The sequence below is a fragment of the Sus scrofa genome, chromosome 12 (genome assembly GCF_000003025.6).
Source record: "Sus scrofa isolate TJ Tabasco breed Duroc chromosome 12, Sscrofa11.1, whole genome shotgun sequence".
Taxonomy (NCBI): Eukaryota; Metazoa; Chordata; class Mammalia; order Artiodactyla; family Suidae; genus Sus; species Sus scrofa.
The window spans coordinates 32,109,624-32,181,712 of NC_010454.4; the positions used below are offsets into that span (position 1 = coordinate 32,109,624).

Here is a 72,089-nt window from a genome sequence, read left to right on the forward strand (position 1 = left end):
GGGCATACATCTGGACAAAACTTTCCTTAAAAAAGACATATGCACCTGCATGTTCATTGCAGCTCTATTCACAATAGCCAAGACATGGAAACAACCCAAATGTCCATCAATAGACGATTGGATTAGGAAGATGTGGTATATATGCACAATGGAATACTACTCAGCCAGAAAAAAGAAGAAATATCCATTTGCAGCAACATGGATGGAACTAGAGACTCGCATCCTGAGTGAAGTAAGTCACAAAAAGAAAGAAAAATACCATATGACATCACTTATATCTGGTATCTAATATGTGACACAAATGAACCTTTGTTTCCTTCCACAGAAAAGGAAATCATGAACTTGGAGAAGAGACTTGTGGTTGCCTGGGGGGAGGGGGAGGAAGGGGAATGGATTGGGAGCTTGGGGTTAATAGATACAAACTATTGCTTTTAGAATGGCTTAGAGATGAGATCCTGCTGTGAAACTTTGGGATCTATGTCTAGTCATTTATAATGGAGCATGATAATGGAAGAAAAAAAAATGTGTACATGTATGTGTAACTCGGTCACCATGCTGTACAGTAGGAAAAAAATTGTGTTGAGGAAATAACTATAAAAAAAATTTCACAAAACACTTAAAAAAATACACTTTCCACCATACACAAAAATAAACTCAAAATGGCTTAAAGACTTAAATATAAGACCAGACACTATAAAATTTCTGGAAGAGAATGTAGGCAAAACATCCTCTGACATAAATTGTACAAATGTTAGGTCAATCTATCAAGGCAACAGAAACAAAAGAAAATATAAGCAAATGGGACCTAATTAAATTTATAAGCTTTTGCACAACAAAGGAAACCATAAATAAAACAAAAATACAACCTAGAGATTGCAAAAATATTTGTAAATGATGCCACCTACATGGGCTAATTTCCAAAATATACAAACAGCTCATACAACTCAAAAGCAAACAAACAAATAACCCCCAAACAACCCAATCAAAAAAGGGGGAGAAGACCTAAATAGACATTGTTCCAAAGGAGACATAGAGATGGCCAATATATACAGAAAAATATGCTTCTTATTGGTAATTATTAGAAAATGTAATTTAAAACTACACTGGAGTACTGCCTTGCACCAATCAGAATGACCATGGCTAAAAAGTGTAAAAATACAACACCCCAGATTGTATAAGCCATGAGTGTGGGCCAAAAAAATGTGTAGAGATAATAAACAATGTACTGGGTATGGAGCAAAGGGAACTTTCCTACACTGTTGGTGGGACTGTAAATTGGGCAGAACAGTATGAAGTTTCTAAAAAAACTAAATTCATACTCAGCCATAAAAAGAATAGAGTAATGCAATGTTAGCAACATGGATGGACTTTGAAATGATCATACTAAGTGAAGAAAATCAGAAAGAGAAAGGCAAATCCGTATGGTTCACTTATAAGTATAATCTAAAAAAAATGATACCAGAAATCTATCTAAAAAACAGAAATAAACTCACAGTCATTGAACACAAACTTATGGTTACCAAAGAGGAAAAGGGGGAGGGATAAATTAGGAGTCTGGAATTAACATTTACACACTGCTCTATATAAAATGCATAATCAATAAGGACCTCCTGTATAGCATAGGGAACCATACCCAACATCTTGTAATACTCTATAAGGGAAAAGAATCTGATAATAAACACAAAATATATTAATACATTTATATATACACATATATATGTATAACTAAATCACTTTGCCATATACCAGAAACTAACACAACACTAAATCAACTACTTCAATTGAGAAAAAAAGAATATAAGATTATTGGAGTAGAGGTGAGAACGTGATGCTTTCTGAATGTCCCAAATGCCTTAATCAATAATCATTACCTTTATAGCAAACACACATTTAGCTCTCACATGTGCCATGCTCTCCTCTGAGCACCTTTCACACAACTCGTTTGGTCTTGATAACAACAACCTATGCAGCATTTCCTATTACTTCCCTTTTTTACATATGAGGAACCAGAGTCCTAGAGAATTTGTGATATTCCCTAAAATGTCTTACTTAAACCACTGATACATTACTCTCTGAGATATCCCCAAGCCCAGAACCATTTCTCCTTGGCACTTTGCCTGGCTCAGCTGCCAAAGAAGTAAATGTTATATGTAATCTGAAAATGGCACCTGGATGGAGTAGGTTGCTTGTCTGATGACTCGCACTTTTAAACGAAAGAACTCTGCCTGGACTGTTTCACTGTCCCAGTCTAGCTGTGATGTGGTCGCTGTGGTTCCAAAACACACTTGGGTGACATTACAGCTTGAATAGCATTATTTGCACATTCAGATGTTAAAGTGCTGCACGGTGGTCTTATGATCACACTCCTTGTCCAGAACCTGCCAAAATCAGGCTCATGCTTTGGATCCCTGTCTTGCTGCTCTTTGCTGGAAGCAGCATAGGGGAGGGTGAGCTGCTTTCTCCTTTAGCTGCAAACCTAAGCCTAAAAGAGACAAGCTGGGTGAGGGACAAACCCATATCCTGACTCAGCCATGATTTACTGAACCCTGAGTGTTCATCAAACATTTCCCTGTATCTTATTACAGTGGACCATCCTGGGATCCTGTGGGTGAGTGTCACTATCCACGTTTTACAGATGTGGTCATAGATTCAGATGTGCTAAGTCCTTGTCAAAGTCATTCAGCTACTAGAATGGAAGGAATCTGATTCCAGGTTCCCTGCTCTTGCTGCTACATCAAGGTGCTCCGGGTACCACGGGAACACTTCACAAACATTTCATTTCATCTTCACAACAATCATGCTTTATGTGGTTAAAGTACTTACTTCATGGTACAAAGAAGGACAATGAAGCTCACAGATGGTAAGTCATTAGCCCAAGATAACAAATGGCAGAGCCAAGATTTGAGCCCAGGCATGTTGGAATGCTATGGCTTCTTGTAACAGCTACACATCAATATATATTGTGGGGGTTTGGGATTCAATTCTCCTGCCTTGGATCTTCAGAGTGAGCACCAATACTGAGGTGAGATAGGCACTTTGAAAAAAATAGGTCAAATGGCCAACATTGCCAGTGGAACTCATACAACCAAAGTCACGATTCTCAACTCTTACCTTCATGTGCTAAGGCTGACCTAGGAAAACTGCAGAGTCTGGGGAAGATGATGGAATTACTGCAATCAGCTTCTCCTGGCCTAGATGTCAACAAGCCCAGGCCAGTTACCTGTGTCAGTAAGACCTCACCTCATCTGATTGCATGTAAACTACAGAAAAAATGCTAGTGTCTTGTCAAGCCTTTGAGAATTCACAACCCTATCATTGAGGTGGGGGATGGCCCTTAGATTAGTAGCATTTTGGTTGGAAGAGACTCAGATACTTGTCTCTGCAACAATGGTGGTTGTCACTTCTCCCCATGAGGGCAGTAAAACTCCTGGTAGAGTGATTGAAAAAGAGTCATGCTTGGCAAGAGACAAAAGGGAAAAGAAAGGGAACGGCAGATTGAAGATTAGTTTTGTATCCACTTATTAACATACTAAACCTCAATGGAGCAGGGCTATTTTGTGTGAGCTCATTATTTGTTATGTTTTCCTTCCCTCCTTATTAAAGAAAGATATAATTTCAACAATATTATAGTAACATTAGAAGAAGTTTAACAACAAAATTACATTCTGCTTTGGGTCTTTATGATGCTTATTTAGTGCCCATTTTTATGTGACTGTGATCTTAGACTAGAGTGAGTGTTCTTCCCATATTGTTCTATATTCTTAAAATCTTGTCATATCAGAAGACTAAATATATGGACTAGCCAGAGCTATTACGTTTTCCTGTCTTCTCTTCATTGACATCTTTGATATCTGTATCTCCATTCTAGACTGTGAGCTTATTCACATCCATTCCACTGGGTCCAGAAGGAATGAAAATCTAGGTAAATGTAATGTGGTCTACTCTGTCATGTATTCATGACTCCTATTAAAAATAAGGCAGCTGTTAGAAAGAAGAAAGAAAAAAAAGGTCAAAACAGGTTATTAAAATGAGTTTTTATTCTTGGTATTTTCAAGTTAGGAAAGCCAAATGTGAAGAAATGCAAAAACAAGCTGACAAACAGCTCTGCGGTCTTGGCAGTGGTCCAGCAGCTGCTCCCAGGGGAGGGCACCTTAGGCTGTGCCAGCAGCCATGCCAAGCCAGGCGGGGTGAAGGGGTGGCATGTAGGGGAAGAAATGCCTTGCATACCTTTGGCCATGTTTAGTCACTGACTCAGGAAGTAGGTCTGTGTCATTCAGTTGGTAGCTTCACTACCTTTGCATGGGAGGCCAAGGGTTCAAGTCCCACACCAGAAATTTGGCAGCTTCCCAAAGCAATGCATCCATTGCCATGGAAGGTAGATGGAGGGACACAATGGAGAAGGGAGCTCTTTCTCCTTGGTTCTTCCAGGGAGATGGGGATCAGAGAAGCAGGAGTGACACCACATCATATTAATTGACTCATAGCTTGAACCTCCAGTATGAATCCCACACAGCTATCACCCAGCTGCGGGCATTTTTCACAAGGAGAGGCAAGACTGGGCTCCCTGCCCTATCTCCTTAATTCAACTTTCAGCTGAGACTTGGCTCCAACCACAAGAAAGTAGAGATGAGAACAGCACAAAATTGTGGTGTGTCCTCATTGCCACAGCAAGGAATAGAAGTCCCCAGGTGCAGAGGACACCAAACCTGGAACTGAGGTTCACATTCTTGCAAAATAGTCTCTTGAACAAATTTTTCTTTAAAATGCTTATCCATAGCACTGCTTGAAAGTTTAATATTTCCTATGAAATTGAAATATTTATAATATTTCAATCAGTTTTAAAAATTAGTGTTATCCCATTTGAAATTATTTGAAATCATTGGTATTAAATATACCTGATATTTTCCCTTCCTATTAAATTTTGGAAATTGGAGGAACAAACAAAAATTGGCTAAATTTCCTATTTTACAAAATGTGAAAAATGTAAGAAGGGTGGACTTTACAGATCACAGTATGCTCTGTTAGATAAATGACTAGGAGTAATACTATTCAAAACCACATTTTGTAGGCAACGTTATCAGAAAGCCCAGGGGAAAAAAATGCCCAGAAGTTCAGCTTAAATGAAAATAACATATGTGCCTTCAGCCCAAAATGTGCCAGAGCTTTACTTGGAGGGAAATTGGCAAGGGCCTTTTAGGGGCCATTAAGCTTTGTCATCCTGGGTCTGACCTCAGAGCCTTCTCTTTGAGAAGAAAGCAAACGGTGGCTACAGAAAAGTTTTGCTCTCAGCGTTGTGGCAAAGAGTCCAGAAAGCTTCTTTCTGGCAGCTGGCTTCTTTTCACTGAGTTGGCATTCAGTCAGACGTGAAAAGATCACTTAATTTAATAGCTGAAGACATGAATGGCTTGTACTTTTCAAACTAAATATGGTCTCTGGCACGGACTCTGAATCCATGGATGTTGAGGAGTGACCAAGAACACTAGGATGTTCTTGCCCTGGACTGAAATGAGGCCCTTGGTTTCTTCCCTTGGCTTACAGTATTTCATGAGATCTGCTTCATGCTGACCTGGTCACTGTGAATTGCTTGCTTTGCGGAGTAGAATGGAGGTTTTACTGTTTTAATTTCAAATTTCACAGCCTTCAGCCTGGGGTTTAGGATTCAGATTCTGCACACTGGAAGGATACAGGAAATTCACCCAGACCTTCATCTACTTTGGTAGAGAAATGGATTAAATCAAATCTCATAATAAGAGCACATTGGTCAGTGAAAGCTCATTCTGAAGATTAAATAAGTTATTCAAGAATATTGGGCTAGGAGTGATCCTGAGTCCTGGGTGATGGGGGAGGGGGGACTAACCATGGCCATTGCCTTCAAGGTGCTTATGATTTATGGGTGATTGGTTCTGGGGGAGGAAGGGAAGGACATAAAGGTGGGGAGTACGATGATATAGGTGGGTATGTAATGTGATGGAGCACCACCAGGGCTGGGTCCAAAAGATTTTCCAGGGGAAGTTATTCCTTTACTGGGTCTTGAAGTAGTAGTAGGAGTTTTTCAGGCATCTAGAAGTTGACAGTTGAGTAGAAGACAGGCGGAGAATGAAAAGGCACAATGATAGAAAGTCCCTGACATGTTCTGTGTGTCTTGGGTGGATGAGTTTCTGTTTTTTGAAAAATGTGGATGGACAAATTGGCAAAAGGCAGAAAAATAGAAGCCTTATATTTCAAATGAGATGTAGCATTTTCCTAGCTCTTCCTGGCTCTTCCAATATAGCAATTGGTGTCCTAAGTTCAGTCTTAACAATTTTGACTCTGTGAGTGTTCATCCACTTTCCCCTAAACAGGCAGATTTGTAATCAGACCTGGATCTGTCACTTACTATGTATGCAACCTCAGACAAATTAGGCACATGGAGCCTCTATTTTCTATTCTGAAAAATGGGACCAAACCACAATAGAACATCACAGAGTTATTATATTATCAGAATGAAACAAGCCTGACATTAAATAGTTCTCATAAAATATGTGTGGAATTGAACTGGGCATAGAAGTGAAAAGGAAACTCTACCATCTGGAAAATAGCCTTTTGCTTTCCAAACACCAGTAGCTGCCAAAGCAGTCTAGCACATCTGGAAGACAGAATGTGGATCTTAACCCTGAAGAAGAGTGACAGGAAGCCAGGGACCCAAAACAAGAAGACAGTAAGCCAGAAAAGCAAAGCGGGAGGGATGCAGCTTGTGCCAGAACAACAAGGACCCACTGGGTCAGGAGTGCAGACAGGAGAGAGGAGGTGGCTGATGCTACTCACAGGGTACTTCAGGGAATGGAGGCACAGCAGCCTGTGGCTTCCTCTTTCCTGATGTCATCCTGGTGTTGTAGCAGACTTTGGAAAGGAATCAAAAAAGGAAAAAAGGAAAAGAGAAAAAAATGAGGAAAACAGAACAGTTGCATTTTTTGTATAATAATGATAACATTCTTTCATGATACACTCAGTAAACAAGGAGTGGAAGGGAACTTCCTCAACCTGATAAAGACCATCCATGAACAGCTAGCCGCTAACATGATCCTTAATGATCAAAGCTGTTTTCCCCTTCAGCTCAGGAACCAGACAAGTTTGTCTCCTCTTGCCATTTCTATTAAAAAAATGCACTGGAGGTTCTGATCAGGTCAAGAAAAGAAATGAAAGGCGCACAGATTGGAAAGGAAGAATTTCAACTAACTCTGTTCACAGATGATGCGACTTTGAATAGAGAAAAATAATCTTGAAAAACAAGAAAAATTTGGATGATTCACAGATTCAGATTTCCACACTTATTACAAATGGGCATTAATCAGGACATTGTGGTATTGGCAAGAGGATAAACATGGATCAGAATTGAGAGTCATAAATGAACATTCTCATCTATGATCAATTGATTTTCCAAAGGACGTGCCAAAAAAATTCAGTGGGGAAAGTCTAATTTTTTCAACAAACAGTGCAGGGACAATTGGATATCCACATACAAAAGAATGAATTGATTCCTACCTCACACTTACACAAAAATTTTAAAAAATGGATCAAAAACTGTAAAATGCTTAGAAGAAAACATGGGGGGAAATCTTGATGACACTGGATTTCACAATGATTTCTTAAATATGACACAGCACAAGAAACAAAAGAAAAAAAGAGATAAATTAGACTTACTCAAAACTAATAATTTTATTCTTCAAAGAAATAAAAAAAAATAAATTGAAAAAGCCCACAGAATGGGAGAATATATTTCCAAAATATGTATATTCAGATGATACACTGATACATGCTGAGTCCTGAAGTAAACATGAAAATATTACATTAAATGATAGAAATCATTCGCCAAAGGCCATATATTGTATCATTCCTTTTAAATGAAATGTTCAGAATAGGCAAATCCATAGAGACAAAGAATAGATCATGGATTGCCTAGGATTAGGAGGTAAGAGGGAGTGACTGCTAATACATATGGCGTTTCTTTTTGTGGTTATAAAATATCCCAAAAATTATTGTAGTGGTGGTTGTGCAAATCTGTGAGTATACCAAAAGCCACAGAAGAATACATTTTAAATGCACAAATTGTAGGGTATGTGACTTATATTTCAAAGACACTGTTATCTATAAAGCCTTCAATAACAGAGTGCTTTCCAAATGTCAAGCCTTGTTTGAAATTCTATGATCTTCCCTAAGATACATCTAATAAATACACCAGGAAGTTTTTACTATCTTGATTTGATTTACAATGAAAAAAAAAACAAGTTTATACATGTTAAAGAAATTTATCATGGTCACAAAGCTAGTTAAGTATTGCCATTGTTGGATCATTTTTGTCTCACTTTGAGATTCAGAATCTTATTAAAAGGTCTTCAGTTGAAATTATGAGCCTTCCTGTGTTGAAAGTCTAGTGTTTACAATATAACCAACAATGAAACAGCAGGAATAAGTGAAATTTCCAATTCCAACTTTCTCACCCTAGAACTGTGAGAGGCATTGGCTTCCAGTTGCTGCTGGGTGTGGGGTGCAGAGGAAACTGTCCTCAGGTAGCTGTGTTCTCTGGCCTTGTAAAGATACATTTGTTCTAGAGGCTTTCTTAATTGTCCCCTCAGATGTGTCACAGCTATACTTCTGGAAGTGAGACTCTTGACCCCTGCCCTGCCAGCACCTGACTGTACAGATTATATCTTGTGCCGAAACTGAGTCCTGTTACTTTTGGCTCTGTCTGCTTCCTAGTTCCAAGAAATAAAACGTGAGAAGAAAGGTGTTGGGTCCACGAAGACAGAGACGTCAAATAGCTCTCACCAAGGAAAATTTGGATGCATGTTGGGAAAATGACCCTGAAGCAGATGGTTTACATTTTCTGTTTGGGCTCAGCAGTTAAGGGGGAAGGGGAACCTCAGCCAAGTGTGCTTGGGATCTTGTCAAATCCCCAATGTTGGAAAACACTTCAGGATGTGGGACTGCGCTTGACAGAATGAGTATCTTGACTGAGCCCCTCCCTTCTTCAACAAAGGTGACCAAAACTTTTAAATGATCCAAATCCAAAAGAAGCCACAGGCATGATTAGCCTTTTGTGAGAAGTGGCACAGTGGTACCCTCTGTCAGTGGAAGTTGCAGTGGGGGTGTCAGCTCTGAACATGGTTATGAGAACAGGGTTTTTGAGAAAGAAAGTGAAAATCAACTGAAGTAACAGAATTTAAGTTCTAAAGGGAAGCAATTATCTTTCCATTCTGCTCCTTGTGATTAACTGCAGAGGCTTTGATTGTGTCTTTCCATGACTGTCCCAGCCTTTTCTTCTGTGCATTCTGAAGTGTCCCCAGGAATGTCTGCGGCCTCATCTCATCCTTTGTTTTTTCCACTGGATTCTTTAGAGTCAGAGCATGACAAAATGGGATGTTCAGGATCAGAGAGTGGTCCTCTGGTTTTCCATAAACCCAAACCCTCCTTGTTAGATTGAGTGGAAGGAAGGAGAGAGCAAGAATGATGTCATGGGGGCAGCTGAGCCCTCATTCAACACTGAAATGTGCATGGGGCTGTGGATACATAGCTATAATGTTTTAAGATGGGTTTCTCTCATTTTTCTGAGTGTTCACTATGTTCTATGCATTAGAAAGATAGCAGTAATTTAAAGAGGCATAATTCCCTGCCCTCTTGGAGTTCACATTGCAATGGGCTAAAAAAAAATCAGTCATTCTGGAGCATATTAAATTACTGAAGTTTTTTTAAAAAGTCAATTGCTGTAGTTTCACTGATTTACATGCAGCTGCCCCGTTTCCCCAGTATCAATCCTGAAAAGACTTTTTTATCATTTTATATTCTTGCCTCCTTTATTGAAGATTAATTGACCATAGGTGTCTAGGTTTATTTCTGGGTTCTCTATTCTGTTCCTTGATCTGTTTTGGTGTCAGTACCACATTGTCTTGATTATTACAGCTTTGTAATATTGTCTGAATTCTGGGAAAGTTATGCCTCCTGCCTGGTTTTTGTTCCTCAGGATTACTTTGGCAATTCTGGGTCTTTTATAGTTCCACATAAATTTTTGCATTGTTCTAGTTCTGTGAAATATTTCATGGGTAATTTGACAGGAATTGCATTGAATCCGTAGGATACTTTGGGAAGTATGGTCATTTTAATGATGTTAATGTTCCCATCCAGGAGCATGGAATATCTTTCTGTTTCTTTGAATCCTTTTTAATTATCCTGATTAATGTTTTATAGTTCTCAGCATGTAAGTCTTCCACCTCCTTGGTCAGGTTCATTCCTAAGTATTTAATTTTGGGGGGTGTGATTTTAAAAGGTATTGTATTTTTATATTCATTTTCTAATATTTCATAGCATACAAAAATGCAACAAATTTCTGAATGTTAATCTTGAATCCTGCTACTTTGCTGAATTCATTGATCGGTTTTCAGTATTTTTTGTGTGGAGTCCTTAAAGTTTTCTATATAGAGTATAATGTCATTTGCATAGTGTGATAATTTTTACCTCTTCTCTTCCAATTAGGATATCTTTTTTCTTTTGTTTGTGTGATTGCTATGTCCAGGACTTCCAACACTATGTTGAATAAAAGTGGTGAGAGTGGGCATCCTTGTCTTATTCCAGATTTTAGCAGGAAGGCTTTCAGCTTTTCAATACATCCTCACACCATATGCAAAATAAATTCAAAATGGCCTAAAGACTTAAACATAAGACGAGACACCATAAAACTTCTCGAGGAGAACATAGGCAAAACATTCTTTGATATCAACCATACAAATGTTTTCCTAGGTCAGACTTCCAGGCAAAAGAAATAAAAAGAAAAATAAACCAATGGGACTTAATCAAACTTACAAACGTTTGCACTGCAAAGGAAACCATAAAGCAAAAACAAAAAATGAAAAGACAACATACGGAATGGGAAAAAATAGTTTGTAATGATGCAACAGACAAGGGCTCAATCTCCAAAATATACAAACAACTCAAACAACTCCACAGCAAAAAACAAACAACCTGATTGAAAAATTGGCAGAAGACCTGAGTAGACATCTCTCCAACGAAAACATATGGATGACCAACAGGCACATGAAAAAATGCTCAACTTCACTAATTATTATAGAAATTGAAATCAAAACTACAATGATGTACCACTTCACACCAGTAGGAATGGCCAATATTAGTAAGTCTACAAGTGACAAATGCTGGAGAGGTCATGGACGAAGGAGAACCCTCCTAAATTGTTGGTGGGAATGTAAATTGGTATAACCACTTTGGAAAACAGTATAGGGTCCTTCAGAAAACTAAATATAGAACTACCATATGATCCAGCAATCCCAGTCCTGGGCATATATCTGGACAAAACTTTCATTGAAAAAGATACATGCACCCCATGTTCATTGCAGCACTATTCCCAATAACTAAGACATGGAAGCAACCTAAATGTCCAAAGACAGATGAATGGAGTAAGATGTGGGGAGTTCCCATTGTGGCACAGTGAAAATGAATCTGACTAGTATCCATGAGGATGCATGTTCGATCCATGGCCTCCCTCAGTGCATTAAGTATCTGGAGTTGCTGTCAGCTGTGGTGTAGGTCACAGATGTAGCTCGGATCCTGGATGCTGTGGCTGTGGATTAGGCTGGCAGCTCTAGCTCCAATTAGACTCCTAATCTGGGAAATTCCATATGCCTTGGGTGCCTCCCTGAAAAACAAACAAACAAAAGATTTGGTACATATACACAACGGAATACTACTCAGACATAAAAAGAACAAAATAATGCCATTTGCAGCAGTATGGATGGAACTAGGACTCTCATATTAGTCTTAGTAGTTTCGATTTGCATTTCTCTAATAATTAGTGATGTTGAACATTTTTTCATGCGTTCTAGCTTCTTTCAACATGACTCCATGTTCTTTAACATGGCTCAGAGGCCAGTTCTAGAGCATCCCTCCATGTGTCTGTCCTTATCCTTAGCCTTGACTCTTCAAGAAGCATCATTAAACCTCTGTCTGATTCCAAGCACATTCCTTCTCTCCCATTTGCACTCACCTGGTATCTGGAGTGAGGGTGAGGGGGGAAGGAGGGAAATGCCATGATCACTTGTCTACCTTGCACTGGGTGCTTTACCTTCCTGGTGGCCCTCACTTAACCCTGTCAAGTGGGATCATCCCAGTGTGAAAGATGAGGAAATTGAGGTTTGGAAAAGTTAGGGAACTGGCCAGTGGTCCCACAGTTAACTGCAAGGGGGAGAGGTGAAGTCTGAACCCAGCATGTCTGGTCTCATAACCTGGGGAATTTTGTGTGGCTTGGTAAGAACAGCAATACAGTGTGGGTAAGGACCGCTGCTAATGCAGCTGCCACTCTGAGCATCAGTTTCCCTCCTCATCAATGAGAAGTGGGATCAGAATTTCCAAAACCATGTTCCCTGGAGCACTTTCTCTCAAGATATTTCTTAAGATAAATGGTTTAAGTCCTTAAATAACTTCAGGAAACAGACCTGTGTACTAGGCCTGACTGTGGTGCAGGGAGTTAATGGACTGTCTCACTCAATGTCTGCCCCAAGAGCTTTCTAGTTTACTGCTTGAACACTTACACTTTCCCAAACTATTTTGTACTAGAGTCACATATGATTTAGGCTCCTAGTAAGATGCATTTGTACATTGGGAACTGAGAAAAGTGCCTAGGGAGGCATCCATTTAACTGGCAGGATATATGGTCTGGTGGCCACTTCCTCAATGCCCAGCTTCCTGATTGTGGCTGAGTTCCCTTAGCAAGCCAGTTCTCTGCTATGGTTCTAAAAGTTGAAAGAAAAGGACAGAAAATATTGCTACCTGAACCTAAATCCATCAGTTGTTTATATTTTGTCACTTTCAATTGTCTATAATTTACAATTCTTTTACTGAATAACTTGAGTGTAAATTGCACATAGCATGCTACTTCACTCCTAAATTGAATGACTTATGCTTTATTGCATGCATCACTTTAATCCTTAGAAGTTTATTGTGGACTAGTAATTCATTGACGGATGTATCACAGTTTGTTTTATCTATTCACTTATTAAAGGGCATTAAGTTGCTTCCAGTTTTTGGCTATTACAAATTGTGATGTTATGAACATTTGTAAATATGAACAATGCTACATTTTTCCTCTTAGGTACTCAGGAATGGAATGGCTAGATTGTATGGTGGGTGTATGTTTAACTAGATAGGAAACTGTCAAACATTTTCCCAAAGTGTTTGTACACTTTCCACTCCCACAGCAGTGTCTGAGAGTTGTTTTTTGCTTTTACATCCTTTCAAACACTTGCTTTGGTCAAGAAATTTAATTTTTACCAATTTTAGTGCATATTTGTACCTCATTGTGATTGTAATTTATATTACCCCAAGGACTAAAGAGTTTCAGTATCTTTTCATGTTCTTATTTGCCATCCATGTATATTCTTTGAATAAATGTCTGTTTAAATCTTTTGCCCATTATTATTGGATTTTTTGTTTTCTTAGTATTGAGTTTTGCGATTTCATTCCACTAAATTTTTAACATGCACGAGAGACTAAATTAATCAACATTTCTTAATTATCTTCTACAAAACTCTGACCTTGGATGTCCCTGTTTTGTTCTTTGCTATTTAGAATTTTAGTTCCACTTTGTTTTCATATGTCCATTTATCTATTTCCTCCCCATCCATCCACCTCATCTCCTAACCTCTCTGTTCTGTTCTTGTGGAACTCCAGTCAGAAATGTTTTATCGCTTCAATGTATCCTTCATGTCTCAATTTATCTTTCATAGTTTTCATTTCTTTATATTTCTGCATTGCTTTCTGAGGACTTTCCTCAAAGCCACCTTCTTATTCCCTCCTGAACTGTGGCAGGACAGCCGTTTTACTCCTCTTTTGTGTGTCTAAGTGTACTGATTATTACAGTTTCCATTTGTAGAAGGTGGTTTGGTTATTTTCCAAATTTGTTTGTCTTTTGCTTAGTGTTCCATTTCTAGACTTTCTTTTACCTCTTAAATGGTCACAAACAGATGTTGAATATCTACTCTCATTTTGGTCTGTTATCATGTTCTTTGGTTTTGGTAATTCTGTTAGTACATCTACTAACTCTTTCAAGTGGTGAGTTGTCTTTTTTCAGGTCTTGGTAACTCCCTTTGTGTACATGCACATTCTGAGGGTATTGTTTTCTCTTGGATAATTCCAAGTGTCCTAGTTGTGAAAGCGTCCCTGGTTTCAAGTTTTAGCAGGTCCCAGATGTTTCAGTGGTTCTGCATCAGATTTTATGTTCATTTACCTCCTTGTGGGTTCCATATAGTGCAGGTATCAATTTAAATTCCATCTCTGGCACAGGCTCAGGATTGTTTTCTTCTGGTTGCCTTTTTTTCTTTTTTACCTAACTCTTTAGGAAAAACATGAATTTCCTTGAGGGCTCCATGGTCTCCAGGCTGGGGATATTTTGGCTTCCTTGGAATGGAAGGGGCAGCTCTTAGAGGATCCAGGAGAGAGTCCCTGGTCCAGCTTCCTACTAGCTACGGCCCAGCACCATGTCTTTAATCCATGAGAAATTATTAGAACCCCAGTTCCAGCCCTTAGAGCCTTTGCCTATTGGATTTTAGGAAACTTAAATAATATTATTCCTTTCTTCACCACCTGCCATGTTGCTAGAAGTTCCTCTAGAGCGTGTTTTTCACAAAACAGGCTGGCCTGTTAAAATAGACAAGTCCTGAAGGAGAACAGGTCTTTTTAGATGCCTTTCCAAACATTTTCCAGGCTTCTGCCACAAAATATGAAAATGATTTCATAATACGATTCTTTCCTTCACTAGCTTTAATAAGATAGACAAGGTTGTAAATCTCAATGTACCAAATACATACACATTTACCTTCCGAGTTCACTGCACTTTTAAATAATTGTTCTAGCATCTGATCCCTGAGATTTTCAAGCATTTCTGCTTTGCCCATTCCATATCCCACTTCTACCAAACCCCAAACTGCTCTGACAATCTGCATAGCCTTCTTCATAAAAAGTAAAGGAGAGACACCGAAGCAGTTTTGAGGGTATGAGGTTGGGGAGATGTTTCTGAGATGACATCACTGTCTTCCTTTTCCCTTCTGTCCAGGAGCCTCCCCATTTTCTAGCCCCTCCATTTTTGCCCAGATCAAGTCCAAATTTTCTACAGTTTTACTTCTTTTCCATCCTCCTCAGGTTTTGCTTAGCCCAGACAGCCCTCTAGTCCCACACCCTCGCACTGCCTCTGCCACCCTTTAGGCCCCTTCTCAGCATTGAGTCCCGCCTTCTATCCTATCTCTCTTTGGGCTTTTGCCAATCACGCTGGGCCACTCTCACACCCACACCCACCACACCTCAAGCCTGTCCCTGGCCTCCCCTGTAGGCGAAGAGCTGGGGCAAGGAAGGATGGCTTCTGCAGCGGGAGCTAGCCGCTTCTCCGAGAAGCAGTTCAGGAGTGTCTGCTCTGAGCTCCAGCAGCCCGCGGTAGGCGGGGCTGACTGGGAACTGCTGGTGGAGAGCATGGGAATCAGCATCTATCGGCACATACAGGTAGCTGTTGGCCTGGTGGAGGACTCTGGGGTGGCAGTGCCTGCGGCCCCTGCTGGGAGGGAGTGTGGGGCTGCAGCCAGATGTCCGACCTTGGGTTCTTCTGGAGCCTAAAGGAGGGAGCGTTGGGGGCCTTCAGCAAGTTTTGCCCCCACAGATCACCAGGAATGGGGAGGTCATCTGAATTTAGTCAGAAGTCTGAGCCCATAAGGAAGAGATTTTTTTAGGAGGTAGTGATAGAGTTAAAATTTAGACGGGCTAATCTTCAGCCATATCCTCTTGCCTGCAAGGGACATGAAGTCCCCATCTCTGGTGGATGCCAGTGGTTTGTGTGTGTGGTGGACAGTATCCTCATATTAAATACAGATAGAAGAGAGACTGGACTTTTCAGAAAGTGGGATGCAGGGTGATATGTGTGGAGGGAGGAGTGTTGCTGAGAAGGAACCTACTGTCTTCTCCAGTCACTTTAATAACTTGCTTCATTTGGCTGCTGCCTCTTCCCTTGTAAACTGCCCTTCCTAACTCTAGGCTGAAGTTTCTGGGAGAAAGATCAACTGAAAGAGTAGGAGGAATGACGCTGGGGGCCTGCTTGGAGGCCTTGGGAGCCAGGTAGCTAGCCAAGTGGAATGATGGCCAGTCATCAGATGCTCTGTGTGCTAGGAGCTGCTTGGAAAGTAGATTAAAAGTCACCTTTAGGCAGAGTGAGTGAAGTCAAGGTTTTCTGACAGAGTAGTGAGGTGCTGGAGAAAGGAGGAGCTCTGAATGTCTGTGAGTACCGGGGCCACTGGGGACAAAGGATGAGCAGGAAGTTCACAGTCTAAAGCAGGTAGAATTAATTTCCAAATGTCATTTCAACAGTTACCTTGATGCAAAAATGGACATGTTTTCAGACAATATCCCTGTGTCTTCTGACCATTTGTTTTCCCCACCAGCCACATCCAGGCATTGTTGTCAGTTCACTGATCAGATGGATCTGATGTCCTACCTATTTCTCTTCCCTTTCTTTCCTTTACCTTTGCTGCTTTAGGTGGTACTTCTCACCTGCAATTGCTGTGACCTCTTAACTAGCTTCTTGCCCTTCCACCTCTCTTATCCCTTCCATCTTATATGTTACAGCCCAGACAGCAGCAGGAAGAGAGGTTATGATCTTATTAGTCTCCTTCCAGTGGCCCTGTTGATTGCAGAATTATTTGTAATAATAACTGCTATAATAGCTAATGCATTGCATGCGCTCTTAGGCTCCAGACACTGTTTAAGTGTGTTGCAGGCCTTGACAGTGCTCACATCAACCGTGTGTTATAAGGTACCATGTACCATGTTGTAAGGTCCTGTGCATGTATATGTAAATACTATGTAAGGTGCTATGATTATCACCTTTTTATGATTTTGGAAATGGATATGCAGAAAGATAAAATTGATTGCTCAAGACTCAAACTGGACTGGAATTCAGCTGTCTAGCTCCAAACCTATGCCTTTAATATACTCCTGCATTGATTCTGGAATAAGGCAAGTGCTTCCAGGTAGGCTATGCATGCAGAACTAGGCTAGTTCTGCTTTACCTCCCACCCATGATTCAACCACATACCTCCTGTCCTCCAGTCACTCCTCCCCACCTCTCCCCATGGGCTTGTGCTCTTTTGCTTCTTTGTCTTTTATTTCACACCATCCAGTGCCTAAACTTAGACAGAGTGACTATCTTTGTTTTGTGTGTTATTTCAATTGTGTGTTGTCATGTAGCAGGGGTCAATTCCCTCTTGTGGGGATGATGGGAGTGATATTCAGAATAGTTTCCTTATTGTATGTCTTATTCCCACCTGTTCTGGGCATGAGGGCTACCCCGATTTAAGTTAAGAGTCCTCCCAGAAGACTTCTGCAAGTTTGGAGTCCATGCAGTTCCCATAGGTGTTGCCCTTGAGCCTTAGTATCTAGGATGAAGGTCCACTGACCCAAGGCCACCTGGATCTCAATCTGTATTAAGTGTCAAGAGGCCCTCTTGGATCATGGCACAACCCCTATCTTAGAAATCCTTAGAGCATATCCAGCCTTATTTACTGCCTAATCCATTTTGTTGGAGCCTCATTTACTTTACTTTCCAGGTTGACGCCCATGCTTGACTTTCCTCTTGGAAGAGAGTTCCCTCTAATCTCCAGTTAGTAAATCTTGTCTTCTGAATACCACTCCATATCAGAAGTGAATTAACCTTGTCCCACACTCTTCCTAGACCTGTACCTACCTCTCCTAAAGCCCTTTGCTCATTTCTGTCTTGTGGGCCAGTGTTGCTTCATCCACCATGCATGTTGCTACCATTATGTGCCTCCCCTTTCTCCTCCACCTACTTCCCTGCTCAGAACCATTTTCTCTACACATGCACATATGGCCTTGGGTCCTCAGGCCCCTGACTAGATGTTAGACCAGAAGAGCCTTGCCCCTCTGTCAGTCTTTACTTTGATTAATACACCTGACCATTGCCCAGGTGATTCCAGGCAAGGTTTTTCATTGCAGTCTTTACTTTCTGGATTTTTAAATTCCTTCAACTAGGGTACATAGAGTTGGCTTGGTTTGGGCTCTTTAATGTTGGGGAACCAGCACAGGGTCCTATTGAGCCACCCAACTGTTGATAATGCTGCATTAAGACCATTACTTCAACCCCATCAATAGCCATTGCATTTATCTTATTTCTTAATTACCACCTAAAGATTTCTGCTGGAATTAGTCCCTTGATTCTCACTGTCTCTCTCCATTTCTTGTTAATTACCCAGAGTTTCTTGGCATCTGTAAGACTCATAAAGGACATTTGAGACAAGTAATTGGATAAGGCTTCTTGGATTGCTCAATTTTGCATCAGTAAGACTACATGCGGTACCCATAAAACAGGAACCCTCTTCATCAAAGTTTTTTGCCAGAGTTTTGCTGGGTAAGGAGTGTATTCAGTGGATAAATATTCTTATCATGATAAGGACAGTCCATAATGGCTTTCATACAAGTCATATTACTGCTTCTTCAAGGATATACCATTTTGTACTTATAGGATAGGTAGAATCTGACAGTTCCAATTCTCAGGCATTACAGTGACTTTTATCCAGTTGAACCAGGCTGGATTTTCTCTAGGGAATAAACTGCTACCAATCTGGATCATGTACAGCTGCCCATGACTGGCCAAGAAGCCACAGTGAGCTGAAATCATGATCTCGATGCTGTAACAAAGTTGCTCTTAAAGGTTTTGAAAGGAATGAAATAAGTATAGAAACACTTGAAAGAATTTGTAATGTAACAAATAAATTATATAAAGGAGTTCTCTCATGGCACAGCAAGTTAAGGATCCAGCAGTGTCACTGCAGTGTCTTGGGTCCCTGTTGTGGTGTGGGCCCAATACCTGGACTAGGAGCTACATCCAGAAATAGAAATAAAAAATACAATAAAAATGATAAAGACAGTGGCTTCTTTTTAGTAGACGCAAGTAATTCTGGATATTGTTCTTGGACAAATGGCATCTTTTTTTTTAGAGTTTAAAATTAAACACGTATTCTATAAATAAAGCAAGTATAACAATATTATTATCTGACATATTAAATTAAGTTGACAAACATCAAACAGAAACAAATGACTTCTTATGATATATTACTGTGATACTTTTTCATTTTCTCTTTTTCTGTAAGTTACAGAATATTAGAAAGTCTTTTTGAAACTCTACTATCCAATTACCATCAACCTTTCTTCATCTTCTTCTTCTTCTTCTTTTTTTTTTTTTTTGTTGTTGTTGTTTTTTTTAGAGCCGCACCTGGGGCAAATGAAGTTCCCAGATTAGGGGTGAAATTGGAGCTACAGTTTCCAGCCTACCCCATAGCCACAGCTATAGCAGTGTGGGATCTGAGCCATGTCTGTGACCTACACCATTGCTTATGGCAACACCAGATCCTTAACCTACTGAGCAAGGGCAGGGATAGAACCTGCATCGTCATGGATGCTAGTCGGGTTCATAACCTGCTGAGCCACAATGGGAACTCCTCCATCACCCTTTCTTTCACTTTTTTTTTTCCAATTTTCTTTTCTTCTTTTTAAGTTTCCTTGTTTTCACCTTGCCTATTTTCTCCCCGTGTTATAATGGTGATGACTTATCTTTACATGATGCTTTAATACCAAACATACTGTTGTATCTAAGTTTCATTTATCTGTCTCAATAAATCTGAAAGATAAGCAGCAATGGGATTATTTTCCTATTTTATGGATAACAGTAAGACTCAGAGTTAAGTGAGCCACACGAGACCTCTTAACTAGTAACTAGACTTGAACCAGTCTACTTTAACAACTCATTACCAAATGTACAGCTTGCTTCAGTTCAGAACTACATCCTCATTCAGGAAGAAAGCAAAACTGGAGCAGAGCGGCCGTGAGCTATCCCACATGGTATCATGTGAGGAGCATGGGTTTGGAGGGAAGAGAGTCCTGGTTAAAATCTCTGCTCTGCCCCACTATCATTCATTTTTTCATTCAGGAGATAGTCATTAAATGCCTCCTATGTGGTATGGCCTTGGCAGGCATTGAACATAAGCAGACAATAGGAAGTTGGAGTTGCTGCTTCAATGAATGAGCTTCCTGAGCAACGAACATATTCACTGATGAAAATACACCCATGGTATATAATGAAATGGCAGCTGAAAATACTACAAAGAGAGTAAAGTGTTCTAGTTCTGTGAAAAATGTCCCTGGTAATTTGAAAGGGATTTCAATGAATCTGTAGATTGCCTTGGTTAGTATAGTCATTTTGACAATATTGATTCTTCCAATCCAAGAGCATGTTATATCTTCCTAACTGTTTGTGTCATCTTTGACTTTTTTTCATCAGCATCTTATAGTTTTCAGAGTATAGTCTTTTGTCTCTTGGGTAGGTTTATTCCTAGGTACTTTATTCTTTTTGATGGGATGATTTCTCTAATTTCTCTTCCTGATCTTTCATTGCTAGTATAGAAATGCAGTTGATTTCTGTGTATTAATTTTGTATCCTGCAACTTTACCAAATTCAAAACAAAGCCAGAGTAGAAATACTCACATCAGACAAAATAGACCTTAAAATAAAGAATATAATAAGAGACAAAGAAGGTTATCACATAATGATCAAAGGGTCAATCCAAAAAGAAGATCTAACAATTGTAAATATCTATGCATCCAGTATATAAGGCAACTGCTAACAACCCCACCAGGAGAAATTGACAATAACACGGTAATAGTGGGGGACTTTAATACCCCACTTACAACAATGGATATATCATCCAGAGAGAAAATCAGCAAGGAAACACAGGCCTTAAATGATGCATTAGACCAGATGGACTTTAAATAGATATTTGTAGAACATTCCATCCAAAAGCAGCAGAATACACATTCTTCTCAAGCGCACATGGAACATTCTCTAGGACAAATCACATTCTGGGATACAAATCAAGCTTCAATACATTTTAAAAAATTGAAATCATAACAAGCAAATTTTCTGACCAAAACGCTATAAATTAGAAATCAGCAACAAGAAAAAAACTGCAAAAATCACAAACACATGGAGACCAAACAACATGCTACAAGGCAAACAATGATCACTGAAGAAATCAAAGAGGAAATTAAAAAATACATAGAAGCAAATGACAACAAAGACATAACAACCCAAAACCTATGGGATGCAGCAAAAGCAGTTCTAAGAGGGAGGTTTATAGCAATATAGGCCCACCTCAGAAAACATAAAAACTTCAAATAAACAAACTAACTTTACACCTAAAGCAACTAGAGAAAGAAGAACAAGCAACACAAAGTTAGCAGAAGCAAAGATATAATAAAGATAAGAGCAGAAATAAATGAAATAGAAATGAAGAAAAGCATACAAAAGAAATGAAACTAAAAGCTGGTTCTTTGAAAAGATCAACATAATTGATAAACTCTTAGTCAAGGAAAAAGAGAGAGGATTCAAATCAATAAAATTAGAAATGAAAAAGGAAAAGTTACAGTGGACACCACAGAAAAACAAAGGATCACAAGCGAGTACTACTAGCAAATATATGCCAACAAAATGGACAACCTAGATGAAATGGATAAATTCTTAGAAAAGTACAATCTTCCACAACTAATCCAAGAAGAAATCGAAAAGATGAATGGACCAATCACAAATACTGAAATTGAAACTGTGAATAAAAACCTTCCAATAAACAAAAGTCCAGGACTGGATGGCTTTACAGGCAAATTCTAACAAAAATTAAGATAAGAGTTAACACCTATTCTTCTGAAACTATTTCAAAAAATTGCAGAGGAAGGAATACTCCCAACTCATTCTATGAGGCCAACATCACCCTGAGAAACATACCACAAAAAAAGAGAAAACTATAGACTGATATCACTGATGAACACGGATGCAAAAATTCTCAACAAGAAAATCAAGCAACCAGCAAAATCCAGCAAACCAAATCCACCAATTCATTAAAAGGATCATACACCATGATCAAGTGGGAAATATCCCAGGGATGAAAAGATTTTTCAGTATCCTCAAATCAATCAGTGTGATGTACCACATGAACAAACGGAAGAATAAAAACCATATGATCCTCTCAATAGATGCAGAAAAAGCCTTTGACAAAATCCAACACCCATTTCTTAAAAAATGTCCTCCAGGAAATGGGCATAGATGGAACCTACCTCAAGATAATGAAGGCCATATATGAAAAACCCACAGATAACGTCATTCTCAATGGTGAAAATATGAAAGAATTCCCATTAAGATCAGGAAAAGAAAGGATGTCCTTTCTTGCCACTTCTAGTCAACATGGTTTTGGAAGTCCTAGTCATGGCAATTAGAGGGAAAAAAAGAAAGAAAAGGAATAAAAATTGAAAAGGAGTAAGTAAAGCTAACACTTTGCAGATAACATGATACTATACTTTAGCAGCTGCTGAATCTGTCATGCTGGCTATTTTTACATAGTCTGCAAATTAAGAATGGTTGTTACATATTTTAGTGGTTATAAAAGTACCTACATAGTAGCTTCCATTTTGCATCTTAGTCCATAGAACCTAAAATATTTTCTATTTGGCTCCTTACAGAAAAATATTTGGGGAATCCTGCTTTATATCATTGTTACCACCACTTCCAAAACATGCAGCCCAGGTGACTCTGAATTACTATAGAGTCATATTGCAATTCCACATGTAAGAGGGGTGTCTTTGTGCCATAAGCCCCCAATATACTGTATTTTATTTTGAATCACATGAGGGTTTACTATTTAAGCTTATACCAACCTTTAAAGTAAATCTACCAAACTTGAATGCACCATACAGGATAAATACCAAAAAAATATATCTTAAATATATCATATTCAAACTCAGAAAACCAAAGAGAAAAAAAAAATCTTGAAAGAAGCTGGAGGTTGGGGAAGGGTAGGGATAGGGGAACACTTTACCTGCAGAGGAAGACAGATGAGAATCTCAGCAGACATCCTATCAGAAACCACCCTGCAAAAAGAGGGTGGATGGAAATACATAAGCTTTTGAAAGAAATAAGCCACTGACCTAGAATTCTATATCTAATGAAACCATCCTTCGAAAGTGAAGAAGAATAAAAACTTTTTCAGACTAATAAACGCTGAAGGAATTCTGCAGCAGCAGGCCTGCTCTGGAAGAAATGCTAAAAGAAGCTTTTCAGGGAAAAAAATGTTACAGGTCAGGAATTCAGATCTAGATAACATAAAAGGGCCTGTTTTATTCTTTTTTTTTTTTTTTTTTTTTTTTGTCTTTTGTGTTTTGTCTTTTTAGGGCCACATGTGTGACATATGGAGGTTCCCAGGCCAGGGGTCAAATCGGAGCTGTAGCTGCCAGCCTATGCCACAGCCACAGCAACATCAGATCCGAGCCGAGTCTGTGACCTACACAACAGCTCACAGCAACACCAGATCCCAGACCCAATGAGCGACGCCAGGGATTGAACCTGCAACCTCATGGTTTCTAGTCGGATTCGTTCCCACTGCCGCACGACAGGAACTCCTGTTTTATTCTCTTAAAGATTCTGGAAGGTGTGACCTTTGTCTTATTCATCAGCTGTCACCAGGGCTTAGAAAAATGCAGGCATACTAGAGGTCTTGAAAGACTGCTTGGATGGGTCCATGAACCAATATTCTCAGCAGGCAATATTCTCAACCCAAAAGCTACTATGGAAAGATGTTTTTCCAAAACTGAATGGCAAGGAGCGTAGCTATGTGTATCTCTAAGCTCTTTTGTGTCTTAACAACACGTTATAAGTCTCAGGCTAAAATTCTAAGATTCATGTTCATAGGATTCTCCCTTCGTCACCAAAATATATTCATTTGCATATTTTCCATGAAGGGTGAGATAGCCTCTCAAAATTATGCCATGAAGTGGTGAGCTTGTGAGTCTGCCCATAGGTGGTGATTTTGATATAAAACGCAGGTTGGAACCCCAAGCAAGAACCCTCCTCCACCTGGCGTTGCCCTAATTCAGGCCCTGGTTCACCCCAGTATTGCTATGGTGTTATGTCCAAAGATTCAGAAAGCCCACATCCTTCCTAAAAGTCATCTTTTTTCTTAAGACATCCCAAGACCCAGTGAAAATTAAAGCTTTGGTTTATTAATAGCCACCTCCTGAAATCCTTATGTAGGAGGCTGGTGAAAGATGGGGTTATGCTTGGAGAAAGAAATGGGGATCCTACTCACCTCTCACCCTTCACTCCCACCAAAGGATTTACCAGTGGTCTATATCTCATAATACCATTGACTAGATTAAGTGGGGTGGCCCCTCGAAGCACTCAGCCTTGGGCTCGGTAGTCAGTGAGCACTCAGTAAGTATTAGCTCTCAGTGCTATCTTACCCAGCTCTCTGCAGTCCTTCGGGATTGAATTTGCCTTGTGTTCTTAGAGAGGTCTCAAACATGAAATCAGATTTCATCAGTGGTCTTCCTGCAGACTTGGTATACACTCCCCATTCTGACATTTCTCATGTGTAAACACATTAGCTCTTACAGAATTTATTCTGCTTAGGAATAAATAAGTGTACTATTGACAGTGATGTTTCTCTAAATATTTTAATTCTATGAATGAAACAAAAAAATAAGGCAGTTTTTTAAAATGCACTTGATTCACCATTTCTAAGAAAGATAATAGCTTGATTTTTTAGACTAGTTAGCTAGACTAGCAGAACACATCAGAAGTTAGTGATGACAGTAGCAAATTGCTGAAGCTTGCCTTCACACACCCTCTAAGTCTTTACAGATAAAGTGGAATAATGAGATGCTTATTTCACAGGACTATTGGGAGTATTAATTGCCAAGTACAGTGGCCAGCTTAGAGCAGTGACCCCATAGATGCCAGTTTCCCCCTAAATTGTGCATTATGTTACAGTTCTGCATCCCTAGTTCTTCAATCTGGAAAAAGGAGGTCATATTATTATATCTACCTTATTTGTGAAAAGATATTTCATACTAAGTACTTAGATACCAGGCATCACAGTGGAAACTTTAGACGGATTATCTAATTTAATCCTCATAATCATTCCCTTAGGTAGAGACTCTCAATAGTCCCATTTTGCAGCTGAGGAAAGCAAGGCTAGTAGGTGGAAGAGCTTCGACCATAACTTGGGCTGTGACTTCAAGCCTGTGCTGTATTTTCAGGTGACAGAGATGAGTCTGGAAAAATATATGGAAAGACAGAACACCCCTAGTTCATTGAAAGTGATAATATTCACTACGCTGTATTTTTAGGTGACAGAGATGAGTCTGGAAAAATATATGGAAAGACAGAACAACCCTAGTTCATTGAAAGTGATAATATTCATCCTTTCTCCAATAGTGCCTTATCCTTGGTCCTTGTGTGAAGCCCCCAGAAGCAGCATCTAAAAAGTACCTCTTCTGGCCATTGGAGGCCTATTGGCCAAACACACCAGGCTCCAGGGCTCAGGGGGGCATCTCAGTGGGAGGTCCATCCTGGGTGGTCTGGGGTAGGGACTCTGGCTTGGGTCTGGAAGGAACAGGTTCCTATCCAGGCTTTGCCACCAACAGAACTGATTCTTGGTAAACTTAGCTGATTACGTAAGGGTGTAACACTCCAGTTCTAAGGATCCTCTGTCATCTTTACTGCAATCAATTGCTTGTGGTTTGGAATAATGGCGTGTAACAAATGTACCAAAAGAGTAGAGCTAAATTAGGAGACACTGTGGGAAGAAGGGGCCAGGGTCACCCTTTTTCTGGCTGTCTCTCATGCTAACTGTAGGAGCCAGGCAGGTAATGCAGCCTCTACATTAGCCTCTAGCTTAATTTCCTCATATAAAGTGGGGATCACTTCAGTGTTGCTATGGATATCACAGGACTATGTTGAGGTTACATGAGATACTGAATATAAAACTCGAACCTACACTGTGCTTAGAGAAATACTAGTGTTAATGAAAGAACTTAACAGCAGGTCAAAGTGATTGGAAGACTTCAAGTGCAGAATACATGGGGGTTGCCATGACTGCTGACAGGTCATCAGGGGAAGTACATTCCAAGCTGAAAAGCCAAGTATAAGCCTGATTGTTTCCTCAGGGCCAAGAACATAGAGGGTCCCAGCAAGTGCATACATTTTTTTCTGAGTTATATACTGGAAGGAGGTGGAACTGTCTATAACAGTGTGTGGAGTCTCATATATATCTGTGCATAATTAAATATACTTCCATTTAATGTCCATTATGCCCTACTTCTCTTCCTTGAAAATGCATTTTAGTAATGCTTACATATTTCTGTACTATTTTAATGAATTTACATATAATCCTATTTCCTTGTAAATGTTCATAAGTCTTATCAGCATTATTTTGTTAGTGTCCTTTTCTACTTTAGAGTAATGCCAAATAAAAGCCAGATCTGGACTTAGTAAGGAGAGACTTTGTTCCAAAGGATTATTGTCAGGGTTTGGGGGTTATTGTAATAGGGCGAATCCTTTGACTATAAGGTCCATGAGTGTCTCAGGAGTGAGGCAGGAAAGTCTTTGTTTTAGAGAGAGGAGTCAGCAAGGCCACAAGCCATGTGCAGGGAAGGAAGAGGAAATGCGCCCTGAGTGGAGAACAGAGCAGAGAATATTTTACCCCGAGACCAGGCTATCCTCAGGAGGGGCTGCATGCTGGCTCAGGCTGAGGCTGGGCCAAAGTTTCCAGACCTGGAGGAAGGAGAGACTTTTAACTAGTTTGGTTACCAAGTTATCTTGTTCCTACTGATCAATGGAATAAGCAGGATAGCTGATCATTTATGAGGCAATGAAAGGGAATTTAGAGGCACTATATCTGGCCTTGTGATAAACAAGGGTGTCTAAGTCATAGCAGGGAAGGTGGTTCTTTTGTGCTAAAGCTGCTTTCTGCGATACAAAGGGTGGGGGAATTTCTTAACCTCCACTGTTTTCCAGGATCACAGGACTCTAGAAAAATTAATTATCAGTAAGAACCACTTTTAGTAATTAAGGTTACTTTTAGCTGCAAGTAACAGAAAACTGGATTACTAATGACTTAACAAAGAGGGGTTTATTTTTCTCACATAAGGAATAGTTCAGATGCAGGCAGTGGCTGGCATGGTGTAGCTGATCAACCATTCCAGTAAAACTCTAAGTCTCTTCACTCTGCTTTCTCATCCTTGTTGTCTCTTAGTTACAAAATAACGCCGGCAGCTCCAAGTATCATGTCCATATTCAAAACAGGAAGGAGGTGGCATATAGGCACTTCTACATTCATAAGAGACCAGGAAAGAAATTAGCTGTGCTTATAGGGGTTCTCTTAGCAGGAAAGAAAAGGAGTATATGTTATAACAAATGTATGTCTTCTGGGAATTGCATTCTACACATAATAGTGATTGATGCTCCACCACTGAATAAAGCTTTTACTATCTGAAATGTAGAAAATTAACTATCCTAAAAATGAAGAATTAGAAAGCATGCAGTGTGTTTTAATTTATATGGAGAAATTGAATCATTCTTAGAAATGGTTTTCTGGAGGAGCTTCAGGAAAAAACAAGAACCTCTTGAGTCAAATTGTTTGGAGCTGTTTATTGAAATGTTAGTGAGCTTGGACACACATCTTCAACAAATGTTGCAAAGGGATTATAGCTCCAATTTCAAACAGACGTACACATCAATAATAAAAACATTGCCCCCAAAGACAAAGATTTATGTGTTTTCCTATTAAATTGTTTGTACAAACAATGGTGCCCAGTCTTAGTGAGATGGTCCTTTGCCACTAGTGGGAATATAAATTGGTAAAAACTTTCTTAAAGTTGTATAGAAAGTATAAAGGGCCTAAAATGTTAATGTCCTTTTCCCTAAAATATACCTCTAATATAGTTTTCTGCTGTCCTAATGAAAAAAATTATAATTATGGACCAAGTTGTCCATATGGAATAATTGTTCCAGCAATGCTTATAATTGTAAAAATATACAGAAACAGAAATAAATTATAAGAATAAATTACCTGGGTATGATCTCTCCATAGTTTCAAAATAATCTTTTTGGAAATAAGAACACAAGCTGTGTTTATACTAAATTACTTGCATTTTGTAACATGTAAAAATATTTACTTAAGAGAAATATATCAAATGTTACTAATATGTCAAATGTGGATTATGGGGTTACATGCAATTTTATGGAAGTTCCATAGTTTCTGTGGTGGCTCAGTGGGTTAAGAACCTGATATAGTGTCCCTGAAGATCCTGGTTTGATCCCTAGCCTCGCTCAGTGGGTTAAGGATATGGCATTGCCCCAAGCTACAGCATAGGTCACAGATGTGCTTGGATCCCATGTTGCCATGTAACTGTGATATAGGCCTTGGCTGTAGCTCGGATCCTGCGTTGCTGTGGCTCTAGTGTAAGCTGGCGGCTACATCTCTGACTGGACCACTAGCCTGGGAACCTCCACATGTTGCAGGTGCAGCCCTAAAAAAAAAAAAAATCTCCTCTATTTGAAGTCTTTTTTCTCTGAACTCTGGTTTACAAAGCTCCAGGGATCATTCTCCCCCATCATGGTTCTCTGGACCAGCCTATTCATCACCCAAAAGCCCTCTCCCCAGCAGGAATGACTTTCCTCATCTTCCCATGGAAAGGTCTTTCTAATATTTAGAACAAACTGTTCTGATAAATATTATCCTTCTTAGAGGCCTTTCCTGACCACTTGATAATATTGAATCCCTTGCCTTCCAAATCCAGGCATCATTTATCACATAGCCCCTCTTTTATCCTACATTAATTACCTGGATAGCACATAGTTCTCACCAGCATTGATGCCTCAGGTCATCTAAAACCCATGAGAGCAGGATCCTCATCTGCTTTTTCACCACTGCGTCACCAAGACCACAGAGGAGGTGCTCAACAGCAACAGTTGCATGAACCGCTGTTTTTCACATGCTGTGTGATCTCAACTTGGGAATCAACAGGTTGTTTCTGTCTCTTGTGTTTTTATAGTCAACTGGACATTATGAATATAAGGTCTTTGGCGTTCTGGAGACTTGCTCACCGGATATAGTTATAAATGTCTATTTGGACCTCAACTATAGAAAAAACTGGGATGAATTTGTTAAAGGTAAGTGAAATCTATAATTTAAAAAAATCAGTTAGAAGTGGCATCTATTATATATTCTAGCCATTAGAAAGCAAGAAGTGTAATATCTACTATTTTTCATTTTAAATTTTGGCATAAGCCTTTAAAGCACAAGGCTAAAATGTGACTTTGCTCTTCTTAGACCTGCTCCTTGCATCCTATTAGATTCACTCTCCAGTTTGCTCTGAGGGCTAACTTACTCCCTGCTATGAGTTCATTGTCATCCCGTGTACCTAGGTGGCCACGGAAGGCTTCTTGGAGGAGGTGGTACCTAAGCTTTGTTTTAGAAGTTGAATCGAGGCTTTAGAGACGGCAAGAACACACGTATGTGAGGACCTGAGAGGTGAGGGTGTGAGTGGTTTAAGTGCATTTGAAGCACAGGAAACAGCATGAGTAAAGTAAGGAAGGCATGAAACAACATGAAATGTTAAAAACACTGTGAGCAATTAGGTTCCTTTCAATTATTGGGGTGAGAGAATCTGGAACTAGAGTGGGAAGATGGTTCAGCTGTTTAAGCGCCTAGGCTGGCCACCAGGTACAGTTCTTAGATTTTCCCTCTAGGTGATGGGGAGTTGTAAGCAGCATTAGCTAGGGAATCCTCCTGCCACGTAGAGCCACAGAGAGCAGAAACTGGCCTCTTCCATGCCAGTCACAGTGGACTAGATCTGCAGCTAGCCCAGGGGCACAAAGACTCTGACAGACCCTCGCTGTGGTCAGGACACTTGGCTGCAAGTAACCAAAAGCTAACAACAAGAAAGAAACCAGCCTTTACTGGCATTGAAAAGGACATGAAGGTCTGGCTTCCAGGATGGTTGGATTCAATACTTCATTTCTCCATCTTGACTCTGATTTCTTCTGTGTTGACTTACTTCTCAGGCAGATTCTTGTGTCACAGCAGAGATGGCCACCAGAGATGCAGGCATACATTCTGACCATGTATGTAACCTAGAGGAATAAGAACTTTCCTACTGATGCCCCCAAGGTCCCAGGATTGACACTCATCACCTCACCTCAGCGTGGACCATGTGTTTACTTCCTGGGCACGTATGTCATAGTTTTGGGTCCCTTACTGTTGTCAAATACCCTTCCTATCTTGGGCGAGCTGTGATGCTACCTATTCAAGGGAGAAGGTAGATGTTCTCTGTCCACCTCCCAGGTAGCTGTGGTTCAGGCGAGTGCTATAGATATTGGCAGAACCTCTGATGTGTGGGACTTGGCATCAGTAGTTCATGCCATGGAGTAGAGTCCAGTGGCAGCAGCAGTTTGGCTTCTCTGGAACAATCTTGATGTTTTAAACTTAACTCTAATCCTCCTTGATCTCCTACGTGCTACTTGAGAGCCTTCACGAAACCACTTTTTGAGCTAAATTTGCTAGCATGGCAAGCCAAGAATCTGGCCAGATGTGCCAGCCCTGACCTAATCACCACAGCCATGTCTGGCCCAATTTTCCATCCTGATATTTAGGCCACATCAGTCCAGCTTAAACTGCACAGTGAAGGAGGGGAAATATAACACCCTGAAGGACAATGGGATACTGGTCCAACAAGTGGAAAGACAAAGCTAAGCAGGCAAAAGCAACAGATGTCCAGTCCTCCCCTTCCTTTCAAAGGCATTTTTTTTTTTATTTGGTCTCTTTTGCCATTTCTTGGGCTGCTTCCCACTGCATATGGAGGTTCCCAGGCTAGGGGTCCAATCGGAGCTGTAGCCTCTGGTCTACGCCAGAGCCACAGCAACGCAGGATCTGAGCCGCTTCTGTGACCCAGATCCTCAACCCCCTGAGCAAGGCCAGGGATTGAACCCTCAACCCCACGGTTCCTAGTCGGATTCGTTAACCACTAAGCCATGATGGGAACTCCTCAAAGGCATCTTAAACCTCTTGTACAAATGGGCTGGCAAACTTTACTCCAGGGTCTATTATACTAGAATTTCCTTTCTCAAAAGCTAAATTAATAAATTCCACCCTCAGTATCTCCTCAAGGGACTCTGTTCCCTCAGCAGCCTTGGTGTAGCTCCTTCTCAAAATGGTTAGATAGAAGCTTCCTGCAGAGTTTGAGGGCAGAGGCTGTGCCTGTCAGGAACGATGCTTTTTGCATGCAGTAGTGTGATGGATATTAAGCAGATTTGGTCCCTGTAGCTGTGATATAAAGCAACATGGAAAGAGGCAAGAAAATTAGAGAGACACGGTCAAGCCATTTTTTAGCTGTTAGGAAGGACACTGCCCGCTCTTGAACCTTTATTTCCTGGCTGAATACACCAGACTGGGTGACTCACTCCCAGACTACCTGTAATAGAGCAGGAAGTCTAAAAGGGGTTGAGGGGCGGTGGCTAAAGGCACAACAGCAAAACTATTGGTGTTCTAGTGACATCTAGTGGTTACTCTGGTATTTAAACTTGAAAATTAATTTCATTTCACTGCATTCTGAGAATGTTGATTGTGGTATACAAGGAATGAGTTTTGTTGGGTTCTTTTACTTTTACTGTTTATTTATTCATTTATTTAATTATTTTAGTATGCAATGTCTATGAACTATTTATTTATTTATTTGTCTTTTTGCCATTTCTTGGGCTGCTCCCGCTGCATATGGAGGTTCCCAGGCTAGGGGTCCAATCGAAGCTGTAGCCACCGGCCTACACCAGAGCCACAGCCACTCGGGATCTGAGCCTTGTCTGTGACCCACACCACAGCTCACGGCAACGCTGGATCCCTAACCCACTGAGCAAGGCCAGGGATTGAACCCGCAACTTCATGGTTCCTAGTCGGATTCGTTAACCACTGAGCCACGACGGGAACTCAAAACTATTTATTTTTAAAAATATCTTCCATTCAAACAAGAAAAAGTCATAACTTTGGGGGTTTTTAGTTAATATTTTTTTCTTTTCCATTATAGCTGGTTTACAGTGTTCTGTCAGTTTTCTACTGCACAACAAGGTGACCCAGTTACACATAAATGTATGCATTCTTTTTTTTCACCTGATCATGCTCCATCACAAGTGACCAGACATAGTCCCTAGTGCTATACAGCAGGATCCCATTTCTTATCCTTTCCAAAGGCAATAGTATGCATCTATTAACCCCCAATTCCCAGTCCTTCCCACTCCCTCCTCCTTCCCATTGGCAAGCACCAGTCTGTTCTCCATGTCCATGATTTTCTTTTCTGTAGAAATGTTCATTTGTGCCATATATTAGATTCCAGTTATAAGTGATATCATGTGGTATTTTCTTTCTCTTTCTGACTTATTTCACTTAGTATGAGAGTCTCTAGTTCCATCCATGTTGCTGCATGGATTATTTTGTTCTTTTTTATGGCTGAGTAGTATTCCATTGTGTATATAAACCACAGCTTCTTAATACAATCATATGTTGATAGGCATTTGGGTTGTTTCCATGTCTTTGTTATTGCGAATAGTGCTGCAATGAACGTAGGGGTGCATGTATCTTTTTCAGGAAAGTTTTGTCTGGATATATGCCCAAGAGTAGGATTGCTGAGTCATATGGTAGCACTATGTATAGTTTTCTAGGGTATCTCCATGGTGTTTTCCATAGTGGTTGTACCAGCTTACATTCCCACCAACAGTGGAGAAGGGTTCCCTTTTCTCCACACCCTCTCCAGCATTTATTATTTGTGGCTCATTAATGATGGACATTCTGATGGGCGTGAGGTGGTACCTCATAGTAGTTTCGATTTGCATTTCTCTAATAATCAGGGATGTTGAGCATTTTTTCATGTGCTTGTTGGCCATTTGTATATCTTCTTTGGAGAAATGTGTATTCAGGTCTTTTGCCCATTTTTCCATTGGGTTGTTGGCTTTTTTGCTGTTGAGTTGTACAAGTTGTATATTTTAGAGATGAAGCCCTTGTCAGTTGCATCATTTGAAACTATTTTCTCCCATTCTCTAAGTTGTCTTTTTGTATTTTTTTTTATGATTTCCTTTGCTATGCAAAAACTTCTCAGTTTGATTAGGTCCATTGGTTTATTTTTGCTCTTATTTCTGTTGCTTTGGGAGACTGACTAGAGAAAACATTTGTAAGGTTGATATCAGAGAATGTTTTGCCTATGTTTTCTTCTAGGAGTTTGATGGTGTCTTGTCTTACATTAAAGTCTTTAAGCATTTTGAGTTTATTTTTGTGCATGGTGTGAGAGTGTGTTACAGTTTCCTTGACCTACAAGTAGCTGTCCAGTTTTCCCAGCACCACTTGCTGAAAATACTTTTTCCCATTTTATATTCTTACCTCCTATGTTGAAGATAAATTGACTGTAGGTGTCTGGATTTATTTCTGGGTTCTATATTCTGTTCCATTGGTCCATATGTCTGTTTTGGTACCAGTACCACACTGCCTTGATTACTGTAGCTTTGTAATATTATCTGAAATCTGGGAGAGTTATGCCACCTGCCTGGTTTTTGTTCCTCAGGATTGCATTGGCAATTATGGGTCTTTGGTTCCACGTAACTTTATGGATTGTTTATTCTAGATCTGTGAAAAATGTCATGGGTAATTTGATAGGGATTGCATTGAATCTGTAGATTGCTTTGGGTAGTATGGCCATTTTTATAATATTAGTTTTTCCAGCTCAGAAGCATGGAATATCTTTCCATTTCTTTGAATCCTCTTTAATTTTCTTGATTAATGTTTTATAATTTTTAGCATATAAATTTTTCACCTCCTTGGTCAGGTTAATTCCAAGGTATTTGATTTTTTGGGGGTGTGGTTTTAAAAGGTATTGTATTTTTATATTCCTTTTCCAATATTATATTGTTAGTATAGAGAAATGTGACTGATTTCCAAATTTAATCTTATATCCTGCTACTTTGCTGAATTTGTTGATCAGTTCAAGTAGTTGTAGGGTTGAGTCCTTAGGGTTTTCTATATATAGTATCATGTAATCTGCATACAGTGACAGTTTTACCTCTTCTCTTCCTATTTGGATGCCATTTATTTCTTTTGTTTGTCTGTTTGCTGTGGCTAGGAATTCCAATACTAAGTTGAATAACAGTGGTGAGAGTGGGCATCCTTGTCTTGTTCCAGATTTTAGTGGGAAGGCTTTCAGCTTTTCTCCATTGAGTATTGTATTGGCTATGGGTTTGTCATAAGTGGCTTTTCTTATGTTAAGGTATGTTCCCTCTATACCCACTTTTGTAAGTGTTTTGATCATGAATGGATGTTGGACTTTGTCAAATGCTTTTTCTGCATCTATTGAGATGACCATGCGGTTTTTGACTTTTCTTTTGTTAATGTGGTGTATGACATTGATTTATTTGCATATGTTGAACCATCCCTGTGAAACTGGGATGAATCCCACTTGGTCATGGTATATGATCTTTTTGATATGTTGTTGGATTCAGTTGGCTAATATTTTCTTGAGAATTTTTGTGTCTATATTCATTAAAGATATTGGCCCATAATTTTCTTTTTTGGCGGTGTCTTTGTCTGGTTTTGATATTAGGGTGATGGTGGCATCATAGAATGTCTTTGGGAGTTTTCCTTCTTCTTCAACCTTTTGAAAAAGTTTAAGGAGGATGGGTATAAATTCTTCTTTGTGTTTATGGCAGAATTCACCCATGAAACCATTTGGTCCTGGACTTTTATTTATAGGGAGTGGTTTTCACTACATGGTCAATTTCATTTCTAGTGATCAGTCTATTCAGTTGATCTATTTCTTCTTGATCCAGTTTTGGCAGGCTGTAAGTTGTCCATTTCTTCTTGGTTGTAAAATATCTTGGCATACAATTGTTCATGGTATTCTCTTAACAGTTTTTTGTATTTCTGAAGTATCTGTTGTGTTTTCTGCTTTTCATTTCTTATTTTGTTTATTTGGGTTTTTTCTCTTTTCTTCTCGGTGAGTCTGGCCAGAGGTTTGTCAATTTTGTTTACCTTTTCAAAGAACCAGCTCTTGGTTTTATTAATTTTTTTCTATTGTTTTTTGATTCTCTATTTCATTTATTTCCTCTCTGATCTTTATGATTTCCTTCCTTCTGCTGACTTTAGGATTTGTTTGTTCTTCCTTTTGTAATTCATTTAGGTGGTGGTTTAAGTTGTCAATTTGAGATTTTTCTTCTTTTTTGAGGAAGGCCTGTATCACTATGAATTTCTCTCTGAGCACTGCTTTTGTGGCATCCCATAGATTTGGGAAGACACAACCACTTGTGTCTTCATTATCATTCATGTCGAGGTATTTTTTAATTTCCTTCTTGATTTCCTCATTGACCCATTGGTTTTTTAGTAGCATGTTGTTTAGTCTCCATGCAGTTAGTTTTTTCTCATTTCTTTTCCTGTGGTTAATTTTGAGGTTCATGCCATTGTGGTCAGAGAAGATACTTGAAACAATTTCTATACTCTTAATTTGTTGAGGTTAGCTTTGTGCCCCAGTATGTGATCGATCCTTGAGAATGTTCCATGTGCACTTGAGAAGAATATATATTCTGATATTTTTGGATGTAATACCCTGAAAATGTCAATGAAGTCTAACTTTTATATTGTGTCCTTTAGGATCTCTGTTGCTTTATTGATTTTCTGTCTAGAAGATCTGTCCATTGATGTGAGTGGGGTGTTAAAGTGTCCTACTATGATTGTCTTCCCATCAATTTCTTCTTTTATGTCTGTTTGTTTTTTTTGTAGGATCTAGGTGTTCTTATATTAGGGACATATACATTGACAAGTGTAATATCCTTTTCTTGAATGGATCCTTTAACCATTAAATAGTGTCCTTCTTTGTCTTTCTTTATGGCCTTCATTTTAAAGTCTATTTTGTCTGATGAGTATTGCAACTCCTGCTTTCCTGTCTTGTCAATTGGCATGAAATATCTTTTCCCATCACCTCACTTTCAATCTATATGTGTCCTTTGCCTTATAGTGAGTCTCTTGTAGACAGCAGATTGTAGGTTTTTGCTTTTTTATCTATCTGCCTCTCTGTGTCTTTGGATTGGAGCATTCAGTCCATTGACATTTAAGGTGATTGTTGATAGATATGTATTTATTGCCATTTTAAATCTTGTTTTCCAGTTGATTCTAGGTTTCTCCTTTCTTTTTTGGTTGGATGATTTCCATTTATTTTATGCTTGAGTACTATTCTTTTTAGTTTTTGTGAATGTAATGTTTGGTTTTGATTTGTGGCTGCCCTGTTTTTTAAGTATGTTAACCTCTTCCTGTATCTGCTTGCTTTAGCCTGATAGTCATATAGGCTCAAACACATTATTAAAAAAAGAAGAGTCTAGATTTTCTTATTCTCCTTTCCCACATTTTATGATTTTGAAGTCCTTTTTTAACATCTTCATGTTTGTCCTTTTGCTGTTCCTTGTGTTGATCATTGCTTTTACAGTAGTTTTTTTTTTTCTTCCTCTTTTAGATCTGTATGCTGGTTTATTTAAGTGATAAAATAAGTGATTTAAAGTAAATTGCTTTCCAGTCATGGTTTCCTCCATCCTATTTCTTCTTACTTCTTTTTTTATTTGGAGAAGCCCTTTCAATATTTCTTTTATTTTGTAATTTTTTTTTATTTTTGTCTTTTTTCCTTTTTTTCTAGGGCCACTTCCTGTGGCATATGGAGGTTCCCAGGCTAGGGGTTGAATTGGAGCTGTAGCCACTGGCCTACACCAGAGCCATAGCAACACGGGATCTGAGCCATGTCTGTGACCTACACCACAGCTCATGCCAAGGCCAGATCCTTAACCCACTGAGCAAGGCCAGGGATCAAACTTGCAACCTCATGGTCCTAGTCGGATTCATTAACCACTGCACCATGACGGGAACTCCTCAATATTTCTTTTAGAATGGATTTACTATTGCTGTACTCTTTTAGCTTTTGTTTTTTGGAGAAATTATTTATTTCCTCTTCTATTTTAAATGATATCCTTGCTGGATAGAGTATCCTAAGTTGCAATTTTTTTTCCTTTCAGCATTTCAATTATATCTTGCCACTCCCTTCTGGCTTGTAGTGTTACTGTAGAGAAATCAGCTGATAGCCTTATGGGGGTTCCCTTGTAATTAATGCTTTGTTTTTCTCTTGCTGCCTTTAGAATCCTTTTTATCTTTAACTAACTTTTGCCATTGTCATTATAATATGTCTTGTTGCGGGCCTGTTTGGGTTCAACTTGTTTGGGGCTCTCTGTGCTTCCTGTATCGTGATATCAGTTTCCTTTAGGTTTGGGAATTATTCAGCCATAATTTCTTCAATCCCCTTTTCTTTTTCTTCTCTTATGGAATTCTTACTATGCATAGATTGGCCCACTTTGTGCTATCTCATAGATCTCTTACATTGCTTTCATGTTTTTTCATTTGGTCTTCTGTCTGCTGTCCTGATAGGGTAATTTCCATTATTCTATCTTCCAAGTCACTAATTCGTTCCTCCACATTATCCATTTTGCTCTTTAGTGGCTGTAGCTCAGTTTGTGTCTCTGCAAACTAATTTTCTAATTTTTCTATGTTCCTTCTTATATTTTCTAGTTCCTTTCTAAAGGAATCTGCATTACTGTTTGTATCTTCTCTTAATTCCTTGATATTCAGCCTTAATTCCTTCAGTATTTTCACTATTTCCCTTTTGAACTCAATGTCTGTCAGACTGCAGAGGTCTTTTCCTTGTTTTCTGCTTCATATGGATTCTGTTCCTTTAACTGGGAATGGTTTCTGAGTTTCTTCATCTTGCTTATGTTTTTCTATGAGTTCAGGGAAGCCAAACTGTAGTCTTGGAGGGCTACTTCTATGAAATAGAAACCCTTTGTATTTTGTGGGTGATTTCTATTTATTTCCAGCATGGGAGTTTGAATATTTTCTGTCTCTTTCTTCAGTGTGAGCAGGTTGTTATCCCCAGGGTGCTGAGTGTGTTTCCAGGGAGAAGAGGTAATGAGTAGGGCTAGTAGTCAGTGCCTGGTTGCTGGGCTTTCAACAGCGTCAAGGACCTGCAAGAAGCTGGCACAGGCTACTCCTAGTTGCATGGCCCTGGGAAGTGGTAATTAGCCTTAGGCAGATTTACAAGGAGCCCAGAGCATTAGACAGTGGCAGCAGCATGGTGTGTGTGTGTGTGTGTGTGTGTGTGTGTGTGTGTGTGTGTGTTCCCATGGGACTGAGAGCAAAGATACGTAGTGTTTGATTGCAATGCCCTCCTCTGAGGTGATTGGAGCTGCAGGTGGTGCCTGTTCAGGGACCCCTAGTGGTAGCAGGCCACACCCACCTCTGGAGTCAGTGATAACTGTAATGGTTTGCACTGTCACCTGCAGACCATGCAAGAAGCACCCCATCTCAGCCCACAGAGGAGATGCTGCACAGGCTGCTTCTAGTTTCAGAATCCTGGGAAGTGACAGAGATTAAGCGTGTGGGCACTCCTCAGAGCATTCAGCAGTGGCAGTCCAGGGCCAGTGCACTCTCAGGCATGCAAAAGCAACAACAGATGGTGCCTGGTCACAATGCCCTCCTCTGTGGTGCCCTTGAAGTGATTGGGGCTGCAAGTGGTGCTTGTTCATGGACCCCTAGTGGTAGTGGGTCATGCCCACCTCTGGAAACAAAGATAACTGTGGTGGTTTGCCTCAGCCACGTGCAGACCATACAAGCAGCACCTCATCCTGCTTAGCCCCCACAGGAGGTGCTGCATCAGCTGCTCCTGGTTGTAGGTCCCTGGGAAGGGACAATGATCCAGCATCTGGGTGCTGCCTAGAGCATTTGGCAGTGGTAGCAGAAGGGCAGGTGTGCTCCCAGGGAGTGAGAGCAAAAACAGGTGGTATTCTGTCACATTGTCCTCTGTGGTGCCCTCTGAGGTGGTTTGGGCTGCAAGTGGTTCTTGTTCAGGGATCCCCAGTGGCAGTGGGCCTCACCCACAACTTGAGTCAGATAACTACAGTGGTTTGCCCCTGCCACCTTCAGACAATGCAAGGAGCAGCCTGTTCCTCTTAGCCCACACAGGAGGTGCTAACCAGCTCCTCCTAGTTGTAGGGTCTTGGGAAGGGAAAGTGATGGAGAGTCTGGGCCTTGCCCAGAGCATTTGGCAGTGACAGCTGCAGGGAAAGTGTGTTCCCAGGGGAGTGAGAGCAACAAGGTGTGGTGCTTGGTTGCTGTACCTACTATTTTTTTTTTTTTTTTTTTGCCAGCCCCTGAGATGATTGGGGCCTCAGGTGGAGCCCACTCACAGGCCCCCAGTGATGGCAGGTCACGCCTCCCTCTGACCTCTGAGATGACTGCTGCAGTCCATCCCTGCTGCCTGTAGATCATGCAAGAGGCACCACATTGCACTGATGCCCCTGCTGCCCTTAGCCTACATAAGAGGTGCCCAGCCACCAGTAGCTTGCACAAGAAGCGCCCAGTGTCTCGTAGCCCAAGCAAGTGGCTTCTCACCACTGGTAGCCTGCACCAGAGGTGCCCTGCCCTCTGAGAGCCCGTGTGTGGACAGGAAGATTCCTATGGCTGTCCACCCCTCCTCCTTCTCTGACACTCACCAGCAATGTGCCTTGCTTTTCCTGTGGGCCCAGACCTTCTCCCGGTTTCCTCTTCTGTGGCATTCCACTCCTCAGCCCATAGCCCCCCACTCCCACGTCCATGGCACACCACTCTCTTAGCCTCTCAGGCTGTCACCAAACAGCCAACCCTAGTCCTCTCCCCAGAACTGACCTCTGGAACATAAGTCTCAGTGCCCAGCCCCTGCCTGAGCATCTCAGGCTGTGGTGTCTGGGGCAGTAGTGCAGATGATCTGAGTGGTTCTCACTCTACTTTGCCCTCTTCAGTCCAGCTGCTGTGCTTTTCTTGGTGACTTTGTGGTCCCTCTGTCTCAGCTGATCTCCCCGTTGGTTAGGTGGCTTCCCTGGATGTGGGTTCCTTTTCTCTTTCACAGTTTCCTCTCAGGAATGCTAGTCCTGTCCTGATTTTTTTTCTCTCTCTCTCTTTTTCTTTTGTTCTACCCAGTTATGTCAAGAGTTTCTTGCCCTTTTTGGAGGTTTAAGTTCCTCTGCCAGCATTCAGTTCATGTTCTGTGTGAGTCATTTTACATATAGACGTTTTTTTTTTGTTGTTGTTGTTGTTGGTTTTTTTTGGATGTGTTTGTGTGAGGGAGTGAGTGTGACGTCTTACTCCTCCACCGTCTTAAAAAAATCTACTTTTACTGTGTTTTTATATCTACTAGACACTGTCCCTGGGCAGTAAGCTTTCGGGGTAATGAATCTGTCATTTTCTAGAATTCTGTGCCTTATATGTTAGTGATTCATCATTCCTTAAAAGGCCATCATGCAAAAGCTTCTTATTAATTAAAGCCAAAGAGGCTTCCAGATGCATTCACTTCTTTTTAAATCCTCTTTAGAACTGTATGCAAGAGATTGCAATGGAGAGACCGTGATCTACTGGGAAGTACAGTGCCCTTCTCCCAGGTTCAACAGAGATGTATCCTTTCCAAAGGGGCACCATCACTCACCTTTCTACGTGTTTCTCTGCCCCATGGTCATCACGCGATGGTGGTACGGCCATCAGGGGTGGATAACTTTGCTGTTGATGATTGCAGAGGCATCTGCTAAAGCTGTTGCTTCTTGTGTGGTGTTCTGAGACCTCAAAGGGTGCTTTCTGGGCCTGACTGTGTGCAGACTTTGCAGCTCTTGGTCACAGGAGGGCACTTTATACTTTCCTGAGAAGTTTTATACAGTTTGACATTGCTGGGCCACAGATGTGGCGACCTGAAAAAATAAATTTTTGTAAAGCGTGTACAATACACTCTCTCAATCTGTAGAGGAAGAAGTGAGGACCCAGAGAGGTAAAGTGACTGACAGAGCCACAGGGACAGGTGGCTCATGGCGGAGTGTGGGTTGGAACTTGGGTCTCATGTTTACCGCTTTCTCCATCACCCCTTCCTTTTGGATGACCCCTCGGAGATTCTCCCTTGATTACTGAATGTGAACACTATGCTTCCTCCTCTCAGTTTCCTCGTTTATGAGATGAAGCAGTTGAATGGGATGTGGGGAGTTTCAGGTGACAATCCTAGGTCCTATGAAGCCCTCTTAGGACCAGTCTGGGAGGGTTTGATAGACATTTGCTGGGCGTGGTTGAGAGGTGAGACTTTGATTCTACTGTCCTCTTCAATTATAGCAGCTAAGTATTTTAAATTTCCATAAGGGATCTGTTCAGCAAAGGATTTTTTTTTTTTTGAAGTTGGGAAACCACTGAAGTGGATGATTGCTGGGATCTTGTCTAGCTCTAACATTCTGTAAGTCTGTATATTCCAAATAACTGCTCTCTAGAAAGAGAGGGAGTTTGGGGTGTGTTTGTGGGTATTGTTTGTGTATATGTGTTCACCCTGGCCCCAGCTAGAGTATAAACTCCATAAGGATTTACTTCTGGTCACAATTCCCACAGACTGCTGTATAGTTTGTATACAGTTAGATTGTATTTCAGCAAATCATGGTTACTTAACCCCTTAGATTTTGTGTGGTTTCCTCTCATCCTGGCAACAACTCTGCCGGGCAGGTGCCAGGATCCCCATCAGATGTGAAGAAACCTGAGGCAAAGGAAGTGGAGTGCTTTGCTCAGGTTCTCCTCAGGTTCACACCACTAGTGGGTGGCAGAGGCAGGCATGGGCCCAGGTCCAGCTGTGTCTGTAGAAGGTGACCTGGACCAGGGCAACCCCACCTCTGACCTCACAGGGACACTGTAGGGCTGTGTTCTCAGGAGTGGACCCTTGGGGTTCCCTGAAGTTTGGTTTCATTAGCTTTCCACTGCCACACAATCCCATAAAGACCTCTTAGTCATATGTACTCATATGTCTCTCCAATAAAGGCTGTTCAGTTTTTGAAAACAAAGAACAGTGTAGTAGAAAAGAGCATTAGTTTTGGAGGGAATACTTGGTTGGGTGTGGGCTAGTTTCCTGGTTTGCTTTGTGACCTTGGAAAAGGCCCTTCACTTCTCTGGGCCTCAGTGAACTGTTGATTCTCCACACACAAACTGTGTGGCATGCTGGACCTTCCACCTCTTCAAAGACCTCTGCCAAATGGTACCCAACACATGAAGTGAATTTTTCCTCAGTGGAGTTTCAGGTGATGTCTACCGCTTGAGCTGAGCAAGTTGTGGGATGACATTTTCTGTGAGGAAAAAATAAAATAAAAGGCTTGTGAGAGAGGACATCCAGAGCTCAAGCAACATCATTTCTTCCCTGAATCTTTTAAGAATTTTACTCGCCAGTATATAGAGAGTGGAGTTGATAGGCCATCCTGCAGAGTGCCTGGGGGAAGGACAGCACTACGGGTGTCATAAAGACTTTGAAGTGGCCTGGGACTGTGGCTGTGGATGGTGTGGGAAGTGTAATTGTGTTACAGTAATTTTTTGGGACTGTTTTAGGCTTTTAATTCCTTCTAGTGAGAATACTAAAATTCAGACATTGGAAAGTCTAATGAACACATTAAATAGTTGATTCTGTGCAGCTATGACAGCCTTACCAGGTTTTAGGGCAAGATCTGGGTTCAAACTCGGGTTCCTTCCCTTCAGGTGGGCTATGGGATCTTTGGCAAATTTCTTTACTTCTCTGAGCCTCAGTTTTGCCATCTACAAGATGAAGATACTTATGTGAAACTCACGGGGGCTTGCTCAGAATCAGTACTGATGCTGAATGTAAAGCACATGATGTTTGCACATGGTCAGGTCTCAGTAAATGGTGATTCCTTTTGTTTCTTGGGTCAAATTATTTCCCTGTACTAGCACCATAGACATAGTGGTTGTTCTGAGAGTGTTTACTGAGATGAAACGGCTTTGTTATTCTTGGTGAACCAGAACTAGGGAGGACATCTGCCTACAGATTATCCCAGGATTTATATGTCTTCCTCTGATCACCAGCCAGGTATAAGTAACCTTGCCTGATCATCCTTTGTGCAGAGAAGTTGGTGCCCCCACCAAACCTACCTGCCAGGCAGTGTGACTCCTTTTCCTGCATAGGGCAACTGAGTCTCAGAAAAGCTGAATAACCAACCTGGGATCACACAGCTGATAAATGACCAGTCCTCTGGGATGTCATTGCTTTCTTGGAGAAAGGAGGAATGGGTTCCCCACATAATGAAAAGCAGCAAGGAAACATTCCCTGGTGGGGAGTAATGCATATTCTCAAATGAGATACTCAGGTGAGAGGACCATGGTTTGGCAGGGCAGGTAGGCAGACAGGGCAGGAGGTGAAGCAACAGTGCAAGGGAGCAAAATCACCTCCCTGTGTTTCTGGCTTGTGGGCTCTCCTTCTGCCCATCTGAGATACTGGTCTGATGTTGTGCCTTGACTGGGGTTGTAGTACGTCTTTGTTCAGCAGCACCGAGAGCTGGAGTTTAAAGGGCAGAAGGTCCATGTGATACTGGCAGAGAGTACCTCCGCGCCACAGTTTCCTGAGAAGTCGAGCGCCATCCGCGTGAAGAAATTCACACAGAAGCTGGCTGTGCAGAGCGATGGTGGCCGTGGGAGCAAAGGTAAAATCAGGGTACCTCATACTGGTGCATCAGCCAGGGCCACCTGATTGCAAGGCAAGTAGAATGCAGGATGCTTATTCCCTGAGGTCAGAGACTGGACTTGCTGCCATAAAAAAATGACTCCATTCACCCTCAGAGACTAGGTAGAGTGCAAGGTGGATGTTATATTTGACTCAGTCCATTCCTTACTGATTCTTGCATTGTCCCGATGAATTAGGACAGCTCAGTGAACCAGAAGGTATAGGAACTCATTTCAGGCTGGTCCTGAACATGCTGGGCTGAGGGTGGGCAGGAAGGCTGTCAGGACTGTCTCTGAGAATGCAGCTTCTGTTCAGCAAAAGCCCAGGGACTCAGGACCTGCCTGCCTTGAGTTTCAGCCACAGGACAGAAGCTTGGAGTGGCCGTGCAGCCCCCTGCTGTCCTCTAGGAAGGTGGACAAAATCTGATCTTAGTTCTGCTGTGTGTTAGATCTGCCACCTTGGATGAGTCGTCCCACATTTCTGAGTCTCCATTTTATCATTTACAAACTGAGGTTTATTTCATCAACTCCTTAGGATTAAGACAAATAATGAGAGAAGTAATTAAATGAGAGACTATATCCAAATGTCTAGCCCTTGCCAGGTGTTTAAGAAATAGCAGCAGGAGTTCCCATCGTGGCGCAGTGGTTAACGAATCCGACTAGGAACCATGAGGTTGCGGGTTCGGTCCCTGCCCTTGCTCAGTGGGTTAACGATCCGGCGTTGCCGTGAGCTGTAGTGTAGGTTGCAGACGCGGCTCGGATCCTGCGTTGCTGTGGCTCTGGTGTAGGCCGGCGGCTACAGCTCCGATTCGACCCCTAGCCTGGGAACCTCCATATGCCGCGGAAGCGGTCCAAGAAATGGCAAAAAAAAAAAAAAAAAAAAAAAAAAAAGAAATAGCAGCAGAATGTGCCTTGGCTGTTTTCCAGAATATTTGTATATGTCTCCCATAAGGCAAGGCCGAGGGGGGCGTCCGCTTGAATTCCATTTTACCTCTCTCTTTACTACCTGGGCCTGAATATAAAGGTGGAAGTTTTGCTGGGTTTGTTGCTGTATCTTTCTAACATTTCTTCCCTGAATTGTCTTTTTGTTCCCTCTCTAGTTTTCATGTATTACTCAGATAATCTGGATTGCCCAGTTCCTGACTGGATCTGTAAATGGGCTGCCAAGGTGAGCTCTCAAGGGGCAGGAGGGTGTTAGACAAATGTTGACTTAGCCCAGGGGGCTGTGAGGCTGAAGACAGGTGCTGTCTCAGGCCTAATGAGGCCGTTTTATGAAGCAGCTTGTTTGAGTGACTATGGTTAGGACTGGGGTTGCCAAAACCCAGGATGAAGGCTGGGACCAAAAACAAAGAAGTTTTAGCTGGAATTCCAGCCCCTCCCTGCTTTTCCCAGAGACACCCCCCCCACCCCCGTCTCCTCTGAGGATTACTCTCTGGAACCTTGGGGCAATAGTCTTCTCCTTGTCCAAACGGTGTTGTCTGTCGACCCTGTATCTGCTTACAGAAGAGTCAGGCTGACCTCTCAGAAGACAACCAAGACTGGGGAAGCCTCTGATTTTATCTTTGTTTTTATTTTTCTGAACAACGAGGAATGGCAGTAGTGGCCCAGATCACTAGAGACTTCCTAGGAGCCTGGAATCACGGTGACCTTCAGCCTGCTTTGTTTGATCCTACTTGCTGACTGGATGGTTCACCAGGTTCCCTGGGAGCGTGAAAAAACACATAGGCTTCGTGTCAAACACATGGTATTTTGAATCCTGGTCCTGCTTCTGATTGTAATCTAGGGAAGCCATTAATTTCTTCCCTTTTAAAATTGGAGATGGGTATTCCCACCCTGCCGAGAAGGGAAAAGTCTTGGGCAACGCTCAGTGCCAACTAAAGGATGACATACATGCCTCTAGCCCTGATCCTTACCATTTCCTAATTCTGTACAAATTCTGTATAGCAAGTCCTTTCATTTATTTGCAAGAATCTCACAGCCTAGCCCAATATCATTTCCTGGTTTTTTTTTTTATTTTCAAAAATGGTGTCTCAGTAATATCTTAATTTTTATTAGGAAAAGCCAAAATATACAACAATATTTTATAACAGTGTCCCCCCGCCCCCAGTCTAATCTTACTTGTGCCCCGTGTCTTACCTTTCGTCATTACCTGTGGCGATGTTCTGGATCCTATTGCCGTATTTCTTATTCCCAAAGCCACCTCCCTTTGCCTTCGCCACATTGCGAAGAATCAGAAGTGATCACTGAGGACATAGAAGTGATAGTCTTCTTGCCTTTGCAGAGTGGATTTCCTACCTACTTGAAAAACATGGTGAATGCCTGCCATAACTATCCCAGAAGATCCTAGTGGAGGGAACTGGGAGCCATGTGTCCATGGAATGATGTCTCCAGAAGTGCCACGACCACCAAAACTCAGCCTGCCTATTGCTTTCCCATCCTCAGAGACTAGTACATTGTCCCCGAGTGTGTTTGCCTGATGCCTGGCTTCTTCTCCCACTCTCCCCACACTGGGACCAGCTGTTGAACATAGGTCAGATTAGAGGAACACTTGCTTGTTTGTTTTTAAGAAGCGAGGTCCTCCATAGGGTGCATGCTCATTCCTTCTGCCATTCTGGGGAGGGGAGAGGGTGGAGGCTGGATGACTGACCACATCCCCTGGAAGTGACTGATCCCTGCAAGCTGGCTCCCTCCCACATGTGATTTCTTGCAACCCAGGAGGGTGATTTCCTGCTGAAGTTGCATTTACTTCAGTGCTGACTCTCAGTGCACTTAGACTAGGAGACACATACTGATGTTCAATTGCTTTCTGCTTTGCTGACTTTATTTGGCTGGAATTTGAAATAATAAATCTATCCCCATTCTTGCTCTGGAGGATCATGAGCTGTTTTGATTTCAAACCATTTTGAAAAATACTGTTGGCCTCATTAAGCACATAGTGTGATAACAGTATTTCTCATCATATATGTCTCAGTTTTTCTCTTTTCCATATGTCACTGAGGAAGACTTTCGGTTACTCACTAGCTCTGCATTTTACTGAACTCTAGAGCATCAGGATATCTCTGGCAGTTAGCAGACGCCAACTTGCTTTGCACATACCATTGAGATAAAGATTATTTATATGCAATAAATGATTTTCTCTTCTAGAATGTTTGGGGATGTTGAAGGGATAATCGTTCACAACCTAGGATATACTAATTAGAGGGGTGACTGACTCTACACTTTTACTCAGGAACCCTACCTAAGTTACCTGCCTCTTTCATCACCAAAAGACTTCTTATTTCCTACTTTGCTCCTGAGTTTTGGAGGGAAAGAGGTTCTACGGCCAAAGGCACAGCCTTATAATCTCAGGGAAAAATATTAATCACTGCATATGATGGTATGGAACTTGACTAATAGGCATAGAAATTCAGGATGTAAAGCCAGCAGCAGGGAATTTATTCTAATGGGATACCTCAAACTGTGCGTTTTCTCTCTGGAAAGGAAAGTGTATTGAAAACCAAATAAGGAGTTCCCTTTGTGACTCAGTGGTTAATGAACCTGACTGACACTCATGAAGACTCAGGTTTGATCCCTGGCCTCACTCAGTGGGTTAAGGATCCCATGTTACCATGAGCTGTGGTGTAGGTTGTAGATGTGGCTCAGATCCCACATTGCCGTGGCCTGCGGCTACAGCTCCCATTGGATCCCTGGCTTGGGAACCTCCGTATGCTGCGGGTATGGCCCTAAAAAGACAGAAAGACAATAAATAAATAAATAAATAAATAAATAAATAAATAAATAAACAAACAAACACAGAGTGACTTACACTTGCCCTGTGCACAGTCTCCTTCCTAACCTTTCCTTCTGTGAGAATGAGTCTGTTAGGCCTCTTTGGTTTGCAAGTCCAAACATGATCCAAGTCATATTTTTTAAAAATATGGCATGTAGCATATTATTTTTATTGAAAAGATATTAATTTGAGTTTTGCTTCAATAAGAGGTACACAGGATTTTTTGGTTTATTTCTCTCCTGTGAGAATCTCTGTCTGCATGCAGTATGGCATTCATCATGGGGTATTCAGATGCGTCTAGGATCTCCTCATTCAAATTGGTGCTATTCATTCCTAGCCTTTTTTGCTCTAAAGAAAATAAAAGGATTCAAGGAGGAAAAGTGTTCACCAGCAGTTGCTTCAGTTGCCACCTTGATGCCTGAGCTCTCTTGTGGCTGCATTATTCTCACCAGCACCTGAGGTGGTGAAGTTTGGTGAGAGGTGGAGCTGGGACATGGTCTTGGATGGTGGAATCTTGAGGTCTTATTCGTGGACTTGAACATAAGAAGGGATCTTAGGCTCACTTACATGCAAGGCCAGGTATAGAATGGTCTCAAGTAGGGGTTGATACAGGTACTCAAACTGACATGAGGAATCAGCTCTGTTCTTCAAGTTATATATGAAATTGGGGTGCATTTGGTGGCTGGATTGCTTCTAAGAGCAAAAAGCAGACCTGCATCTTCCTAGGTTCATGCCTAGTCAAAAAAAGACAGCATTTCTTTCCAGTAGATTCCAACCATCCCATGATTCCCTTTAAACCATGTGTTAATTCCTGCCCCAGTCATTGTGGGCACATGGATAGAACTATGCAAATAAGTGAATACTTCATAAATTGATCATTAGAATATCATTATGAGTAATGTAGCTGAAATTTTAGGTAAACAAAACCCAAAAATCTCATGTAATAGAAGTCGTGTTGACATTTTATGTATAGAATCATAGAAACACAAGCACTAGGACGACAATCTGAGCAGAGAATTGACATGAAATGGTACCATACAAACCATATCTTTAAACAGTGTTTGATAATATGCTGAGAACACTGAGAATACTAAGAATGCTAGTTTTTAGGTAAGGCAGTTTAAAAACTCACTAAGCTTGCTATAATTTGTAGAATTAAGACCTTTTCATATTCATGTTTGCTAATTCAGAGAAATAAGTCTTACACAGCAATGATATATGAAGTTGCCAGGGAAACTGAGAACCCCTGAGCTAATAGTAAATGCCAGAGACCCAAAAAATGTAGAACCGGTATTTTGGAAGTTGTGCTGGATTCTTTGGGGGGTCTTCCTCTCCACATGGGCGGAAAGTATCACTTGGAATTTGAAAGCTAGAAGTATATTAACTTTCATCTAGCTCTTTTTTTTTTCATTTTTTAACTATGTATGTCTTTCTGAATAGATAATAAGTTCTTCGTGGGTAGAAATTCTTCTTTCACTTTGATTACTGGCCCCTAAGGGAGTGTAGCTAGGCCTCCAGTGGCGACTCTAATGGTTTTGAGAAGATGGACTAAATGACACACACCTAGAAGGCTAAACCCATTCAGATACAGAGATTTGATTTGATTATGTTAAATATTACTTTAAATGTATTAATGTATAGTTCAAGTCAAATCATTTTCCCAAGTCATCATTTTAGGGGTTCCAGATTCTTTGGGATCCCATTGGGCTTTCATTGAAAGCACTCGGTCCTTTGTTTGTTAAGGGGTAGCTTTGCTGGTGTTGTTACGGATTATGCTTTAATATTAGAGAAATGGTACAGTGTTGATTGAGGCCACTGAGATTAGTCAGGATTTAGGATTTTCATCACAAAGTAGCATTACCGTAAGTGCTAACTTTTTTCCACTGGCAGATAATTCATGCTGCATAACTGTTTAAAGCTAATGAACACCTTGTAACTTAGGAATTCCAGCAGAGGGTCACTTCCCTTGAAAATGTTCCTATTTCACAGCAAGGGTGATGGCCTGGTTCCCTGGATGAGATTCCTCACCAGAAACCCCATCTCTAATGTCTGCCCTTCAAAGGGCCTGATTGCCAACTGGGTTTGAGAGAGAGAAGCAGGAAGAGCCCATTCAGTTCTCATGTTTCCAGTAGTACTACCCAGTCAGCTCAGAGAATTATCTTTAACAGCTTTGAGATATGTTTGTTCACTTAGAAGATATTTCTCAATGGTCTGGTGCCAACATGGCAGTTCTGGGATGGGTAAGACAGGTTTGATGTCTGCTCTGAAGGAGCCTCTGAAGAGAACATAGTGGACAAGCTGTTGGAAGGTTGATGAGATGTTGGATGGGTAAGTGAAGGGTGCCAGAGTCTAAATCTGGGGCCACTAACCAAGTTTGAGGAGCCAGGAAGAGCATGTTAGAGTTGGCTTGATGAAGTTTGGGGAAAAAAAAAAAAAAAACTGATCCACGTGAAGGAACAATTCCCATAAAACCCCTCAGTCAGATCATTAAACCCCAGTTAGGTCTGAGGAACTACCAAAGGTCAGGATGCCTTGGCAATGAAGGTGGAGGAAGGCATCTCTCAGGTGGCTGAAGAAGGAGGCAGTCAGGTCTTGGGAGATCCTGAGAGCTATGGCGAGAATTTTGGACTTTGTACCCAGAATACCAGTAAGAGTTGAGGATTTTAGGCTGAGCAATGACTGGATAAGACATATTCATTTGTAACAGCTGTTCATTGTCTGCATGGTTCTCCACTATCTCCAGCATCCTTCTACCATCCCCATGGGGGTGCTCTCCAATGGGGATGGTGGAAGGATGCCTCGTCAGTCTGAATACCCCCCATTGTAAGCCAGCATTCTGAGTAGCCCACACCCAAACCTCATGATCAAAGTGGAGCATCAACCTCTGAACTTTAACCAGAGAAAACGAGGAGGGAATATCCATGCACATGACCCCTGATTCTCCCCGACCTTGTTGTTGTCAGCGTCCCCTCCAGTGTGACCACATCACGCAGCCCATCAGAGTAGAGCTGTTGAAGGAGCCAAAAGTAGCAGAGGAAGAGGAAAGGCGTAAAAAATATAAGCAGATCCACTTTCCTTGAGGTTCCTTTTTCTACATTCCTCCCCTAGTACAAGCAAAACAAACAAACAAAAACACACACACATTTTTTGCTTAGGTCCTCTGAGTTTAGAACCACCAAAATAGGAAGGCTTCAGAAAAAGTGTTTATGTTGCTAATCTGTTTACATGCATTTTGCGTTAAGTCTGCTTGGGTACGTATAATATATGCCCCATTTCATAAGATAAATAATGACACAACAACTAATCACCAGGCTATGGAGTTACTGTTCAAGTTCTCTACATGATATGCCATTTTCAGCACTAGGCAGTGAAGTTCATAAAGGTGAACAAATGCTTCCCTTAATGAATTAGCAGATTATAGAGAATTTGGACTATGTGCACAGTTTATGATAATGAGAGAAAGTGATCACCACCATATGGAAGGAAAACATACAATATTTTAGAAGCCTGTGGCTAACTGCTATTAAAAATAAGACAACATGCCCCAAGTGGAGTCACTCGTGGTAAGCCTTACATCCCCAAATTGAGACTTATGAACAGTTTTGTCTCTTTAAGAATGGAATCTTAAATTAGTCAATCAGGGGTTGTCTGATGAGCACTAGTTAATTGGCCCAATAGCTCCCTGCCTAAGGGAAAGAAACCTTGCAATAATCAACTGCTTTTTTCCTAATATGACTTCCTTGTTCTTGCTCCCTCTTGCCTATAAAGGTCTCTCATTTTCAGAGTTCCCATCGTGGCGCAGTGGTTAACGAATCCGACCAGGAACCATGAGGTTGCGGGTTCGATCCCTGGCCTTGCTCAGTGGGTTGTGCATCCGGCGTTGCCGTGAGCTGTGGTGTAGGTTGCAGATGTGGCTCGGATCCCGTGTTGCTGTGGCTCTGGCGTAGGCCAGTGGCTACAGCTCCGATTCGACCCCTAGCCTGGGAACCTCCATATGCCATGGGCAAAAAGAAATGGCAAAAAGACAAAAAAAAAAAAAAAAAAAAAGTCTCTCATTTTGTACATTTTCCAGAGCTCCTTTCTATCTGATAGGTTGTATGCTGCCTGATTTGAATGGATTTTAAATGTCTCAGTTTATATTTTAACAGCTCTGGTGTTCCCAGCAGAAGGAACCAAAAAGGTCCCCCCGTAGGAAGAACCAGGACCCTGCCCTGTGGCTACACTATTGTTTCCTGACTGCCTCTCCTTCATTTCTGAATTTCCTCCCTTCCCTGATAAGCAACAGAGTCTGCCCTTTGGAACTAAGGGAAGGTTCAGCAGGCTGAATGATGCCTATTTCCTACAAACAGGAAACAGGGGACACAAGAAAGTATTTTTAATCAGGGGAGCTCCGTAGAGTCCTGCTATGTTTTAATCCCCCTCTTCTTTGATACTCCTCATTCTTAAGGAGAACAGGGATAGGTCAAGAAAAGGAATACTGGTTTGATAGATAGGTGAATCATAAACTTGGCAGAGGACCTCAGTTTTAGGAGAACTCAGTTTCAATCTCCACTCCTGTTTCAACATTTTTCCAAATCTTTCAAGGAACAGGTTGACAACTGCCATGGCTACTTCCTGCTGAAATGAGGTGTAGTCTTGCCTCAATTTGGGGAATAGACAACAAATTAGAAGTATTCTCAAGTTTCAAGTCCTGAAGTTTTGGGAGATTAAAATCTCAATCCCTTGATCTGCCCTTTTGGTGCAATAGACCAAAGTAGAAGCAAAAGGAGTGGTAACCTGAATGTTGACGGGCAAAATAAATCTCGTTCAATGAGGAATTCAGGAGAATAGGCTTGAAGCCCAATCTAGACATGTCACTTCAAGGAGACTTGTAGCCATGTAGTAAGTGGTCTAATTTTATTTAAGTAGGTCTTAACTTCTAAAGTGGTATTGATACTGGTTTCTGGGTTCTTGTTCATGGCAGCCAAAGACTGAACTCCAGGAACACACAGGCAGCAAGCAAGCAAAGACTTTATTAAAGGAAACCAAATAGGTCTCAGGGCCACTGGGAGGGAGGAGAAGAGTCCCCTTCTTTATTGTCCTTTAAGGATTTTTATCTCTTAAAGGTGGGGAGGGGCACCACTGTGGGGTCCAGAAAGATGTGGGTTTTTTTTTCCCATTGGCGTTGCTCAATTACCTATATCAGTCCTTGTCCAATAGGGGTTTTAGGGTTGGAAATGTTCTGTAAGTCTTATAGTATCTTTGTCCTTCTCTTTCCTTAGACTAAGTCGCCATTCCTCTCATTCATTTTTCAGTTAAGGAGTGGGCTAGAGATTTGCATTTCCTATAGTAAACAAAGTCTCTCTCTCTCTCTCTCACACACACACACACACACACAAACAGGAAACGTGTTCCCACAAACAAAATGTCAGACAATGCATAGACAAATTTCACTTCTACTCTCAAACAGAGGCCTCAAAACAAATTGGCCCAGCTCTCTAGAGAATGGGCCCAGACTGGCTAGCAATGAGACCAAAGTGTCTTATTCCTTGCAAGGGAAGTGAATCCAGATGAAAGGGGTAGAATTCGCAGCCTGCACAAGCCTCAGTGGTTCACTCCAAAAACACATGCACAAAAACACAAACAATAAATAAGGCACAGTTATGAAGGTAGAAAATCAGAGGAGGAATAGTCTAAAAATTCTACTTCCACTCCCAGTTTGAGGCTCCCAGAGTGGCTCACAGTGAGCCCAGATTGCTCACTCCTTGATACAAAAGTAATCCCAGATGGAGTGGATAAAATTTTCCTATACCAAATAATCCTATTCAATTTTGATCTCTCTGAGATGCCTCAGGCTTCCTTTGAAGCGTCTCAAAGTTAGCTGGAGGTCAAAAGAACTTCAGTTGGAATTTGATAGTTGGGGAGTTTGTCAAAAATATCAAAAAAGCTCCAAAATACTTGGTCAAATAGGATCACAGGTCACTGTGAAATAATATTTATTTACTTAACCAAAGTGACAAAATATTTCAAAAGCAAATATAAATCACTTATTGGCAAGGGAACTCACACAGTCTATTATCAAAAGCAGCATTCCAATAAAATTATTTTTTACTTTTTTTTGGCCTCACCCATGGCATATGGAAATTCCCATGCTAGGGCTTGGACAGAAGCTGCAGTGGCCAGCCTACACCACAGCCACAGCAATGCAGGATCTGAGCCACATCTTCGATGTGCACCACAGCTCATGACAATGCTGTATCCCTGACCCACTGAACAAGGCCAGGGATGAAACCCGCATCCTCATGGATGCTAGTCAGATTCATTTTCTCTTCAACTCCAAAACTTTGTTTTCTTAACGAAGAAACCAAATCGAGTCCTGTCCTGCTATACTTCTAACAAAATCCATTTATCTAATTTAAAGTTTAATGCAATCTTATAAAATCTTGATTATGCACAAAACACTTTTCTCAGCATTCCATTTTTTGCAAACCTTCTGCAAATCTTTGCATCTGTATTAGTTTGTCCCTTATTTTCTTATCCATTCAGAAACAACCATCTCTAGGACACAATCATCTTTCTTTTCCCAATAAATGCAGTTCTTTTCTGGAAAACAGACGTTTTACTTTCCTGACATACTGAAATATGTTGAGTATTCATTTAGTAGTTTTAATTATATGTATTATAATTTTAACCCTTAAAAACCTTAATTCTTCCCAAAACCCAAGAAGCCGGTTTGTTATACCAGCATTTCCTGACTGGAAAACATGTGCTTTAGTCTTCCTATCCTAAGAAGGTAAAGGCAGGTAAACGTAGACCCACCAACCAATTACTATTCCAATATTTTATCCTATTTGAAATGATTTAGACAGTCAATGAGTTCTTGCCATTCAACAGTTTAGTTTCAAACTACCAAAATCTGAAGAGGCACCCCCAAAGCAGACATTCCCCAAACATAATCATTCCTAATGAGTCCATCATAACCCCTTCTTATCTCACACTTACTTAAAGTATCATCAAATCAATTTATGTTTCTTGTTGACAAATTTGCAGCAGACATTATAATAAAGTGGTATTTGGTCTTTAGTAAACCTTGGTACAACAGAAATATCATATGGAGGCAGAAACACACAGAATCAGAATTTCCCATTTCATAAGACAGAAAGGTAATTACAAAACACAAGACACAAGACACAAGTGGCTGTCACAAATACTACCTGGTGCTTATAAACAAGAGAGTACAAATGGCCAAAACAAATCCATATGGTGTCCTAGTCTGAAATAGATATTCCCTTAAGACACAAATAGCTCTTAATGTCAGATGCTCTTCAGAGCCAAATGGCTCAAATAGCACCCTGGTCCAAATAGTACCAGGTGCTTACAAAGGATCTTCAATGGCAGATGCACATCAGAATCAATTGGCCACAATAGAAAAGCTGCCCATGTGCAGCCCGGCAGACTCACCTGGTCCTAAAACTGGTAAGGTTGTCTCAAATGCATGTGTCCATTCCCACCAACCAAAAGCAAAAATGGTATCTGGTTTCAGGCAGGGAAGAGCCTGGGAGTATCCTCTAAACAATCGTTTCAGCAGCTACTGGGACAACCCCACAGATTCCCCTCCAAGGCCTGTTACCCACGAGCAGCTGGCTCATCACAATTGTACTAGCACATAGCTATGGTTGGTGGCTTTGCTCCAGGAAGCCTGGAGGAGCCAGACCCAGCAAGAGAACAGCCCCATATTGGACAGCAAAATCTGTTGCCTAACTCGGGTTCAACTGATTCCTGCTTGAAAGAAGAGAAGTGTTGCTTGTAAAGGAAAGATTGCTTTATTCTCAAGTCTGGCAATCTAGGGAGGTGATAGACTTATGTCCAAAAATCCAGTTCCAAAGATCCTGCTTGATCATAAAAGTTTTTAAAGGGAGAATAATTTGGGGGAGGGGATCAGTGTCTTTGTTGTCTTCAACTGTGCGCAGAATTTCAACTGATTGGTGGTGAGGTAACAGAGCAGTACTTCAGGAATCTTGTGCTCAACCTGAAGTTACAGTCCTTCACTTGGGTGTGGGCCTTAGTTCTAGCAGAAGAAATCAGAGGTACTTTGTTATATATACATTCCTTGGAGAGGAACCAGGACCACGCTCCATGGCTGCACTATTGCTTCTTGAATGCTTCCCTTTTGTTTTTTTGCCTTCCCTCCCTTCCCTGATAAGAAACTGATTGAATCTGCCCTTTGGAACTCAGGGAAGATCAAAGAGGCTGAATGAAGCCTATTTTCTACAAACAAGAAACAGGGGACGCAGAAAGGATTTGTACCCAGGAGGGGCCCACAGTGTCCTGCTCCATTTCAGTCTCCTTCATAAATATTAGTAAAAAGCTATCTGAGGAGGTAAACTTAACTACGCCTTTTGCCAGAAACACAATGGACCCAGCTTATGTTTTATAACTTACTGAATTTTGCATTATCATATGTTTTATGGTTAAAATTTTAAGTGAAGGCTATAAGATCTCAGTTTGCATCAGTATGTTTATGTACGTCTATATATTTATACTCTTTTGTGATTTTTGTTGTTCTTCCAAATGGTATTACCAAAATTACATCCCAAAGTGCTCTATTTAATTGGCTTAAAGACAAACAAGCATTGTGTAAATCAAGTATACTCTCAGAAATATGGAAACTAACCTGAATACGTTCCAAGTTCTTGTGATGTAGGGAGATTTTGGTAAATAAAAGCTATTTTAAGTTTATTGGTTTAATTAAAACAGGTGTATCTTCAGAGTTTTAACATGAAATATAGCACATTTATTATACCTATGTCTATTAAAAGTCAAATAAGCTCATGATATCTCAGATTATAGAGTTTATCACGAAGAAAGATAGATTTCTTTTTTTTTTTTGCCTTTTCTAGGGCAGCTCCCTCGGCATATGGAGGTTCACAGGCTAGGGGTCCAATCGGAGCTGTAGCTGCCTGCCTATGCCAGAGCCACAGCAATGCAGGATCCAAGCCGTGTCTGAGGCCTACACCACAGCTCATGGCAATGCTGAATCCTTAACCCTCCGAGCGAGGCCAGGGATCAAACCTGCAACCTCATGGTTCCTAGTCAGATTCATTAACCACTAAGCCATGATGGGAACTCTAAGAAAGATAGCTTAAATTGATGGTTAGCTTTTTAGTGTCTCATAAAATTTTCATGATTGATCTAAACATAATTGTTAAGAAGGAAATTAAAGAGATGTAAATAAAATAAAAGTTTGTAAATAAAGTTTTCAACAACAGTTATGTTTCATGCTGTATCTGTTTAAAAACATTTCCTAAAACCGTTTAGGGACTTTGAAGCCTACATAATCATATAAGCCAATTCCTTGTAACAAGTCTTGAATTTAACAAAACTTGGGGAAGATTCCCTTCAAAAGGTAGGACTATGAAGAGTTCCACTGTAGCTCAGCGGGTTGAGAACCTGCCTAGTATCCATGAGGTTGCAGGTTCAGTCACTGGCCTTGCTCACTGGATTAAGGATCCAGTGCTGCCATGGGCTATGGTGTAGTTTGCATATGCGGCTTGCATCTGGTGTTGCTGTGGCTGTGGTGTAGGCCAGCAGCTGTAGTTCTGATTCAACCCCTAGCCAGGGAACTTCCATATGCCATAGGTGTGGCCATTAAAAAAAAAATTAGGGATGTAAAAGGAACAGCTTGAGGCAAAGCACAGAGGCAGGAGATTAAGAGGTAGATATATATGTGCAAATGAGGATAACAGCTAATAATAACAAACACATATTGACTGCTTTCTAAATGCCACACACAGACTGAGCACTTTCAAAAATTAGATCATTTCATCCTCACACTTGTATACATATTAAGACTCCAATATAGCATGGAATTTTGAGTTGTTTCTAGGTATACACTCAGTAGAGAGAAGACACAAAATATTCAGACTTCTTATTGAAAGAATGACTGAACAAGTGGTAGAACAGGAACACCAGGATATGAATGTGACCCTATGGAGAAAAATGGGTACAAAATTTATACTTCATCTTGTGTTCAACCTAAATCTTACCAAAAAAGAAAACTTCAAGAACAAATGAATTTTTAGAATTTTTTTAGAGCTAGATTTATTTGTCTTTTAGGTTTTTTTGCTTTATGTTATTACTTATTTTTTAATTTTTTTTACCTTGATTCAACACATTTGGAGGATTTTTATGGGCCATTTAGAAGTCAGTAAACTAAAAAACTATTATTGATGTAGCTGGGAAAGGGAAGAGAGGCAGGAGGGAAAGCAGGGCAAGAAGAGTAGAGCTTATCATTTGCAGGTCAGGATCCCAGATTAAAAACTTAATTCCCTAGGGACAGATATGGGGGTTGGTAGGAGTGGGAGAAGCCACCACACCCTTGTTCTCATGTTTATTTTACCCAATTCCTGTCTAGTGCTTCCTAAACTGAGAAAAAGCCAATGGAATCCAAGCAGGACAAAAACAGTACTTAGAGCTCAGTTTTGTTCTATGTCAGAGAGCTTTGGAAGAACTGGGTCTGTTTCTAAGTGGTCCTGGATTCTGCTTCACAATGGATGTGGAATTTCATTTTCCCAGGGACAGTGGATAGTACTCTTCATTAGGAACCTTTATTTCAGGCCTCCCTTGAATAATTACTGGATGGCTGAATGCATCCAAGTAGGAGCTCTCCCTCCACTGCACTGCTTGGCTCATGTTCCATTCCAGCTACTTCAAGCTCTTATAAACAGCATTTCTTTTCCATTACAAACTAGGAAATGTGACTGTAGCCAAGGTGCCTGGTCCCTGGAGAGGGCCTACCAGGGAGGCCATTTCCTCACATCTCATTTTAGTTTGTAACTTGCTGGCGGGGTTGAGTAACCACTGAAGCTCCATGTCTTCCATCCTCTTCTGTTCCACTAACTTATGAAACAGCCAGTGACCTGCTGGAGGACTCGCAGATCAGCCAGATGTTTCCTGAGCAAAGAGAGCATGCACAGCATCTTGCGTGGGGGGAGGGCTGACGGGCACTCACCCTGTCTGACATCACTGGGTGAGGCAGCCTGTGGGAGAATTTCAAAGCAGAGCCGCTTGGCCAGGGGAGAGCTCAGCTGGCAGCTCTGTGCTGGGATTAACTGACCCAGATAACCAGGGAGAAGGGATCAGCAATCTCAGTGTGTTTATCCTCCGTGAGGGGTTAGACTTTCCCTCCCTGAATATCCATGAGCTGTAGGAGACCCGCCCCCAGGGCTCCACAGACACAGTCAGCATCACGTTCACTGTACTGACTCTCATCCCCACTCCCGTTGCCCCTGACTTTTCCTGAGACTGAGCGTGACGAACTCAATTGGTTTCAATGAACCGTAATGAAATATTAATAATTACTAATAAATCAACTAATCCTTCTTCCCCAAATATAGGGGAGCTCACATTCTAAAAAACCAGCTCCTTATAGATTACTGGCTTGTTAGATATGGGATGATAAGAACTAGTAAATAGAAGTTCCTGTTTTGATTCATTGGTAACACATCCAGCTAATATTCATGAGGACGTGGGTTCGATCCCTGGTCTCATTCAGAGGGTTAAGTATCAGGCATTGCTGTGAGCTGTGGTACAGGTTGCGGATGCAACTTGGATCCTTTGTTGTTGTGGCTGTGGCATAGGCCATCAGCGGCAGCTCTGATCCAACCCCCTAGCCTGGGAACTTCCCTATGCTAGACATGTGGCTCTGAAAAGACAAAAAAAAAAAAAAAAAAAAAAACAAACAAACAAACAAAAAAACCAGTAAAATAAAATAATTTTTAAATATAGGGAACATTGACATGAATTTGACAGTGTCTCTTTGAAAGGTCATTAAAAGTAAATCATAGCAAAACAAAACAAAACAAAACAAAAACAAATAGAATGCATGTACCATTTGCTATTGCTACAATCTCATACAAGAAAGCTTAATTCAACCTCCTCAACTCAAATGCCTCCAAGGAAATTTTCTTCATTTCCATAATCACATCCAATTTTTAGGTTCTGAAACCTGAAATTTCTATATGACCTGGAATCTGACCCTTGCCTACTCTCTAAGCTCCACCTCCTCTTTTGCTTATTCTTCTCCAGCCTTTTTGCTCTCCCTCAAACATGCCTTGGACTTTGCATTTGCTGTTCCAACATCTGGGGTGCTCACCCAGATCTGTGGACAGCACACTCCTGCAGTGGACAGCTTTCTGACACGGCTCCCACTGATCTACCTCCTGGGATTCACATCTGTGTGATCCCCTCCCCTTTGTCTGAGCTAGAACTAGTGCTTGCTTGTAAAGAGGCTAGAAAAGACCTGCTCTAAAGAACAGTAACAGCAATGGGCTGTCACTTAGATATTATGTTATGAAAGAATATAGTGTCCTTCTTGCTCACTCTCTCTGCCTCTTATATGTATGTATATGTGTGTGTTGTAGATGGTGGTTAATTGGCCGCGTTACTTTCCTACTCTCATGAGAGACACTGGAGGTAGAGAGCCTCTGAAAAAGGGTCATCTGTGCTGTTGCTCCCCTTTTACAACTGTGTTCTTCCAGGGGAGTCCTGACCGCTAGCTTTCTCTGCCATTTTATTTTATTCACTTCTATTTGTTTCTGGAGCAGGAATTGTAACAAATCTTAGATTGAAATCCTTATGTGTTAATTCTTACGTATGTACTTATGTATTTCACATGTTAAAAACAGAAAATATGACTATATTACTTTTTATGTACCTATATGTATATGTAGTCAGCTTAGCTACCATCTTGAAACCATTCTATCTACTTCCTTTGTGTCAACGCTTTCAAATATGGGAAGATCTGTATCACATGATGACTTATTCTTTCCTCTTTTGTCTAAAAATACCAGGTTCCTTTAATGGTTCTAATCTCCAATAATTTTTTGACTTCTATTGCCAAAAACTCCCTCCTCTATTCCTGTTGGCACATAAGATTCATTCAATAGCACTATATGGCTTCCAAAGGGAGAGAATACTCAGAGTACAGGGAAATTATTACTTCTCGTAAACTATCAATATAGCCTCTGATATATTGATCCCTGGTAAATTATGTTTCCTGCCATTTATGGATCATTTTTTCTTCCCTTTTCAACTTATCAGACAGCAAACTATATTAGTGTCTTTAGTGGAAGCCCATTTTACTCACTGGTATTATGTCATTCATTTATTTAATAAAGAGTTATCAAAGGCCAACTCTGTGCCAAGAGCCAAGGGGGGCACTGGCTGTATAGAGATAAGCAAACAAAGGTGTTTCTGGAATTTATCAGACTTATGTATAGCATTCACATTTTTGTAATTGTTTGTAGACCTATTATTATACATATAATTGCTAGTGATTATATTGTCAGAATTGTATTTTTAAAAAGGATAACAATTTGATAAAGCAAAACCAACAACACGATGTTAACTGTAAAATGTAAAATGTAGTTGGTTGTTCACGGTGCACTTCTTTCTACTTTTCTGTATATTTGAAATCTTTCATAATAAAATTTGGGGGGGGAGATTTTGGCTATTCTTCACAAGCTATATTTCTTTTATAGTCCTTAGCCATCACATTGTACCCTCTTTTAAATTCTTTAGATAGCTTTTCTTACTTTTTATGAACTTCAGGATACCACAGCCTCTATCTTCCAGAGTTCCTGGGAGAAACTGTGAGCTCCCACTAATTACTAGTCAGAGACACTTAGCAAGGAAGAGGAGGCATATCAGGGAGGTGAAAAACCCTATATTTCACTCCTCTCATCTCACCCTTTAAGTTCCATCCATGTTGATCATATTTAATATTCTCAATGTTCTACACCATCATTCAATCCTTTCCTTCTGCTGGGCACACTCTTCAAATCATCTCTACCTTGCTTGTCTGCTAAAGACTTTTCATCTTTGGGTCTCAGTTGAAACGTATCCCTTCCTACAGAAGGAGTCCTCTGATTCTCCTGTCATAACAATTACTACACTGTTTGACGATTGTCTGATTGTGTGTGTCCCCTCTCCATTTAATTGTAAGTGTCCTACGGGAGATGCTGCCATATTTCTTCTTATTGTTGTATCCCTAGAACTTAGTGCAGTACTTGACACATAGTTGCTCATCCTGTAACTATTGAATGAATTAATGACTGTAGCAATCCCTGCTCTCATGGGGATTAAAATGCTATAGGATGCACAAGATAAGCAAACAAATAACCAGTATATCCATGCCTCTCATTTAAAATTCCCAAGGAATCTATGGAGTTACCATTGTTTCTCTCATTGTGCAGAAAGAAAATTTTAGGCTTAAAAATGTTATTTCCCAAGATTACCCTAGTGCTAGAAATTGAAAGAATTGGATTTGACCTCTAGCCTATTCTGATGTCAAATTATATTCCCTATACTATGTTGCAATAATATGCATCAAGTGTCAAAAAATTGGTACAGGGAGTTCCTGTAGTGGCTCAGGGGAAATGAATCTGACTAGTAACCAAGAGGACGCAGGTTCAATCCCTGGCATCACTCAGTGGGTTAAGGATCTGGTGTTGCTGTGGCTGTGGTGTAGGCCAGTGGCTATAGCTCTGATTCCACACCTAGCCTGGGAACTTCCATGTGCCGTGGGAGTGGCCCTAAAAAAAAATTGGTACAAAAATCTACTGCTTTTCAAAAATGGATAATTCACCCCTAGATGAGATGACATTTGAGCTTCAATCTGAAAGAAAAATTAACTTTTCTTAAAGGGAATTATTTTATCAAAACATAATCAAACAACCCTAGGTATTATAATAAATTCAACTAATACAGACATACTTAATGTAAAAGTGAAAGTTCGCCCCACTCTTGCTTTATATTCCCAAGACATAATCATCATAAATCATATCTGTGTATATATACATGATATGGTGGTTTTGTTTTAAAAGGAATCACAGTATATGTATATATATACATTATATATATATATATATATATATATATATAGAGAGAGAGAGAGAGAGAGAGAGAGAGAGAGAGAGAGGGTTCTGCAGCCTATTTATTTATTTATTTATTTGTTTGTTTGTTTTTTCTTTTTAGGGCTGCATGCATGACATATGGAAGTTCCCAGGCTAGGAGTCAAATCAGAGCTACAGCTGCTGGCCTATGCCACAGCCACAGCAACAGCAGATCCAAGCTGCATCTGTGACCTATACCACAGCTTATGGCAATGCTGGATCCTTTACCAAATGAGCAGGGCCAGGGATTGAACTGTGTCCTCATGGATATGAGTCAGGTTTGTTAGCTGAGCCACAATGGAAATTCCACCTCCTTTTTAAAAAAATTATTTTTTTTAATTTCAATACAATTTGGATAACCTGGTCTATTTATATTTACTTGCTGCATTTTTAACTGCTGCATTTCATTTCTTTGTGGGAATGTTCCATTATTTGTTGAACCAATCTCCTATTGTGGGCATTTAAGTGGTTTTCTATTTTCTCCTCTATAAATAATTCTTCAGTAATTCTCTTATATATACTCTCTGAGCCCTCATTAAATATTTTTTTTCAATAAATTCCTAAAAAGAGTATTTCTTGTGTCATGGGTTATATGACTTTAAAATTGTGAATGAAACTGACAAAGATGCACAGAATGTGAAAATTTGCCATTGGAGGGCAAAAGACGGTCAAGGTGGGGCAAGCTACATAAACAAAGGTTCATAAAAGCATAAGTCTCATTCCTTTATTTTTCCCAAGAAGTTTTAGTATTTTGTCCCTTTGTTTGAGCTCAAATGACAAATTCCATCTCCTGCCAAGTAACCATGTGCTATTTGTCTATCTGTCTTTTTATCCTCCCTTCTGTCCTTCAGTGATGAAGTTCCCAAAGGTTAAACACTCTCATTAGTAATCTTACTACCAGAATCCCTGAAAACCAATGTTTGCTTCCTTTTGCTTCTATTTTAATGACTCCTCACACACACAAACCCCTCATTGTGCTATTTGCAACTTTCCACATGAAACCAAAGGCTCGATTCAACTTTAGTCAAAGAAAACAAATTCTGCACAATTCTACACACATACATACACACACTACCCTCCACATTCCACCAGCAACTAAAATTTAAAATTGAATTATCCTGACAGGAGATGTTTCTAAAGAGCTCCCCCCTTTCCTTCAGTTTTATTAAAGGCATGAATGTGCAGTCACATTTAATGGTGTTTACTTGGAAGCATGCAATGCTTACCCTTGGAAGCCTATTATGCATCTCTCACCTTTCAGAGAACAAAAGGGCATTGTAACTCCATGTAGTCTGACTGCTTACTTAAGTTTAGGTCTGCACTCAAATGCGAAAAATGCTTGAGTATCAGTCATCTTGGAATCCAAGAGACTTATTCATAGAGCATGTGGGGCTCTATTCATAAATGATTTATGTCTTTGCAAAAAGGGAGTGGGGCTGTGTGTGTGTGTTGCTCAGAGAACCATCAAATGCCTCTCCTGAGTAATTTATACAAGATCAATATTTATTAAAGTGAGCCAAGAATTGTGCCATAACCCTTTGAGAGCCAAATACTTCATTTACAGTTCCTTCATCCATGGAAGGGAGCACAACAGATTGAAATGTTTGTGTAAAATCTACTTAAAGGGGTTCTCACTTGGCTTCTGTTGCTTGAGATATAGTGTGATGCTTTGGCTTAAATTGCAGATTTCTATCATGAATGTTGCTCATGACTAGCACATAGTAAATATTCAAAAAAATTTTTGTTGAATAAATGACTAAAGAGAAATAAGCAAACATTGTTGGCATTGTTTCCAAGGAAAAAGAGGTTGACCATTGAGTTTATTCTTTTAATGTATGTTAATTGAGCACCTGCTAATCATGTTGCACTGAATGAAGACACAGTTATTAATGAGAATGCTCCCCCAGACATAAGTGTAAATAATTAAAAACGTAATAATGAAAATTGCTACCTTCTCTATTAAAGGTTAAAAAAATTGTTCTGGAGATCCAGAAGAAGGATCGTCTAATTCTGCTCAGAGAATTTAGGAAAGACTAAGAGGCAATAGGAGTTAAACAAGCTTGTAGTGAATGGGGAAGAAAATTTTAGGAGTAATTAATGGTATGAACAAAAGAATCATAAAAGACTTTCAGAAGGCAGAAATAGGGTAGAAGTGGGAAAATCTAGAGTGATTGTGACAGTAATAAGATAAGTAAATATGAACTTTTCCACTAGAATCAGAACTTTCTACATTCAAATAGTGTGTTGTTACCTCATTTTGTAAGCAAGAAGAGATGCAAAGATTTTGAAACATGGAAGTGATATAATCAGATTTCCCTTAGAGATGTATCTTTGGAAGCATAATCTATATTATTGACATGCCATCTGGTGGAGAAGCACAGAGAAGAGATGACAAATGGGTTACCATGTGCTTTTCAGCTCTAGTAGTGTCTGTATGGAATGCTGCTTTGATAAGGTCTTTATAATTGCATCTGGTTTCATCAGGAAAGTCTCCAGTAATAAAGGAGTGATGATTGTCATTAGTGTCAGAAATGAAAGAAGAGAGAGTGGCTACAGGCATTAGCGAAGCATTTGCCATTAGCAAGATGTTGGGAAAGTTTAGGTGAGAAATCCTGTCCTAACTTATAGAAATCTAATTTTTTAAGTGGGAGATGAAGGGGGCATATTTAAATATTTTGCACTAGCTATATACTAAATGCATTTAATATGCTATTATAAAATATCATATATTGTATATACTCCTGCATATAGAGGACTTGGTGAATCATGTGAGGTTAAGATAGAGAGGATGACTTTATAAAGTTTGTAGTTTAAGATAGGATCCTGGGGAAAGCAGCTGTCATTAATTAGGACAAGGAGTAGAAGTAGAAAAGTAAGTTGAGTGTGGTAAAGAGTTGAAAATGAAGATGATGCTTTCAGTTTGGAGTATAATAAGTTCTTGAAGCCCAGAAGACATCCAGAGACAATTATTCCATAGCATGTTTGAAGTATGGTGTCAGAGCCCAGATGAATGTTCTGGGATATGTTTATAAACGAGATTCATAAGAGTATTGGTGACATTTCATACATTGTATGAATAGTACCTTTCAAGGAGTTATACTTAGGTACACAAATATTACCTAATGGACAGAAGAAAGGGAAGATCCATGTGATTATTTAAAGATCCACAGAGCACAATTTGATAAAAATGTGAAATTCTCTCTTAATCTTTTATTGTCACCCACACATAGAAAAACAAAAGGAATTTCCATTTCTAACTATTATAGGCTAACTTGTTTCCATCAAACTTCCTGCAGAGCTTAATTGGAAAGGTTAGGATTAAATTTTTAAAAATCTGTTTTTAAAGCATGAGAGAACTACAAAGAAAGTGGTGATTTAGGGGCTAGATAATCCAGGCTGAAGTGCAGATAGATTAACCTGACATGGATACTTTAATTTCCTTTTGAGGTTTTTACCTATTTAAAAGTCCAGGCAGGAGTTTCCACTGTGACATGATGGAAAAGATTCTGACTAGTAGTATGAGGTTGCAGGTTTGATTCCTGGCCTCTCTCAGTGGGTTAAGGATTCAGCGTTGCTGTGAGCTGTGGTGTAGGTCACAGTTGCAGCTAGGACCCTGAATTGCTGTGGCTGAGACATAGGCCAGCAGTTGTAGCTCTGATTTGACCCCTAGTCTGGGAACCTCCATTTGCCATGGGTGTGGTCCTAAAAAGCAAAAATAAATAAATAAATAAATAAATAAATAAATAAATAAAATCCAGGCAAAGAAGTCGAGAAGCTAAGCAGAGATTAGCAAGTGTTAAGATAACTGTGTAGCAGAATACAAAATTCAAAACCTGTTGAAAAAATGCTTGGCAAGTCCCACAGACTTTTAGTTTGTACCAGTGCCAGGACTAGGATGAAGCAAGTTACTATGTGTAGGGTGTAACACTGTCAGAATGTTACTAACATATTAGGTCCTGTGCCTTATGTGCCTCACTTGCCTAACCATGGTCCTGTCTCTTAGAACACTTGAAGTGTTATCTACAATCAGTAAAGAAAATCTGCAACTGGACCATCTTTCACAAAGACCAGCTTTAAAGTAGATCAATCCAAATCGTATTGTGACCTCCCTCTACTATAATAGCCTGGTAGAAGCAAAATGTTATCCTCTCTGGAGGAAAAGAATATCATCCAGAAACTCATATTATCTCCATATCCTTCTCTGACAAGATGTTTTTCAAAAAAATTTGCCAGCTATGCAAGGATAAAGATCTAATGGTTAACAAGAATAAAAATCAGCCAAGAATAGTAAGCATGTAAGAGATTCAGATCTTGTATTTATAAGAGTTATATTTTTTAGCAATGGAGGCTTGTATGTCAGAAATATTAGATGAAAAGACAAAAAATTTTAGCTGAGAAGTAGAATATCTCAAAAAATCAAATCAAATCATGGAATTGAAAAAAAAACTAAATTAGAAAATTAATATATGAACATAACAATGGATTAAACAAAAAAAAAGGAAAATTACAGAAAGTGAAAATCATTGAGATAACAGAAGAATGGAAAAATGCCAAATAGTCTAAGAAAGATATGGGACAAGGTGAAAAAATCTAAAATATGTGTAATGGTGATACCATAAAAGTGAGAGGAGAGAGTAAGGCAGAAGCAATATTTGATGAAATAGGGGTGGAAAAACTTCTGAAATTGCTGAAGGACATCAAGCTGAAGGATTCAAGAAGTGTTGCAAACAGGAAAAAATACGAATAAGACCACATTTTAATTCATAACAGTATTAACTGATGAAACAAAATACTAAAAGCTGTCAAAGGGAACAAAGAAAAACCCTAGGAGTTCCTGGCATTGCTGTGAGCTGTTGTATAGGTTGCAGATGTGCCTTGGATCCTGAGTTGCTGTGACTGTGGCATATGCTGGCAACTGTAGCTCCATTTTGACCCCTAGCCTGGGAACCTCCATATGCCATGGGTGCAGCCCTAAAAAGCAAAAAAGCAAAAAAAAAAAAAACAAAAACAAAAAACAAAACTGAGATTTACAGCCAGCATCTCATCAGAAATGATGGAAGCCACAGATAATTGATTGCCAATCTAGAACTAGAGTATAGATACACCAAAAATATTCTTTAAAAATTTCACATATTAAAAGCATTTTCAAAAAGCATAAGTCGATGAGTTCCCATTGTTTTTCGGCAGGTTAAGGACCAACGTCATCCCTGTGGGGATGCAGGTTTTATTACTTGCTTTGCTCAGTGGATTAAAGATCTGGTGTGGTATAGGCCCCAGCTGCAGCTCTGACTCAACCTCTGTCCTGGGAACTTCCATATGCCTCAGGCGCAACCATACAAAGAAAACAAAAAACAAAAAACACAACATGGGGGAATTAATCAAATTCATAATAGCTAGACTACTAAAAGAATTTTTTTGCATAGAGGTAAAATGATTGCAGATTATAAAAGGAAAATGCAGAAAAGAATGAATAGCAACAGAAAGATAAAATATTTGTTTAAACCTCAATGAATGTTGACTGGATAAAACAATGATAATGCAATGTGGGACTTAAAATATCTGTATAATTACATTATAACATAGCAAAAAAGAAAGCACATGGTTAATAATTTTAATTTTTTGCATTGTCTTAAAGTGATAAGATTTACATTTATATTTGACTTTAATAAATCAAGTATTCATGTTTTATCATCAATGGTGTACATTAAAGAATCTGTTAGAGAATGTATAATTAAAAAGATAACAGAGGGGTGGAATTGTAATGAATGAATGGAATGAGTGAAATGAAAAAATACGTAGAAATTATTTAATATAGATATGTCTAAATCATTTGAAGTATACACGGATATATTCAAACTAACAAAGATTTTCACATTAAAAGAAAGACAAACTATATGCCGCTAGCAAGAAATATAATTTAAATATAGGAAGGTTGAAAGTAAAAGCCTAGATAAAGAGAGATGGCATAACTATAGAAATAATATACATAGTAGATTTCAAGGCAAAATCACCAGAATTTATTTTTAAAAATACTTCATAGTGATAAAGGGCTCGATTCACCAGAAAGCAAATCATAAATCTTCTTATACCCAAAAATATAATTTCAAAATTTTTAAAGAAAATTTGAGAAGGAGAAGGAGAAATATACAAACCCAGTTTCATAGTGGGAGACAAACTTCTCTCAGGAAGTGAAAATCAAGCAGACATGTTTAGTTAAAATAAAGATCTGCACAATGCAGTTAGGAAATTTGTATTCTTTTAGTAAAATATTTGACTGTGTTTCATGTTGTTTTTGAGATAGCATATGAAGAGTCTGGCTGTGTCTTGTCTCTCTCTTTCTCTGTGTGTGTATGTGTTATTTTTAGAGAAATCTCTTAGGTCTCATGGGAGAGAATAATATATCCTGAAGAATGAAAACATTTTTATTTTCCTTCAAGTGAAAGGAAGCAGGCTACTGTATTTCTAGGGAAGGGTTTCTCCTTACCATTCTGGAAGATTAGACAAGGAGCCAACTACTTGGGTTCTTTTTCAAAGGGGCACTGAGTTCTTTAAAACAGACCACTGAGTCCTATTACTAGAAAATAGAAACACGACAACAGCTTTTGAATTCAGAAAGGCAAAATAAAGAAAAGAGAGGGAACTTGGACTCAAACACCTGGATATCTGGATGGTGTACCTGAGCGTGACCCACCCCCAAGGAAAGTGCAGAGGTAGGACAGTAAGAGAAGGATCTTAAGACAGTGTTCTGCTGGAACTACTGGCTCATCCTGGCCCCCAAGAGCCTTTTGTGTACATCCCTTCTCAACTCTTAGTTCAGTAATATCACACTAGTAGCTTAAATCACCTGTGCACTATTTACACCATAGCAATTGGCAGATGCTACAAATCAGGACTTTTTTGGAAGAAAGATAGTTGATAGATATTTACCACTATACCACTGCCTGAGAACTACCATTCGAATGCCCAGGGATTACATAGGAACAGGAAAAGCGTTTCACCTACGATTTGCCTATTAAAGACATAACCAATTGGGGAACATGACTCCACTATTTGAAGCAGCCATTATGTAATTGGAAACCTCATTCTACCTGTGCCCATCAATTATTCTGTTCTGCAAAAGGTAGGAAACAACACCATAGCTTGTGAAGATGACTCCCCTCGGTACTTGAATATTTTCTCACGTCTCAAATGGATCTCTGTACATCTAATAAGGGCAGTGGAAATTAAGACAACAAGTCTCCTACTTAAACCTTAGAACTGGACAGGATGGGAGTTTTGATGATTTTTGGCTGGAAATGTCAATATCCCTGCTACATACAGTGTTTTTGTTTATGGGAGTAGTATAAACAGTTCCCTCCATTTCATATATTTTAAGGAAAAGGGAAATGTTTTCATCTTCATCATAAAAAAGATAAATTTGCAGAAGAGACAGGGATGTCCCAATTGAATCCTGCGAATAAGTGACCTTCTGCATTCCACAGTGCCATGCAGGTCGTGGATGAATGTTACTTTGTTAATGACTCACAAGGATTCAGTGCACTTTTCCCTGTATTTCAAAATGACATTTATATGTGTGTATAGGAAAGCAGGCGTATCAAAACATGTGAAGAAGATAGTCTAGGGGGAGAGTGATTTTTTTTTTTTGAATCATAACTCTTTATTTATTGAAGTATAGTTGATTTACGATGCTGGGTCAATTTCTGATATATAGCAAAGTGATATACTCTTTTCCATTATGGCTTATCATAGGATACTGAATATAGTCATACTGTACAGTAGGATCTTATTGTTTATCTCCTTCCAAAACCTTACATCTACTAATCCCAACCTCTCGCTCCATCTCTCCTTAACCCCCTACCCCTGGCAACCACAAGGTTGTTCTCTATGTCTGTGAGTCCATTTCCATTTCATATATAAATTTCTTTGTGTCATATTTTAGATTCCACATATAAGTGATATCACATAGTATTTGTCTTTCTCTTTCTGACTTACTTCACTTAGTATGATAATCTCTAGTTGCATCCATGCTGCTATGAATGGCATTATTTCATTCTTTTTAATGACTGAGGAGTATTCCATCGTACATATGTACTCTATCTTCTGTATCCATTCCTCCGTTGATGGACATTTAGATTGTTTCCAAGTCTTAGCTATTATGAATAGTGCTGCCATGAGCATTGTGGTGCATGAATGAGAATGATTTTGATGGTGGTAGGTCTTTTCTTCATTCCCAGAACTTTCCTTTGATGCAGGAGCTAGACTGTAGTGGAGTCTACAAAAATGAGCCATGAACAATGGTCTAATCCTTTAGGCAGTAAAACCATGCTGATGGGTTATGGTGATTTTTTTTATCATCAGCACCATCACCATGACTTCTACTTAGAAACCACTGGGTTTACAGCTCTGTGTTCATGAAGGGTTGAGCTCTCAAGTGTTTATAGAGCAAATGCAACTCAGAGATTTCTACTGGCAAGAAGTTATTCATCACCATTCTGGCATGTTCTCATCTCTCTATTCCTTTCTCATGCAGGGCCTGATAGGACTGATGTGTCAGAATCCTCTGTACAGTTTTGGTTGAAGATGGACTCTCTTCTTTTCCATCCCATTTCCTCTGGGTACAAAGAGAATCCTTGGATCTTTACTGTTTTTCTCCCTATTTGTAAGTGTAAGAGAACCCTGTCCTGTATAAGATAGTAAATCTCTGACTGACAACCCCATCTGTGTTGATAAAATGCACTGTTGGAGATTTGACGGATCTTCTTGTTAAAGCTTCCACATGAAGCTGGTGATGAACTGAGAGATAAGTTGATAGCTGAATTTTATAAGGGCAAACATCACAACCTGGAGAGATTGGTGAAATGTATTTACTTTTTCATTTCTTCATCTTTAAGCACTCTCCAGAGTTAATACCCTGGAGTCAAGGAGAGTCAAGACAATTGTGAAATGCGCAGCAATTACCTTGAATTCGAAAATTATATTTTTCGACTCCTACAGAGTAAAAGAAATTCCAACACTTTAAAGCTGTTACAGATTTTTCTTTTTTTCCTTTTTTTGGAAAGAAGAATTTTCACATCCATTACCTTATTACGATATCCTAAAATGCTGAGTAAATAAAATAGATATTAGTGACAATGATAATTTGCGGTAATGATTTTAGTAATGATGAGGAGGATACTTCCTAGGTTTTAGGTCTTGTGATACTTTGTTTACATCTTTTAATCCTTCCAACAACTTTGTAAGGAGAGAACTAAAACCTAATATGGCAATGACTTGTCCAAGGTCATACAGCCCATAAATTCTAGAACAGTTTGGCATCTAAGATTTTGTCTTCTGGCTCAAGCTCTTTCATGTACTCATGTATGTATTGCCAAATCCGATGCAGAAAATACCCTTCCTTCCCCTGAGATGATGCCTCTTGCCTCTATCGGAACTTAGATTAACTTCATCTCCTGTGAGAAGCACTCCCTACGTTTTATCAGCCATGTGGTTTTAGACAAAAGTATTTAATGAGTTTACTCATCCATCAAAAAATAAAAAATAAACTGGTTAAAGTACTTGCCTCAAGACATCAAATGGGTCAACTTAGAATTCTGGCAAGTAGTACAATTTCAAGATTGTGGTTCCTTTTTCTATACTGGCCACTGAACTTTTTACCCTTTATCCTGATCAAGAGGTGTGTAAGGGATAAGTGCGTCATGTTAACCCAAGGCTCACTGAATGTGGATATCAGCACTTTATTTCTGATCTCTCATATTACTGCAAAAGTTGTAAGCTTTTCTCTCTGTTCTGGTCTCTTAACAGTATTGCACTGGACCTTAATCCTGCCAACTGCTAATGAGGAATAAAATGTCCTAAAGGAAA

The 72,089-nt window shown here is 40.1% G+C and overlaps 1 protein-coding gene across 1 annotated transcript; it reads left to right on the plus strand.

Annotated features, from left to right (window-relative positions):
* Positions 11,720 to 46,398, plus strand: LOC100621260 (phosphatidylcholine transfer protein). The gene is made up of 6 exons (XM_005668954.3): positions 11,720 to 15,531; positions 28,972 to 29,089; positions 40,381 to 40,460; positions 43,336 to 43,507; positions 44,627 to 44,694; positions 45,808 to 46,398. Exons 1-6 carry the CDS (start codon positions 15,388 to 15,390, stop codon positions 45,871 to 45,873), a joined length of 648 nt encoding a protein of 215 aa, XP_005669011.2. The 5' UTR covers positions 11,720 to 15,387; the 3' UTR covers positions 45,874 to 46,398.

Excerpts from the sequence above, each read along its gene's own strand:
- LOC100621260 (XM_005668954.3), top strand. The coding sequence starts at position 15,388 with ATGGCTTCTGCAGCGGGAGCTAGCCGCTTCTCCGAGAAGCAGTTCAGG. Across the intron at positions 15,532-28,971 it reads GCATCTATCGGCACATACAG|TCAACTGGACATTATGAATA; the intron begins GTAGCTGTTGGC and ends GTGTTTTTATAG. Across the intron at positions 29,090-40,380 it reads CTGGGATGAATTTGTTAAAG|AACTGTATGCAAGAGATTGC; the intron begins GTAAGTGAAATC and ends AATCCTCTTTAG.